Source organism: Salmo trutta, chromosome 19 (genome assembly GCF_901001165.1).
Source record: "Salmo trutta chromosome 19, fSalTru1.1, whole genome shotgun sequence".
Lineage (NCBI taxonomy): Eukaryota > Metazoa > Chordata > Actinopteri > Salmoniformes > Salmonidae > Salmo > Salmo trutta.
The window spans coordinates 46,559,873-46,631,961 of NC_042975.1; the positions used below are offsets into that span (position 1 = coordinate 46,559,873).

General features: G+C 41.7%; 3 protein-coding genes across 7 annotated transcripts in view; 2 read left to right on the plus strand and 1 right to left on the minus strand.

Annotated features, from left to right (window-relative positions):
- Positions 1–13,314: 13,314 nt before the first annotated feature.
- On the minus strand, positions 13,315–27,882 carry LOC115154805 (matrin-3). Its single transcript, XM_029701404.1, has 20 exons — positions 27,750–27,882; positions 25,923–26,479; positions 25,738–25,799; positions 25,576–25,614; positions 25,390–25,468; positions 25,156–25,272; positions 21,183–21,308; positions 20,937–21,101; positions 20,656–20,774; positions 20,029–20,545; positions 17,479–17,572; positions 17,329–17,348; positions 17,110–17,238; positions 16,763–16,885; positions 15,171–15,299; positions 14,968–15,095; positions 14,598–14,712; positions 14,145–14,337; positions 13,884–14,005; positions 13,315–13,577 (listed from the first exon to the last, which is right to left on the minus strand). Exons 2-20 carry the CDS (start codon positions 26,445–26,447, stop codon positions 13,545–13,547), a joined length of 2,835 nt encoding a protein of 944 aa, XP_029557264.1. The 5' UTR covers positions 26,448–26,479; positions 27,750–27,882; the 3' UTR covers positions 13,315–13,544.
- A 23,809-nt stretch (positions 27,883–51,691) lies between these two features.
- On the plus strand, positions 51,692–59,697 carry LOC115154807 (beta-1,4-galactosyltransferase 4). 3 transcript variants are annotated; one of them, XM_029701409.1, is made up of 8 exons: positions 51,692–52,002; positions 53,075–53,161; positions 53,248–53,667; positions 54,287–54,519; positions 54,658–54,845; positions 55,052–55,174; positions 57,458–57,562; positions 57,664–59,697. In XM_029701409.1, the coding sequence occupies exons 3-8, from the start codon at positions 53,385–53,387 to the stop codon at positions 57,797–57,799; spliced, it is 1,068 nt and encodes a 355-aa protein (XP_029557269.1). In that variant the 5' UTR covers positions 51,692–52,002; positions 53,075–53,161; positions 53,248–53,384; the 3' UTR covers positions 57,800–59,697. The 3 variants fall into 3 exon arrangements, with proteins under 3 accessions (XP_029557269.1, XP_029557268.1, XP_029557270.1); XM_029701408.1 differs by lacking the exon at positions 53,075–53,161 and having other exon boundaries at positions 51,693–52,002; XM_029701410.1 differs by lacking the exon at positions 53,075–53,161 and having other exon boundaries at positions 51,976–52,054.
- Positions 59,698–61,589: 1,892 nt separating this feature from the next.
- LOC115154806 (rho GTPase-activating protein 31) overlaps positions 61,590–72,089 on the plus strand; it is a 16,862-nt gene continuing 6,362 nt past the window's right edge. The window contains exons 1-9 of one of the 3 annotated variants that reach the window (XM_029701407.1): positions 61,590–62,183; positions 62,304–62,403; positions 65,657–65,759; positions 66,038–66,182; positions 68,691–68,773; positions 68,874–68,981; positions 69,188–69,327; positions 69,474–69,681; positions 70,042–70,166. In XM_029701407.1, the coding sequence (XP_029557267.1) occupies positions 62,304–62,403; positions 65,657–65,759; positions 66,038–66,182; positions 68,691–68,773; positions 68,874–68,981; positions 69,188–69,327; positions 69,474–69,681; positions 70,042–70,166 (1,012 nt within the window). In that variant the 5' untranslated portion in view covers positions 61,590–62,183. Of the gene's footprint in view, positions 62,404–65,656; positions 65,760–66,037; positions 66,183–68,690; positions 68,774–68,873; positions 68,982–69,187; positions 69,328–69,473; positions 69,682–70,041; positions 70,167–72,089 lie in introns of all 3 variants that reach the window. The other 2 variants (XM_029701405.1, XM_029701406.1) reach the window with 2 other exon arrangements.

The window sequence follows — 72,089 nt, forward strand, 5'->3', positions numbered from 1 at the left end:
CAAGATCTATGAAATCCAAATCTCATCTAGGGGTAGGGTTATTAGGGAATTTATCCAAATATGATCGAAATCTAGACATCCTTATTGAATAAGCCTAACACCCACTGAGTGGGCAGGACATTTCAAAGGAGGGAATTTCCCACCTTTTTCTTCACATACTTGTCTGCACAGATGAAAATAGGAACATATGTTGAAAACAGGCGTTTCTGAGTGTTTTATAGCACTTTTTTGGGAATCCTTCCAAATTCAATCTAGATAGGGGTATGTATCCTTATTTAGTCTAAGAAGCCCCCTCAAACCTTTAGGGTTGCCAGATTATGGTTGGGGTGCATCTAAAGAGCAACACGTGAAGATCAGATGTCTCTGACGTTGTCGGGGCAAGATTTTGACTGTCATTAAAATAACAACTTGCAATGGGTTGATTGACTACTAAGAGGGATAGAGGGCAAACTAAGAGTTGATTTTTACCTCAGTGGATCTAAAGGCACATGTCTTTCACCCCAGGTGGTGCCAGAATAACAATTTATCCCTCAACATAACCAAGACTAAGGAGATTATCGGAACATACATAGATTAGACTTGTCACTGGACACTTACTATATCCGTCTATACACCTACTAGATTAGATTTCGCACTAGACACTTACCAAGTCCATCCATACACCTACTATGGGCTGGAAGACTGAACTTAGCCCCCTCTGGTGGCCAAAACACCATGCCATTTTTGAAATTGGATTTCCATATTCGTGATCCAATAGAATATTTATGATAAGCACAGGCCTGGATGTGACATCCAAAAGCCCCGTTCGCCCTCCATTTTCACATCTATTTCAATGTTAGCTGAGGCCAAAATGGAATCCTGGCCACCTCTCCTGAAAGCACATACATGCCAGCCCTCAGTGTGCTGCCAACTCTCAGAGCCACCAGGTCAAGGTTAGTCAGACATCGTTTGAAACTGGACACCTCCCCCTCTGGCTCCAGGGGCTTCCTAAGAGATAAGCGCTGTATGAACAGTAACAGCCTGGCACCAGACATTCTGCAAGAGCAGAGGATTTGTCCAAATATAATTGATGACATCATTTGGACAATCAACTCATTTAGAACGCTGTAAGTAATGGTAGGCCTCTATTAAATCAAAATAGAACACGAATTATTAAACCCACTTTATTTATCAACCAATGACAGGCAGTCTTGGTTTTAATTATAGATATACTGAACACTGCTGTCTATACTGCTGATAAGACACTATAGACAAAACTACTACGACTGTTAACATTTGCATGAAGTTAATTTGGTCTCTAGAATTTCATAAGTAGGATCATATTCTACATTGGACAACAAATTTGATTCCCAGATCAGAGTGACAAATATAATATTTAATGTCAAAATCAAACAGAGCTATGACCAACCATAACCAATATTGAACTTAATCAAGCACTCAATTTGCTGTTTTCTTTTCAAATTATATTTGTGTAAGACTAGGAGTGGTTTGTCTTCTCCCTGTCTGAATGTTGATATTAGATGCAGTTCTTGCATTGAAGAGATAATGCCTGTAGAGCATCAGATGAGACCAGTCAGATGCATCCCGTTGGGACCAAGGCTGCAGTACATAAGGCTAGTTTCAGTTCATATAACGAATGTTATAGTTCATATAACGAAAAAACGATTCATTTTTTCACTTAAAAGTGCTATATTACAGACAGAAACACTCCTCAGTTTCATCAGCTGTCCGGTCGGCTGGTCTAAGACGATCCCGCAGGTGAAGAAGCCGGATGTGGAGGTCCTGGGCTGGGTTGAATGATTATGCATACAGTTCAACTGCTACATGCAATACAAATTGTTAATGCTGTAAAACATACCTTTCAAGAAGTCCCCTTTCAGGTATTTCGTATAATTTGGTGGCTACAGTCTGGCCAACGACATTTATAACTAATCAATCTACCAGCGTCTCGTCAGCGACATTAAAACAGTAGCTTCTTCCCTGAACGGTATTTCAAAAATAAAAGTCCCCCACGTAAACACATTAACATGAAACATAATTGTCTAAACATGAACTATGATTCATATTTAAGTGACATTTGTATTAAATGTGGATTTTAAAACATTTTCCAAAGTTAAAATGGCCCCAATGCAATACACTACATGAAATACATATTGGCATACAGAGAATTCTGTGTCGATGTAAAAGTGGGGTTGGGAATACTCAGTGGCGTCTGTAGAATGTACATATTACGTTCGACGGGCGGCAGGTAGGCTAGTGGTTAGCGCGTTGGCCCAGTAACCGAAAGACAAGATCGAATCCCCGAGCTGACAAGGTAAACATGTCGTTCTACCCCTGAACAAGGCAGTTAACCCACTGTTCCTAGGCCGTCATTGTAAATAAGAATTTGTTCTTAACTGACTTGCCTAGTTAAATAATAAAATAGAGAGCGCGCGTCTGGTCTTAATACAGAGCAACACTTCCTACTCCACCCATTCCATTGTTGCCAATGCAATACATTGTAGGCCTGTAAATTACACATTGGCTTATAGAGGAAAATGTAATCCATGTTCCAATGTAAAAGTGGGGTTGGAACTCTAGAATCTATATGGAAGGGATAATCAACAAGGGGCTATACGTTCTATGAAAAATAATGAACGACGTGGAAGGTGTGTTCCATGACCCCTAGCAGAGTGGAATTTACCTTCCACATAGTTGCATTATTTTCCAGAGAACACAGCCCCGAGGTGACGATCCCTTTTATACCATGGCTATAATTTAACACATTTGCAGCAAAAAAACGGTTCATTTGTAGGTAGAAATGTGTTCAACAACCACTAAAGTAGGTAGCCAGTTTACTATTAGTGTCACAGTTGTCGTTGGTTAAGGAGGACCAAAACGCAGCAGGTATGTGTAAGCTCATCTTGAGGTTTATTGACTCCAAAAACAACAAAAAGAGAACGAACGATCAACACAGTCTGGCAAGGCACAAGGCTAAACTCAGAACAATCTCCCACAATTAAACAGACAAACACACCCAACTAATATAGGACTTCCAATCAAAGGCAACACCACACAGCTGCCTTCAATTGGAAGTCCACCCCAATTAACCAAACATAGACATACAACTAACTAGATCAACATAGAAATACGTGAAACTCAAACAGTGCCCAAAAAACCCCGGAATACTAAATCAAATGCCCTTACAACAAAAACACCACCCTGAACCACATAAAACAAATACCCTCTGCCACGTCCTGACCAAACTACAATACCAATTAACCCTTATACTGGCCAGGACGTGACAATTAGATGGTACAGTGGTTGCCTTGGTAACTAAACAGACAGATTTGCTAGTTTAGCTAACCGAAACCATCAGTTCGAGCGTGCTATTAAGAAAATGGAAATGAACAATGACAAAAATGTTTTCATTTCGACTATTGCTTACAAAAGCATCTCAAACATAGAACATGTAAGAATTAACTATAGCCAGTGAATTTTACCGTGCTGATATACTGTGCTTTATAGAGAAATCATGCACGCTCTAGAATGCCAATTACAAAGTATTCAACAATGCCATCCATCTAATTTTCGAACGCTTTTAATACATGGAAGCCAAACGCGGAAACTATTGTATTGAAACAGGCAGGAAGCATGCCTCGAACCCTCGACCTTCTAGTCCGAAGTCCAGCGCGCTATCGACTGTGCCCCAAAAGCATGCTCAAACGGTAGAATCGATATCCGCGCTATATAAACCCAGGGTCAATACACTATGATACAATCTCCTTCACGCTGGCTTATATACCTCTTTTTTTGTATTATGAAGAAAGAAAAAAAATCAACTTACATTGCTACATCAAACATGTCTAACAAAACAAAACAGGTAATAACAAGAAAATACTCAAACATACAAAAAATATCAATAAAATAATACAAAAAATATAAATAAAATTAAAAAAATAAAAGAAATTTGTGCAATTGTATTCACTCTGAAAAAATCTTATTATAATGATTCAGGAAGATGTTATTCTTGTTGTTATTCACTAGGGTTAATGTTTTAATAAGATAGTTGAATTCAATCAGAAAAAATTGTAATTTTGGTATAGAATTTTGGAATTTTTGTGTGTGTATGAAGTATTTGGCAACAAGAATAAAAAAAATTAACAATAATTTCAGTGGTCTTGTTATCATTGCAATAGTAACATATTATATCTTTCATGTCAAAAACATAGGCAGTGTTCATGATGGTAAATAAGTATTTTGCAAGGTTTTCCCAAAATTCTGACACAAATTTACATTCAAAGAACAAGTGAGACAGATTCTCACCTTCTTTTTCACAGAAAACGCAGATATCATCAATAGCCACAAATTTGGATATCATAGAATTACATGGATATATCTTATGTATAATTTTGAAGTGCACTTCCTTAACTTTGTTTGGTATAGAGTATTTGTAAGGCCTTAACCATGCATTTTTCCAGACAATGTCCGGAATAAGCATGTTCCAGAAAAACATTCCTCTCGGTGTAAGTTGGTTTTGTGAATGAAGAATTTGTCTTATATATTTATTACAACAAGATTTCTCAAGTAAGCCCACGCCTTCCAATCTCAGTTCTGGATAAACTTTGTGATCATTCCCAAAACTAAGATGAGTTTTCATTAGTGTAGTTAGACCACTGGGACCACACTGGCTTATATACCCTTTTCTAGTACAGGACACATTGACGTCAGGCACAGTTGCGCGCGACTCTAGGCCGCAGTAAGAAAGCCATCTCCATCTGCACCCATTCAACATAGCTTAGATTTATGTTTTCTAAACAAAATCACTTTTTGGAGTTCTCATGATTCTTGCTTGAACAGTCGCTAAGATTACATTTGGTTGTGATCTTTGCAAAATAACTATTTTGGAAACAACAGTTGTTAGCTAGAATGCTAACTCTAATTGATATAAAGGCTTTAGCAAAAGCTAGCCAAAGAGCCATTTTACTGGTTGAAGTTGAAGTGTTTTTAAAGTGTACGGTTGATTTGTGATGATGACACAACCATTATATTAAGCAGGACATCCATACGAGCCTTAAAATCAAATTATAATCAAAAGGTAGTGTGAAATAGACTCATAAGCAACATGTAAATAGACGCTTTTTTTGCTGCCGTTCTATAAGAACTCCCCGCCACCAACTTGTGCATATTGCCCTAGTGCAGCAATGTTTGCAAACACAGAAAGGGGTCTATTGTTATAATTCATATGCGCGCCACTAGAAATCCCTGCATTAGCATGTTTTTGTTAGCTGATACATCATGCCAAAATTCACCATATTACTGTCCTGCTAATGTGCCTAGACCTTGTAGGCTAAACTGCCGAGAAAACCCCCATAACTTATCCAAATAGTTTCCCAATCAGGCAACCTTGCATTTCTTTTAAAATGGCAGGCTTTTGAGCGGTTATTCAAATTATGCTGCGTACCATTTTGCGCAATGATACTGTCGGTGTGATTGAGGCATTAGGCTATAGGCTACATCTCGAGTCTACTAATATCCTATTGGAGGAGAGATGCATGCTTGCTCTTGCTTGCTGAACGTAAAATAGGCTACAGCATTAACAGGCGGGGAGTTTGACAGGACAAGGTGACTTTTATCAATATATTTGCCTGTATTTACCCCCCAAAATGAAATGCTATTTAGCTGCTAATGTGGCTATCATAAAGAACTACAAATGCCATGATGATCTGAACAAGACTGCTGAATCAAGGCAAATGTAAGAATTGCTGGATTAATTATCTAATGTTAGCTAAATGTAGTAATGAATACATTTCTTCAAATGGACAATTCTGTGAACTGTCTTGTGCAAGTTTTAAATTGACACATTTGAATCAGCTGTGTAGTCCTTGGGTAAAAACCCAAACGTGCACCCAGGAGGGGCCCCAGGACCGAGTTTGGGAAACCCTGGTATATCAGACCGTATAACATGGGTATGACAAAAAAAATACTATTTATCCTTATGAAAGTAACTATAATATTTCTAAAGGATATTACAGGATTTATATAGTACCCTATAGTGGGCTTATAGTGTCCTATAATATCTCTCACCCGCTATAATCTTCTTATAGGATTTCCTATAGGCTCTCCTATAGGATATTTTCTGTTATAATACTCAATAACACTTATATAGTATTATCATTAATCAAAATCTCTATAGTATTCCTATAATGAGTTTTGATAGTATTCTATAGTTTTAGTAGTTCTTTCAACTGCTTAAGAGCTCTCATGCTTACCTATCATTAATGTAATTTTTTCAGTGAAGAACAGTTGTTCATTGTCATACTTGTTGTTAAGCTTGTTTGCCCTTTTCTGCTTATTATACACAGCATCTACTTTTAAAATGTATGCTATTTAAATATTTCCCAAATTAAATATATCTCAAATGTGTCGGTCTAACAACATGTCTCAAATCCAATTTAATGGATTGATGAGCCACTCCACACTTTTTATATGACTTATGTAGAATTTAAGTTGCGCAAATGAAATATTTACTCAGATAAGGAGCATGGCTAATGGTAGGTAATGGTAATGGTGTCGACAGATTCAATGTATATTACACCAATAGAAGCCTTTGAGTAACTATTCAAGTAGGCTACATCACAGTCAACATGTCAGAGGATAGTCATGAATAGAGATGTACACAAACATACAGTTGAAATTGGAAGTTTACATACACTTAGGTTGGAGTCATTTTAAAACTCGTTTTTCAACCACTCCACAAAGTTCTTGTTAACAAACTATAGTTTTGGCAAGTCGGTTAGGACATCTACTTTGTGCATGACACAAGTACGTTTTCCAACAATTGTTTACAGACAGATTATTTCACTTATAATTCACTGTATCACAATTCCGGTGGGTCAAAAGTTTACATACACTAAGTTGACTGTGCCTTTAAACAGCTTGGAAAATTCCAGAAAATTATGTCATTGCTTTCGAAGCTTCTGATAGGCTAATTTACATGATTTGAGTCAATTGGAGATATACCTGTGGATGTATTTCAAGGCCTACCTTCAAACTCAGTGCCTCTTTGCTTGACATCGTGGGAAAATCAAAAGAAATCAGCCAAGACCTCAGAAAAAATATTGTAGACCTCCACAAGTCTAGTTTAACCTTGGGAGCAATTTCCAAACACCTGAAGGTACCACGTTCACCTGTACAAACAATAATACGCAAGGATAAACACCATGGGACCACGCAGCCTTCATACCGCTCAGGAAGGAGACACGTTCTGTCTCCTAGAGATGAACGTACTTTGGTGCAAAAAGTGGAAATCAATCACAGAACAACAGCAAAGGACCTTGTGAAGATGCTGGAGGAAACAGGCACAAAAGTATCTATATCCACAGTAAAACGAGTCCTATATCGACATAACCTGAAAGGCCGCTCAGCAAGGAAGAAGCCACTGCTCCAAAACCTCCATAAAAAAGCCAGACTACGGTTTGTAACTGCACTTTGGGACAAAGATCGTAGTTTTTGGAGAAATGTCCTCTGGTCTGATGAAACAAAAACAGAACTGTTTGGCCATAATGACCATCGTTATCTTTGGAGGGAAAAGGGGGAGGCTTGCAAGCCGAAGAACACCATCCCAAACGTGAAGCATGGGGGTGGTAGCATCATGTTGTGGGGGTGATTTGCTGCAGGAGGGACTGGTGCACTTCACAAAATAGATGGCATCATGAGCGTGGAAAATTAAAGGGATATATTGAAGCAACATCTCAAGACATCAGTCAGGAAGTTAAAGCTTGGTCGCAAATGGGTCTTCCAAATGGACAATGACCCCAAGCATACTTCCAAAGTTGTGGCAAAATGGCTTAAGGACAACAAAGTTAAGGTATTGGAGTGGCCATCACAAAGCCCTGACCTCAATCCCATAGAAAATTTGTGGGCAGAACTGAAAAAGCATGTGCGAGCAAGTAGGCCTACAAACCTAACTCAGTTACACCAGCTCTGTCAGGAGGAATGTGCCAAAATTTACCCAACTTATTTTGGGAAGCTTGTAGAAGGCTACCCGAAATGTTTGACCCAAGTTAAACAATTTAAATGCAATGCTACCAAATACTAATTGAGTGTATGTAAACTTCTGACCCACTGGGAATGTGATGAAAGAAATTAAAGCTGAAATAAATCATTCTCTCTACTATTATTCTGACATTTCACATTCTTAAAATAAAGTGGTGATCCTAACTGACCTAAGACAGTGAATTTTACTAGGATTACATTTCAGGAATTGTGAAAAACTGAGTTTAAATGTAATTGGCTAAGGTGTATGTAAACTTCCGACTGTAGATGGATGTCACGTTCCCATCAAATGTCTATCAATTCCTGATGCTGAGGAATACAGGAACCATAAGAACTGGTTTTCCATCAATGTTCAGGGTGTATGCACTCCTAATTTAGAGTTTTCAAACATTGTTGCCCGTTGTAAAGTGTTGTGGAAATTCAGTACTGAGAGAGACTTGGTCATTTCTTCTTCAAACAATCGTCTTTATTTAATATTTATTAATTAAATCAATAATGAAGGTGTCAGGCCAGCAGTCTTGACTGTCGGACCGAGTGCTTGAATCATACAGAGAATACCGTGTTTTTATATACCAAACCTAAAAATGCTTCAACTATGGCTGGCTCCACCCTTCCCATATAGATTGGGGGGCACCATGAGCCACTTTGGGAACATCCTGTCTTTATCTGCCCCCGGCGTTATCTTAACCCCCGACCCTGGCCAAATTTCACAGATGCCAGGATGTCTAAGAACCAGAGGCCTTTGTTCTACTCCTCTCTATCTCAGTTACAACCACCCCACATCCTGTCACTGGAATGCCGGCTGTAGGTTTTAAATCACCAGGTCAATCAATTGTCAGTTCCAGCTATCTCTAGTAAAACCCATGTCCACAACACCCAGACTAGCTGCAGGAAGCTAGAGTGGACACCATCAAACTCAGCATTAGCAGGAGAGAAATATCTTACTGTTTGTTAAGTAAATAATTGTTACATATCCAGCAAATAAGGTGAATACATCATTTTTCCCTCACAAAAGGTGCAACTCACAATTCAAGGATTTTTCCTCAACTCTTCATTGTGTGCTTAGTTTCAGAGAGGACAACATAGTGGACTACTACGTGGTGACAGTGGATATGGTCAGAGTAACTTTTTATTCACTCCATACATAAATCCCACAACAGCTGAGCAGCAAAGATACAACTGAGCCCTTATGCGCACAAGAGGGACGGTCGAGCGTATGTTTGGAGTATGGAAAAATCGATTCCAGTGTTTACACAATACACTTGGTTTCAAGACAAGAAGGTGCTGCAAGGTGATAATTGCTACAGCTGTGCTGCACAACTACCTGAAGCAGCATTGCTGTCCTCCAATGGAAGATCAGGATCAAGATGTGCCCATGGATGAGGCAGGCAATGACCAACGAGGACTTGCACACAGAGTTGCTTTCAAATTGCAGCACCTCAACTAGAGGAGATGCATTTAAATATGGAATTATTCATTATGGCTTATTTTTGCTTTGATAAATGTTTGTTCTGTACAAAATTAAAGTAGTGTGCAGCAAAATGAAATTAGTGACTAAACCAAGGCTGGTTTAAAATGTAGTTTGCGGTGGTTAAAATACTCACTCATGAATATCCAAATGACAAAACATTTTTTATATATATTGTTCATCATGGCTGGTAATCACAATTGTCTCATTACTGTCTATTTTTTGCAGCATACCGCTCTCTTCCAACTTCATATCCAATTCAACCTGTAGAATTCTCATTCTATGTTCTTCAGATATTTCATTTTATGCTCTTGAAATTCTCTGGCTAACTTTTCATGCACGGTCATCTTTTTTGTTCTCTGCTGAAAGGTGGTGGCAGAAGCTTATCTCTGGGATGTTATAGCAGATGTGGCGGATACACACTCACTGTGCACTGGCTCTTCCAACCTGTTCAGATTCCTTTCCTCTGGAAAAAGAACAGTTAGAAGCACAAATAAACTCATATGGTCCTTAGATTGAAGGAAGAATAAAGATTGACAGACAGTGGAATATATTTACCAAAGTGACCAATTTACTTTCTTTCGTATATGTACCATTTGTGCTCAGTTCTTCTTCTGAACTGTCCAAATGGTCATCGTCTGGTATACCATCCAGAGGTTGCTGGTGCTCTATTATTCCAGACAGCAAGTCACTCAATTCATCAGTCTCGTCTTATTTTGGTGATCCACCAGCAGTAGTAAATCACTCGCTTCTGATCTCTGCATTCTCTCTTTTTAAAGCCAGTTTAAAAGGTTCTTTCACAGAGTCTATAAAAGGCAGATATCATTCAATATAAGTGATGTCACAAAAATATGAATATGATGAATGTGAAATACTGAAAATAATGGAGATAGCTCACCTGAAGTTGTTGTACTCTTCTCGTGGTTACATTTTCATTTGCATTGAATTCACTCCAAATTGCAGCCCAACCACTTGTTCTTTTGCTCAGTAGCAGTAGAATGGTTTTTACTTTCAATAACTGGATGGTTTGACAAATTTTGTTTTAGTAAGGTTTTTTCATAGTTTTTTTTAACAAATTATTTTTGCCACTGCCATTATTTTGTCTCAAGATTCACACCAGTAATGGTGTTTTCTATTCCATTCCTGGGTTTTTATGAACACCATTAGACCAACAGCATGTGCTCATACCTAACCTAATCAGGCTTAACCCAGGTGTTCTCATTTAGGCTTACTTACCTTACTCCAGGACTCCATAGTCTCTGACAAACTAAGCCAAATTTAAGCCACGTTCATGAAAGCTACTTAAATGTCCTAGTTTAACTAGTACACATTAAGGCCTACTCCTGGCTTAATCTAAGCCCTGTCTGTGAAACCAGCCCTAAAAGTCTGGCCATGTGGAGAAGTGCAGCTATAGTGAGGGGCAACTTAAAGCCAATTTATGCTCGATCTGAAAATGTGGTTGAAAGCGTAGTATTGCTGAGCCCCAGTAGGCATGCAGAGGTCAAATGGAGCTCCATTTCGCAAAGCCTTGCTCCAGCCAAATTTTGTAACAATGTAACAATGTGGAGGGCTCCGCATAGCTCCGCATTGGGTAGGTGGGGGTGGGAAGTCCTGCTCTGCTCAACGAAGCGCAATAAGTGTAAATGCCCTGACTTCTGCAGAGGCTGTGTTACAGTAAATGCTGTACGGCCACTAAAGATACCATCTTAATAATAGAATATGTTCTATACAACTGTCAACCTTCTCATCCCAATCTGAGATCCTGAGCACTCTGGAGCAGGTTTTCATCAAGGATCTCTCTGTACTTTGCTCCGTTCATCTTTCCCTCGATCCTGACTAGTCTCCCAGTCCCTGCTGCTGAAGAACATCCCCCCCAGCGAATCTTCTGGAATGAGCCGAGAATAGGAAGAGGTGGGAGTAGTAGGGCGGCAGCTATTTAAGGGGCTCAGCCGCAGCACTACCCGGTACACAGGACTAAATGTATCCTGCCTAGCAGAAGGATACCATATTGGAGTGATCCAAGCATTAGGCTATTAATGCTGGCCCTAGTTTGTCTGTAACATCAAATAAAAAAGGAAATAGTTGCTGTGAAAAAGGGGTAATACTTTGTGTTAATATTTTTTTTTTTTAAGTGCTCATGTTTGGGTTCCCTGTGTTGCCAACCAGAAATGTTGGAGAATGTGAGATATATGGTAGCCTAATCTGCTATTTGTAATCATGTATAGTCAAGGGGTGTGCTTGTTTCTTCCCGCGGAGTGGGAAGTGGTTACTTCACGTGCTCTCACTCTACAGTGGCTATCACGCTAGCCTGCCTGCCTACTGAAGTTGAATGAGAGAGCCAATTGAAAACTGAAGCACCAGATAAACAAATTATTTTAAAAGTTATCTTCACGGTGAGCGAGTTATAAAGCATATGATGTGAAATACCAAGTTAAGCGGAGTTTAATGATATTATTGTCATGTTTTTATGATGTTTCCATAATTTCATTCATTTGTAAAACTCTGTTAACATCGTCCAACGTTAGCTCCAGCCAAGCTAGCCTACCACAGTCATGGCGACAGAGGACTCAACGAACGTTCAGTGTAAATTAAGGGAAACATTATAACTTGCTGTTAGGGATATGTTGAGAATGACATGATGCAAATTTATATTTGTGAGATATGATAATGAATACATTTTTACAAATAGTTTTTAGTAGCTATTTTGGCTATTTAGAATTGCTGAAAATTACTATTATTAATACTAAAACTAACAATTACGTTTTGTAGAACTTCCACCGCTCCTCAATGAATAAGGGTAACCATCAGTCATCTATCTTACCCAACTTAATTTCCTCATCCCTGTTGTGCATACAGTATTGTGAATGACAGATGTAATTCTTACATTCACAATGCATGAGACAAAGTTGATTTTAGTACATCTGAGCAGATTGAAATGGATGTATTCCTGATCCTTTCCCCCCCTCATTTCCATTATTTTGTATTAACTAGGATAGGATAAAGTAATCCTTCTAACCCCCCCCACCCCAAAAAAAGATATAGGTGTACTATTGTAAAGTGGTTGTTCCACTGGATATCATAAGGTGAATGCACCAATTTGTAAGTCGCTCTGGATAAGAGCGTCTGCTAAATGACATGTAAATAGGTGCATTGTGAATAACGTAAACACATGCTTAAAAACATTAAGGCTACATATCTCCTCATTATTGGAAAAGTGACCACATGCCTAAACTAATGATGTATGATAAGCTTATGTGTTTTCTATAGGTTGAACTGGAAGAGGGCTCCAAAATCCAAATTCAAAAAATCTTTCAGTGCAAGGCACAGCCAAGAAAAACTGGAAAGATGTGTACTGTCTTAATAAAACTTTTTTCCACCACCATTTTTCGAATTTGACAATTTGGGATGTTTCACGCCCTTATCCGAAAATGGGTCTGGTTAATGGTGTTTTATGAAGTAGTACACATTTACCCTGTTTCTCTTCCCTATCGGAAGCGTCTAGGCCTGTTGGTTCAGTCTAAAACATGAAAGATTTAAGCCAATCTCCCTCATTTGTCCTTTCCTCAAGCGATGTGCTGCTCCTTGCCACAGACTGGGTGAATCTTCATAGCCTGCTGTCACTGCACCAGATGGTTCTCTGGGTTATGGCAAATTATGGGATGTAGTTCCAGCCAATCCTGTCCACATGTCCTTGATAAATGACAGTTGACCATAAAATACTTGAGTGGCCTATGGTTGTTTAAGTGCAATAGGTTCAGAGTAAATGTTAGCCATAAGAGGTGACAAAAGTAATGGCAGAAGTCAAAGAATAAGTCCAACATTTGTTTATTCAATAAGAGGAAACTAAATCCAGGTACTATTCATAACCACAGAATGGGACTACATTTCATAATAGGCTGCATTAATTAATTTCAAATGGGTAACATAATGTTAACAGTAACAAAAAAAGATTGGAATGTTAAAAACAAACTGGACAGAAATGTTTATACTAAAACGGCCTTCCTCTGGGAAGACTACAAGGGGACAACAATCCTCTCAATCAGACAAGGTCTGTTTCTTTATCCATCTTTCTCTGAAAGAAAAGAAAATCGGTGTACATTTTCAATGCATTATCTATGTTAACCCATTACCAAGAACAGCTATAACAGATCCCCAAGTCTCATCTTTCCAATTGGTTGAGATTCCACAAGCATAGGTGATACTAGCTTAAATAAAAAAGGTTTCCCTTGAAATTGATGAAAATTCGACAATTAACATTTAACAGTGAAACCTGGGGAATGTTGAAAATGTATTCAGCAATTTTTTGTATTTTTTTTTACAAAAACGCCACACCAAAGAATGATTCATAAGACTGACTCTTGTCATAGTTGAGAATTACCTTAAGGTTCAGATAATGTTCCTCACTGCTACAGTGGACTGATTTGGCTGTTTTCTCATTGTTGTAGAAGATGTTGCACAGCTTGCAGAAGAACCCAGTCCTTGGCACCAGATAGTCTAACCCTGCAAGTAAAAAGGAGAGAAAGAAAAAAAGGTTTGTTATTACAATATGGCACTAAAAGCTCTTTATCAGATCCCTGTCACACCTGATAATAAAAATAGGCAGCCACACAAACAGAAGCCAGTTTCTCTAGCATCTTACCAACAGGGTTGTCAGGTTGATAAGGACCCAGAGGTTCCTGCTGCTGCTTCTTCTCCTCCTCCTCCTCCTCCTTCTCTCCCTCTGGGATAGCTTCCACACCACTGGCTTCCTCACCCTCAGGGTCCCCACTGGCTTCCTCACCCTCAGGGTCCCCACAGACCCCCTCACTGTCAGACACAGGGCTCTGGACATCCTGGCCATACAAACACAATCATGTCTATCACTCATTTGTTCTACTTAGCCTGAGAGACCAACACCAAGAAATACCATCACTCTTCTCTGTGTGACGTGCATTAACTGATTACTTCTTGAATAACCGGCAAATGTAAAAGGATTGTTCACAGACATGCCAAAATTAAATACATAAATATTCAGCAAGCATTTAACTAACAAGGCAATATTTCACCTTGTTTAAATTAAGGAAACAAAAACATAGCAATAACCATCTTTCACCTCTGGACAGGGGCTTTTGGCTGACTGGCCATTAGTCTTTTCATCTCCATGATGATCTCTTGATCTTCTGTCTTTCTGACTGGCCAACCACAGCTCATATTTGACTGGAGGCTTCCTGTATCAGGAGAACAGAATGTCATGTAGTACTATATCATGAAAGGGTACTTAGATACAGCCCAGTTTAACCATGGATCACAACATTCTTTATCAGATTATTCTTTGGCTGTATATTCTTCCAATAAATTCCAATCAATTGAGCTGGCAGTGGACATAGAATACTAGTATCCAGTCTTCAAATTCCATTTAGTCGAACTATCATTTCCATCATCTACTCTACTGCATATGCTTAGGGTCATTGAAAATTATTTACCAGTATATTAGGGAGTCTCCCTTTTTGCACAAACTGACCCTTAACAGGGTCCCGTAGAACTTGTGTGGACGTTGGAAGTACTTCACCATTTTCTGAGCGGCTTCCACGCTCTCCAACTGGATATAACACTGAAAGAAAATAAAAAACAACCATGTGAAAGTCCTTTATTAATAGAAAAACAAAATGGGCAGGTGAAACTTTACCTTTCCATGACGCCAGTTCAAATTATAGCCAGTGATTTTCCCGAAAGGCTGGGCAAGTCGTAAAAGAGAGACGTCCGAGTACTTCTGGAGTGGAAGCATACAAATGTAGATGGATCTCCCACTAGGACTCTATATTGACAGAAACAAAGTCACATTACACAAATATTAACTAGGTCTGTAGTTGAGTTTATAATACAGTGCATTTGGCAAGTATTCAGACCCCTTTACTTTCCACATTTTGTTATGTTACAAGCCTTACTCTAAAATGTATTCAGCATCCCCCCCCATCAATCTATTCACAATACCCCACAATGACAAAGCGAAAACAGGTTTAGAAATGTTTGCAATTTTATTAAATATAAACTGAAATACCTTTTTTACTTAAGTATTCAGACCCTTTGCTATGAGACTCATTTGATCTCAGGTGCATCCTGTTTCCATTGATCATCCTTGAGATGTTTATTCAACTTGATTTGAATTTACCACAGGTGGACTCCCATTGATTGGACATGATTTGGAAAGGCACTCACCGGTCTATATAAGGTCCCACAGTTGACATTGCATATCAGAGCAAAAACCAAGCTGAGCTCCGAGACAGGATTGTGTCGACGCACAGATCTGGACAAGTGTACCAAAACATTTCTGCAGCATTGAAGGTCCCCAAGAACACAGTGGCCTCAATCATTCTTTATGGTAGAGTGGCCAGACGGAAGCCACTCCTCAGAAAAAAGGCACGAGAGACCGTATGGTTTGCAAAAAAGCACCTAAATGATTCTCGGTCCAGATGAAACCAAGATTCAACTCTTTGGCCTGACTGCCAAGCGTCATGTCTGGAGGAAACCTGGCACCATCCCTACGGTGAAGCATGGTGGTGGCAGCATCATGCTAGGGGGACGGCGGCAGGGACTGGGAGACTAGTCACGATCGAGGGAAAGATGAACGGAGCAAAGTACAGAGAGAGACTTGATGAAAACCTGCTCCAGAGTGCTCAGGACCTCAGACTGGGGTGAAGGTTCACCTTCCAACTGGACAACGACCCTAAGCACACAGCCAAGACAACGCAGGAGTGGCTTCGGGCCAAGTCTCTGAATGTCCTTGAGTGGCCCAGCCAGAGCACGGACTTGAATCCGACTGAACAGCTCTGTGCAGCGACGCTCCCCATCCAACCTGACAGAGCTTGAGGATCTGATGAGGAGAATGGGAGAAACTCCCCAAATACAGGTGTGCCAAGCTTGTAGCGTCACACCCAAGAAGACTTGAGGCTGTAATCACTGCCAAAGGTGCTTCAACAAAGTACTGAGTAAAGAGTCTGAATACATAAGTAAATGTGACTTCATTTTTTTGTTTAATAAATTAGTAAAAAAATTAGTAAAAAAAGTTTTTGCTTTGTCATTATGGGGTATTGTGTGTTGTACTTGATGGGGGGGGGGAAAACAATTGAATCAATTTTAGTATACGGCTGTAACATAACAAAATGTGGAAAAAGTCAATGGGTCTGAATACTTTATGAATGCACTGCAACTCAATTCTTTCATCAGATGCATAACGCGTACAACATAGATACTACACCATTTAGCAGACACCAAACCCACCTCCAACTCTTTCCGTGAAAAGCACATGCTAACATTGACACGTTTCCTCAACAACTCTCCTTTTCCTTTGTAGAATTTCACCATTTCACGTACATCCTCAGTAGTTTCAAGCTCTAACCATGCCTAAAAATATAGAAAAAGCTAAATGTCATAAAAACTGACAGCAAACGTTTGCACAAATCAGGTGTTGAGTAAATAAACTCCTTCCTGTATGCCAAAATACATGAATGTCAAATTATTCACCACTGTTGCTATGACAACATTATTTCCATCCCATGAAGAAAACCAGATAAGTACCATATAAAATAAAATACACTAATCCCCAAGTAACATAATTATGAACATACCTCCTGTCTGAGGAAGGATATGGAATGGTTGACAACTTTCACGTTTGCCCGCTCTGCCAGTTTCAATAGGGCCACCTCCACATTTCCATAGCCCTTTCTAATTGGGCTAATTTGGACAACTTTTCCATCCTGTAGAAAACAATTTTAACCGACTATCAATAAAACAACTTTTCTACACGTTTGACATATTCCAACTACTCGATATGGAGGAATACCAACCCATGAAGCATCCTTTGACTCTGCAAATAAAAACAAAAAGTAATTATTACTATAAATTATCTGGGGATTATCTACACAGGCTAGACAACCGTAATAATTGTTTTGTCCATTGCTGCCAAGTAAGAACGTTTTGCATCATTCGTTGCTTACCCAGCGATGTGTCCCCTCCAGTACTGTCGTCGAGTTCATCCAATGTAACAAAATCATCCATATTCTCAGGGAAATCCATGTCATCCATATTGTCCTGTTGGAAATAAGTCCACAACATCAATAAGTTAAAGAATTTGAGTTTCAAGGTCCACAGTGCTGCACCAAAACCATAATGAATCTCATAAATATTTGTGAGATTGCAATGGGAAACTGTTAAAAGCATCTCAAACAATGAACATAAAAGTATGCAAAACTGTATTCAATAGTACTGAAGTATGATAAAGATCCATGTCTCAAAGCAAGGAAGTGAACTCTGTGGCTGCACTATTACAAATGACATTGACAGCTTATTCAAACCTCTTGGTCTGTCCAGGTTTTAAACATGTTAGGGCTGAACAGATAAGCATGTCTACTGATCAAATCAAATTGTATTTGTCACATGTGTCGAACACAACAGGTGTAGACCTAACCATGAAATGCTTACTTACAATCCCTTAACCAACAATGCAGTTCAACAATGTTTGGCTGACTTTTGAGCGATTAAACGCCTGTTCTGGATTACTACTGTCAGTCTAGGTTTTCTGGATACAAATTGGAGCTTCTACAGAGATGGCTCTATAACCTTTGATATTAAACCATGGAACATAAGGAGACCCTTCAAAGCTGATCTCCATCTGATTTGTAGGGCACTCATAAAACTGATGGAATTAATAGCCCCTGAGCAAATCATATAGCCTACATACAGTGCCTTCAGAAAGTACTCACACCCCTAGACTTTATCCACATTGTTGTTAGCCTGAATTTAAAATGGATTACATTTAGATTGTGTGTCACTGGCTTACACACACACACACACACACACACACACACACACACACACACACACAATACCCCACGTCAAAGTGAAATTATGGTTTTATACATTTTCACAAATTAAAAAAAATTAAAAAGCTGAAATGTCTTGTGTCCAATAAGTATTCAACCTTTTTGTTATGGCAAGCCTAAAGTTCAGGAGTAAAATTGTGCTTAACATGTCACATAAATTGCATGGACTTTTTATTAATGACTACCCCATCTCTGTACGCCACACATAAAGATAATTGTAAGGTCCCTCAGTCGAGCAGTGAATTTCAAACAAAGACCAGGGATGTCTTCCAATGCCTCGCAAATAAGGGCACCAATTGGTAGGTGGGTAAAAAAAAAAATCTAACATTGAATACCCCTTTGAGCATGGTGAAGTTGAAGTTATTAATTACACTTGCGTATCAATACACCCAGTCTAACTCAGTGGAAGGAAACCGCTCAGGGATTTCACCATGAGGCCAATGGTGACTAAAACAGTTAGAGTTTAATGGCTGTGATAGGAGACAACTGAGGATGGAACAACAACATTGTAGTTACTCCACAATACTAACGTAAATGACAGTGAAAATAAGGAAGCCTGTACAGAATAAAAATATTCCAAAACATTCATCCTATTTGCAATAAGGCAAAGAAATTAACTGAGGACCACATAATATTTTCAAGCATGGTGGTGGAGGCATCATGTTATGAGTATCCTTGTCAAGGTCTGGGGAGTTTTAAGAATAAAAAGGCACTGCTTAGAGCTAAGCATAGGCAAAATCTAAGAGGAAAACCCGGGTAAGTCTGCTTTCCAACAGACACTGGGAGACGAAAATCCCCTTTCAGCAGGACAATAACCTAAAACACAAGGCCAAATCTACACTGGAGTTGCTTACCAAGATAACATGTAATGTTCCTGAGTGGCCTAGTTACAGTTTTTACTTAAATCTGATTGAAAATCTATGGCAAGTCTTGAAAATGTCTGTCTAGCCATGATCAACAACCGACTTGATTGAGCTTAAAGAATGTTACGTGCCAATATTGTACAATCCAGGTGTGAAAACCTGAGAGTGACTTATCCAGAAAGGTGATTCTAACATATTGACTCAGGGGTGTGAATACTTAGGTAAATTCGATATCTGTATTTAATTTTTAAATAAATATGCAAACATTTCGAAAAACATGTTTTCACTTTGTCAATGCATAGATCGTCTCACCTATGTAATACATTTTTAATTCAGGCTGTAACAACAAAATGTGGAATAGTTCAAGGTACATGAATACTTTCTGAAGGCACTGTAAATAGTGTGCTATGGTACCAAGCAAACTCAATATTCCAACAAGCCATGAGTCAAACCAGGCATTGCTGACATGAGTCACAGAAAACATCTTGACTGTTTGAACCTCGTCAATCTAGACAATCTGAAGTGTCAGATACATTTTATTTGCCACTGAAACTTCAGCCATATTTCAGTGGTTCTAGGCAATAGATGGCCACATCTGTTTCAACTGATCAGTGGAGGATCTCAACCAAACTACATTCTCAGGAATGCTCCCAGAACTTAAACCAAGTTGAAGCACACATGCTTTAAGAAGCCATTGCTAGGAACCCACATCTTGGTTACTTGACAAACTTATTTTCAATTCTGGGAACAATAAGCCTTTTGTTGGTTCCGGTCACAAATATGAATGACAAGAATTTCTTACATCTTCTTGAAAGCTCTCCTGTTCCATCATGTTCTCCATTGAGACGTCATCACACAGAGCTGGATCATCGGCAGCCTTTATGTCAGAATCCTCCAAGGTATCGTCTGCCAACAGTTGTGAGATTTCGGTTTCCCCCTCATCTTTAGAATCAGCCACCAGGGAGGCAGTTTTAGAAGGAGCAGGGTCTTTAGTATCAACACCAGCTCCATTCTCGTCATCTAACAAGCTTTGTTTAGCTTCCACCGGGATAATCTCTTCGTCCAGATCTTTGTTTTCCAAATCAATGTCCTCCTCCTTGACCACCTCCTCGATGTCCTGCTTGACCACTTCCTTGACCTCTGAGGTGCTTTGTTGACCTTCTCCTTGTTCCGTCACTTTCTCAGCAGGTTGTTTGCCTGTACTGGGTTTCTCTTTGTTCGTGGAGTTTGAGGTCTTGCTAGTCTCCTCGCTCTTGTGTCTGCTGCTGCGGCCTTTACTGGAATCTGCTCTTCTGGATGTGGTGGAGTCAGGACTTTCTCTACAAGGCAAAAACCATTGAGGTAAACTTCCCTGAGACATACTTCCTGATGAGTCCCACAGGAAAATTGGTCTGGCCGCAATAGCCCCAGTTGAAGGACTCTTACTTACCTCAGGCGTTTCAGTGACAAGTATACTTTGACACTCTTTCCATTGATCTTTAGGGGGTTGGAGTGGTAGTACTTCACCATAATGTCAGCATCCTTCCAATCTACCATCTCAATCAGGGCCTGCAGATGAATAAGGGAGGATTCATTAGACAAAGCTAGATATGGTGCTGCATAATGGAAGGTTGGAGTAAATTGTTTTAATAATTGTTTTCTATTTGAAATCACCAGAGATTTGCAGAATTTGATTGATCACACTTCAATTCCATATTGCTCAAACCTTACCTGGTCACTTGAAAATGTTGAATGCCGCACATCCCCAAACATCTTGGCGAGATCGAGAATCTCTGATTCTCTTTCCTTCCCAGGAGGTAGGCGGGAAAAACAAACCACTGTATTGGTAGCTTGTTTGGTCGGCCGTTTTTCTGTTGGTTCATCCAACCTTGGCGGCTAAAGGAAAAAACAAGCTCATACTGCGATCTCTGATTAAGAATACAGAATCTCAAACTTTTAAGAGGCAGGTGCACTTACATGAATACTGCACACCATAGGTGACAAGTACAGATTCAACTTATATCCCTTCACGAAAGCTTGCTTTTCACTGAAGTGATTCACCATATTGACTGCCTCTTTGTGAGAATCAAACTCCAGGAATCCCTGTAACAAAAAATACAACAGTGAATCATCCAAGACATTCAACTAGATTTTTTGAGAGAGAATGTTAAAGCTGCAACATGTAACTTTTTGGGCTACCCAACCAAATTCACATAAATATCTAATTTCTCTCTGTCATTCCCATTGAAAGCAAGTCTAAGAAGCAGTAGATATAGGGCACATAGAACATTTCTATGCTTCCGCTGTTTAAGTTTCCTCTTTTACCTTCGGTTTTGTACACCAACTTCAAATAGCTGAAAAGAAAATAGCTGTGTTTCGAATACTCAAACTAACCGCACTATTTGTGACGTGAACTGAGAATATAGTATGCTTATTGGTCATAGCATGGATATAGTTAGTATGCCAAAAGTTCCCGGATGTCGTACTAACTTCGCCAAAATACAAAGTATACAAGCAGTGTACACTTTCTCCATGCTTTTAGGGCTGTTAATTAAATTCTTCAGAAAATGGCCGTGGCTTCACAACATTTTCAGATTTGAAGAAAATTGCGGAAATTATGCAGCCAAAGGCGAATGAAGAGTGACTGAGGATGGAAGATGGCGGAAACTGAGTAGAGTGAAACTAATAGTACAGAAAGTAAGAATGAGTGGGTTAGTGGCGAAGAAAAAGGGAAACAAGAGAAGTAAAGCTATGTTGGAAAACAGGAAACCACTAGACTCGTTTTTGGTCCGAGTCAGGGTTTTGGATCAATGCTACTTGGGAAATCCGTTTAACGTCTCCAGGAAAATCTGGAATGTGTTGCCGGAAAGTCTGGAGTCGGTGAGAGTCGCAAGAAGAAGCGTGTTTTAAGATATCGGAGTGGAATGTTTCCTGCATGGATTTTTGTAGCAGGGCGCCTATAAAGGTGATTATTTCTGGGGTGGCGCAAAAAACAAAGGCAGAGGATATAACTGAAGACGTCGATGGAATGGTTGGTCCACGTCGACTGACCTGTATGGTGGACGGAGAAAAGAAACACACTTCATCCATGCTACTGTTCTTTGATGAAGAGTCTCTCCCATCTCATATAAAGTTAGGATTCATGAGATGCCCTGTAAGAGATTTTGTACACAAGACCCTTCAGTTTCATAAATGTAAAAGATTTAGTCATGTGTCAAGTGTGTGCAGAAGGGAAGAATATTGTATGCCAGATGAGGGCAAATGCTTCAACTGTGGAGGTGAACATGCGCCTGAATTCTTGAAGTGTCCTGTTAGGGTGAAGGAGAATGAGGTGGCAAGGGTAAGGAGTGTCCAGCGTGTATCCTATCTGGAGGTGGTGAGAAAATTGGAAGGAACGAGTAGCGGGGAAGAAGCAATAGTAGTAGAGCCACCATGACCAGTGAAGTTTCTCATTAACCGAGGGATAGTGAAATGCTACATGTTAAAAAGGTGGACTTTGTATTATTTATTGCAATGGTCATAAACTGTACAGAGATTTCAGAGCACATTACATTACATTAACGTCATTTAGCAGACGCTCTTATCCAGAGCGACTTACAAATTGCACGGTTGGTTAAGGACTTGTAAGTAAGCATTTCACTGTAAGGTCTGTTGTATTTGGCACATGTGACAAAGAAAATTTGATTTGACTCTCGTCCGAGTGTGCCAGAGTGCAGAATAACTGATGAATTTACGAACGCGCAACACCCGTCAGTAAACGTCGGCAAAAAAAAAAGTGTAATTCAATTGTTGCCAGCAGCAGTTAGTCACCATCGGTCTGGATAAGATAAAAGCAGCCTAACCCAGCTCTGCTAGGTTGAGTAAAATGGTCAGACTGAGGTTCTCTCTCATTATGTGTCTGGAAGTTGCTAGCCAACATTAGCCAGTTAGCTTGGGTGCTTGACTGCGGTTGAACGCATGGATCAACCCTACTCCTCGGCCAGAGCGTCCAGTGTGCGCTCTAAACCCTCCGAGAGCGAAACGCTCTGAATTTACGAAGGACAATCTGACAATGCTCTGGATTCACAAAACGCCCAGAGAGCACACTGGCACTCCAGATTGAACTTACTAACACACCTGGAAACGTAAAATGTCTAGCTAGTTCATTTGTTATGCTAACAAGCTAGCAAGATGTTGCATAGCAATAGTATCAACTTCCGGTAGACAGGCGAAGCGCTAGAACGCTCAACTGAAACGATACCATTCGTTTACAGTATACTAAAATGAACTAATAGTATATACACTCATTAAGTATGTAGCATACAGTAGGTTAGTATGGGTATTAGAACAGCAAATATTGTAGGTTATTGAAAATATATGTTTCACAGAGGTTTAGATGGTACAATGATTCTCTTCACTATACTTAATTGTTTTGTCACATACACTGAAATTAGGTGGACTATTACAATTTTAGCAACCAGGAAATGGCAGAGTGATTTCGGCATAGTGCATGTTTAACCTGTTAGGGTATAGGGGGCAGTATTTTCACGGCTGGATAAAAAAATGTACCCGATTTAATCTGGTTACTAATCCTACCCAGTAACTACAATATGCATATACTTATTATATATGGATAGAAAACACCCTAAAGTTTCAAAAACTGTTTGAATGGTGTCTGTGAGTATAACAGAACTCATTTGGCAGGCAAAACCCTGAGACAGATTCTGACAGGAAGTGGATACCTGATGTGTTGAATTGACTTTAAGCCTATACCATTGAAAAACAAAGGGGGTGAGGAATGTTTTGGCACTTCCTATTGCTTCCACAAGATGTCCCCAGCCTTTACAAAGTGTTTTGAGTCTTCTACAGTGAGATCTGACTGAAGAAGAGCTTTGGAACGGCGATGGCCCATTAGACACCTGGCGCGCGAGTTGATGGTGGGTACTCTCATTCCGAAACGTTTTAAAAGAGAACCCAATGGTCCGCCTTGAATTTTATTCATGTTCTGGTTAAAAAAGGCCCTAATGATTTATGAACGAACGTAAATATATTTTTTCTGTTCGTGAAGTGAAGTCCGGCTGGCTTAGATCATGTGCTACAACACGGAGGTTTTTGGACATAAATGATGAGCTTTTTTGAACAAAACTACATTCGTTATGGACCTGGGATTCTTTGGAAGTGACATCTGATGAAGAGAATCAAAGGTAATGGATTATTTACATAGTATTTTCGATCTCTCCAACATGGCGGTTAGTCTGTATCACAATGCGTATTTTTCTGGCGCAGTGCTCAGATTATTGCAAAGTGTGATTGCCCAGTAAGGTTAATTTTAAATCTGGCAAGTCCATTGCGTTCAAGAGATGTAAATCTATAATTCTTTGAATGACAATATAATATTTTACCAATGTTTTCTAATATTAATTATTTATTTTGTTGTCATGACTTGACTGCCGGTATTGGAGGGAAACGATTTCCTGAACATCAACGCCATAGTAAAACGCTGTTTTTAGATATAAATATGAACTTGATAGAACTAAAAATGCATGCATTGTCTAACATAATGTCCTAGGAGTGTCATCTGATGGAGATTGTAAAAGGTTAGTGCATAATTTTAGCTGATTTTATGGTTTTGGTGACGCCTGTCTTTGAATCGACAATACACTACACACAGCTATTGTCAATGTACTCTCCTAACATAACCTAACTTTATGCTTTCCCCGTAAAACCTTTTTGAAATCGGAAAACGTGGTTAGATTAAGGAGATGTTTATCTTTCAAAGGCTGTAAGTTAGTTGTATGTTTGAGAAATTTGAATTTTGACATTTATTTGGTTTCAAATTTGCCGCTCTTGAAATGCACCTGCTGTTGATAGGGTGCGCCACGGGTGGCACGCTAACGTCCCACATAGCCCCAAGAAGTTAAGGGTTTAGAGTGTTTATTACTCCGTTTGTCTTATCAATTTGTGAACTTACCTTGCAGGGGAACACCAGATGTTTTACAACTGTGCCGAATGGCTTAGCCAAAGTCATCAAGTCTTCAACACAAACAGAGCCATGGGGAAATTTTGTTACGACCACCTTCGTGCCAGCCTGAAGCAAAATAGAAATACCTTCAAGCATGCAGCTTTAAGCAAATAAACATCATAAGAAGTGAATTAAAAATGCTCTATTTATAAGAAAATATTGTCACAAAAGGGGCATCATTACCCTGGGCTTCAAATAGTGTCTTTCTGATGCAGACTTCGGGGCGGTTGAAATAGCATCTCTACTTGGGATGGAGTCGGACCTGGAAGATAACGTAAACAGTGCTAAGTAAGAAGAGGAACAGCTAATGGTTTTACATCATGACATGCCTGTTTTCAACATAAAGCTTAATTTCATGTTTTCCCTAACATTTCCTTCCGGGTATCATGTTTTTTCCAATCTGGATATCTGTAAAAGAACAGAAAAGAAAAAACAAATTTAAATAAAACCATGTTATAAAAAATATCTCAATTGATTGTGACCTGTAATAGTCAATTTTGTAAATGTTTTACTTTGCATGAAAACACTTACAGACGCGAGAGTTCCTGACAGCCCTCCGCGTGTCGTAATCCATTGAGATGTTCCTTCCATGTCTGAAAAAAAACAAAAACATATTAGGCTAAATTAATGCCATCATGGAAGGTTGAGTGTTCTGATTAAAATGATAATAGAAATACAGTCCAACAGCAAGAGTTTTGAAATATAACAAAGCTTACCTTATTAGAATTCAACATGCATAAGCATAGAGAGCATGTGTGTGGGTAAACCTTGGGCACAACTCCATGAAAATCATCCACTTGATAGGAGAAAGGAATCTTTTGCTGGCTGTCAGATGGTTTTTCCATTGAGGGCCTAGTGTGACGGGAACCTCTCCTTGACTCAGTACGCTCTGGTCGACTGTGAATCTCCGCTCTCCTATAGTCAGTGTCACAGTGGCTGTTTGACCTGCGAGGGACCTCAGGGGGGCTGTCCTGTTTGCTAAGGTCTCCATCATCTGTATCCTCCTGCCGGCTGTCTGTCTTTGGAGAGGCCTCTCCCTGCTCCTCTTGCTTGGCTCGTTTGGCCTTCAGTTTCATTATCAGATAAGGCAACGTCTCCACACTGATCTCATTCTCTGGAATCTGTGCCAGAGCATCCACGTCTTCTGGAGAGAGCCCCAGAGTGGCATATAAGTTCATAGTGCTCATCGCTCCATCACCAGATCCTTGGTGTGCAGAGCTGTGACCCTCACTGTCCTCCATCCTCAAACCGTCAGGGCACAGAGAAGTTTATTCTGAAATTGGGGGAAAATGGTGTTCAGTCATTTCAACTGATGTTGTAACATATACACATGTCTAAGGCAACCTATATAGTAGGCAGTGTCAGAGGAAGGGCCCCAAAAAAGTGTCAAATACTCCAGTCACCCAAGTCATAGATTGTTCTCTTTGCTACCGCACTGCAAAAGGTAATGGAGCACTAAGTCTATGTCCAAAAGGCTCCTTATCAGCTTCTACCCCCAAGCTATACGACTACTGAACAATTAATCAAATGGCCACCCGGACTATTTACATTGACCCTGCCACCCTTTGTTTTTACACTGTTGCTACTCGCTTTTTATTATCTATGCATAATCCCTTACCCCAACCTACCTCGACCAAACTGTAACCCCGCACATTGACTCAGTAACGGTAGCCCCGGTATATAACCTCGTTATTGTTATGTAATTTTATTGTGTTTTTACCTTAGTTTACTTAGTAAATATTTTAACTGTATTTCTTGAACTGCATGGTTGGTTAACGGCTTGTAATTTAGCGTTTCACCGTAAGGTCTACACACCTGTTCTATTCGGCGCACGTGACAAATAACATTTGATGTATAAATCAATGTTTTTTTTTTAAATGTTGTATTATTATTATTAATATTATAATATTTTTTGGTATTATTTTTTCCTAACCGTTATTTTACTAGGCAAGTCAGATAATAAATTAGTATTTACAATGACGGCCTACCCCGGCCAAACCGTGATACAGCCTGGTATAAAGTGTAGGCCCTAAAGAAGAGCCTTGGGAAGGAAGTCTTCGACGACTATGTATCTGAAATACTACCATCTTTAATCATTCAATAGCTAATTAGATGTAAATTGATGTCCCTCACAGAAAGAATAATACGTTTCCCAGCCCAGAACAACGTAGATGCAATCTAACGTTAGCTACTGTAGCTAGCTACATCGAACGGGCCTTCACCGAAGGCCACGGCACAATAACAGCCAGTTGCTATTAACTAGCTAACTATGCATCTTTAGCTCTGAAAAACGAAGCCCCAATATCTTCTCACCCCTGATGAATAAAGTTTAGCTATCAAGTATGTAGCTATAAAGTTAGTGCATTATTGTTAGCTAGCCGCACGCACCGCTGAAGAACGCTGCCTTGCTGACCACAGCCAGGAAGCTAGCTAGCAAGAAGAAGCTAACCATAGCTTTCTAGCAAGATAGTTTCGGGGTGAAAGTTTATGCATCCAGTTCAACTACCACATGAAATACAAATGGTGAATGCTGCAAAACATACCTTTTAAGAAGTCCCCTTTCAGGTATTTCGTAAAATTAGGTGGCTAACGTTACAGTCTCAACAAAGATATGTGTAACTAATCCTTCTACCAGCGTCTCGTCAGCGACATAAAAAAAGTACTTCCCTATCACGGAATTTAGAAAATGTTCATAATAAAAGTCCCCCAAGTAATTACAATAATGTATTTATTCATGATATTTGAAAAATAATTGTCTAAACATGAACTATGATTAATATTTAAGTGACATTTGCATTAAATGTTTTTTGTTATTGTTTTATTTTTTCAAAGTTAAATAAATGCCCCCAATGCAATACACTGCATATACATTTTGGTTTATAGAGAAAAAAAGTATACTATGTGTCAATGTAAAAGTGGAGTTGGGAATGCTCGTCAGTAGAATCTACATATGGTGTTATTTCATGGAGGACTCGTCTAAATACACAGCAACACTCTACTCCACTCTACCAGAGTCCTGAATGCAATAAACTGTAGGCCTATAAATTACATATTCGCTCATTTTTTAAATTAATTAACCTTTATTTAACTAGGCAAGTCAGTTAAGAACAAATTCTTATTTACATTGACGGCCTGCCCATCATTTTTCTTATAGAGAAAAAAGGCGATGTAAAAGCAAGGCACATATGAAGCCTAATTCCTCCTTTAAGTCACTCTTGATAAGAGTGTCTGCTAAATGACTAAAATGTTTTTTTTTTAATCAAACAGACTTGCTAGTTTAGCAAGCCATCAGTCCTTTGGAATGCCAAAAAGATCATCAAGGACAACAACCACTCAAGCCACTGCCTGTTCTCCCCGCTACCATCCAAAAAGGGGAGGTCAGTACAGGTGCATCAAAGCTGGGACCGAGAGACTGAAAAATAGCTTCTATCTCAAGGCCATCTGACTGTTAAACAGCCATCACTAATACAGAAAAGCTGCTGCCTACATACAGACTTGAAATCATTAGTCACTCTAACAAATGGATCACTAGTCACTTTATTAATGCCACTTTAACAATGATGTTTACATATCTTGCGTTACTCATCCCATATGTATATACTGTATTTTATACCATCTATTGCATCTTGCCTATGCCGCTCGGTCATTGCTCATCCATATATTTATATGCACAAATTCTTATTCCATCCCTTTACTTAGAATTGTGTGCATTAGGTATTTGTTGTGGAATTGTTAGATTACTTGCTAGATATTTCTGCATTGTCGGAACTATAAGCACAAGCATTTCGCTACACTCGCAATAACACCTGCTAACCGTGTGTATGTGACCAATAAAATGTGATTTGATTCCTATTATGCAAATCAAATTCAATAATGCCAATAACGTTTTCAAATTCGAATTTTGCCTTCAAAAGCGGCTCAAACATAGAACATGTAAGAATGAACTATATCCATTGAATTCTACCATGCTGATATACTGTGCGGTCTAGAATGCCCTTCGAGCCAATCAGAAACAACTATTCAACGCATGCGATAAATGGTGTTCTAAACTGGGTTGTTCCAGCCCTGAATGCTGATTGGCTGAAAGCAGTAAAAATAAATGACAAAATAGGAATTTTTACTGCTGTAATTACGTTGGTAATCAGTTTATTATAGCAATAAGGCACCTCGGTGGTTTGTGGTATATTGCCAATAAGGGCTGTACCATGGCACTCCGTGTTGCGTCGTGCATAAGAACAGCCTTTAGTCACGGTATATTGGCCATATACCACACCCCCCCGGGCCTTATTGGTTCATTATAAATCGGGTGGTTTGAGCCCTGAATGCTGATTGGCTGAAAGCCGTGGTATATCAGATCGTATACCATGGGTATGACACAAAAAAAACTATTTACTGGTCATATTACCATGGTAACCAGTTTATAATAGCAATAAGGCACCTCGGGGGATTGTGGTATATGCCCAATATACCACAGCTAAGGGCTGTATCCAGGCACTCCGCATTGTGTCGTCCCCAGCCACGGACTGGTTTCTCCGCTACCGTCTGGCTGGCGGTACAGAAGCATTGGGTCTCGGACCAACAGGCGCCGAAACAGCTTCTATCCCTAAGCACTGAGACATTTCAACAGCTAGGCGATGGCTGGCCACGCTCACCCACAGTGTATTTGCACTGATTATCTGCACTGACTAAATGCCACTCACAGGTCTCTAGACAGACACTCACATACACCTACACTGACAGTCCTGCAAACACACGCACACACACACACGCATGTAAAAACACACACACGGACGTACACACACACTGACACTCACACACACGTACATACACTCACACCCACACACCACTTATGCTGCTGCTATATTAATTATTATAATGATTATTTATCCTGCTACCAGTCACTTTCTCCTTACCCCTGCCTACATCTAAATCTACCTTAACAACTCCAGTTTCCTGACCCTGTACATTGTACATTTGGTACTGGTACTTACCCTGTATATACCCTATATATGCAAAAGTATGTGGACACCCCTTCAAATTACTGGATTCGGTGATTTCATCCATACCCTGTTGCTGACAGGTGTATAAAATCGAGCACACAGCCATGCAATCTCCATAGACAAACATTGGCAGTAGAATGGCCTTACTGAAGAGCTTAGTGACTTTCAAAGTGGCACCATCATAGGATGCTACCTTTCCAACACGTCAGTCAATCAAATTTCTGCCCTGCTAGAGCTTCCGTGGTGAACTGTAAATGCTGTTATTGTGAATTGGAAACATCTAAGAGCAACAAAGGCTCAGCCGCGAAGTGGTAGTCCACACAAGCTCACAGAACGGGGCCGCCAAGTGCTGAAGCACGTAAAAATTGTCCTCGGTTGCAACACTCACTACCGAGTTCCACACTGCCTCAGGAAGCAACTTCAGCACAAGAACTGTTTGTCGGGGAGCTTTCATGAAATGGGTTTCCAAGGCCGAGCAGCTACACACAAGCCTAAGATCACCATGCACAATGCTAAGCGCTGGCTGGAGTGGTATCAAGCTTGCCGCTGTTGGATTCTGGAGCAGTGGAAACGTGTTCTCTGGAGTGATAAATTACGCTTCACCTGTCACGACAGTGACGGATGGTGGCGCCCCTCCTCGGCCGGGCGGGGCTCGGCGGTCGTCGTCGCCGACCTACTAGCTGCCATCGATCCCTTTTTGTTTCACTTTCGTTTGGTTAGGTCTAGGTAGGCACGCACCTGTTTTGGGTTAGTCATTAGAAAGGGGGGGGTTATTTAGGTTAGCGTAGGATGTATGGTTTTGTACGTGATTGTGTTGCTCTGTATTTTGGCTTGTGTTCACGCTGATTGTGTTTATGCTCTAGTGCGTGGTTTTGCGCCGACTGTTTTCTGTCCCCTGTGTTTGGGGCACATTGTTTTGTGTGCGCTCTTGCTCGCTGTTGGGGTGGCTTGTGTTTCGCCGTTGTGCTCATTAAAAGCCACTACCCTGTATCGCTGCTTCCTGCGCTTGATTCCTCACCCACTACGCCCAAGCTTGACAGAAATCACGTACCCTAACGTAATGGAGTCAGCAGGAGCTTCAGCGCCAGCCATGTCCATGGAGGAAACCGTGGACCAACACTCTACCCTGCTCCACCGGCTGGGGAACGCCATGGATCAGGTGTTGGCGCGCCTGGAGAGCTGGGACCGACGCGCTCTCGGCCCCCCGAACGCGGCAGTCCAACAGCCTGCGCCCCCCCCAGCACCCACAGCCCCCAGTACCAGTGGGGTGAAACTCGCTCCCCCCAGGGAGTACGATGGAACGGCCGCTGGGTGTAAGGGCTTCTTACTCCAGTTGGAGTTATACCTGGCGACCGTTCGTCCCCCTCCCTCGGGGGAGGAGAGCGTCAGCGTCCTCATCTCCTGTCTCACGGGTAAGGCCCTGGAATGGGCAAACGCCGTGTGGGACAGTCCGGACTCAGCCAGGGACAACTACCCAGAGTTCACCCGCCGCTTTCGGGCAGTATTCGATCATCCCTCGGAGGGGAGAGCGGCGGGTGAGCGGCTGTTTCACCTGAGGCAGGAGACGAGGAGCGCGCAGGATTTCGCTCTCGAGTTCCGGACCCTGGCCGCGGGAGCAGGGTGGAATGAGAGGGCCCTTATAGATCACTACCGTTGTAGTTTGAGGGAGGACGTCCGCCGGGAATTAGCCTGTCGGGACACGACTCACACACTGGACCAACTGGTGGATCTGTCCATCCAACTGGACAATCTGCTGGCCGCCCGCGGACGTCCGACCCGGGCCCTGCTCATTCCACCCTCCAGCCCTCCTGCTCCCACGCCTATGGAGATAGGGGGGGCAGCAGCCAGGAAGACTGGAGGGGGAGGTTGCTCCTGCACCTCATGTGGTCGCAGAGGGCACACTGTGGACCGGTGCTGGGGAGACTCCCCTAGGAGTCCAGACGGCAGGCAGAGCGCTCCTTTGACACCTCAGGTGAGTCAGCACCAGCCTCACCCAGAGCCCCCTGTACGTCACATGTATGTGTCAGTGTCTTTTCCTTGTATCTCCCCTCACTCCCGGTTTAAGGCGCTAGTCGATTCAGGCACAGCAGGGAGTTTTATGGACCGTGGGGTCGCGGCTAAGTTAGGGATTCCCCTGGTCCAGTTGGACCAACCCATCCCCGTGCACGCCCTAGACAGTCGACCACTAGGGTCAGGGCTGGTCAGGGAGGTCACTGTACCTCTGGTCATGGTAATGCGGGGGGGTCATGAGGAGCGGATTAGTCTTTTCCTCATCGATTCCCCAGCGTTTCCAGTGGTTCTAGGGATTCCCTGGCTAGCCACTCACAACCCTAAGATTTCGTGGGGACAGAGGGCTCTTAAGGGGTGGTCAAATGAGTGCTCGGGCAGGTGCATAGGAGTTTCCATCGGTGCGACTACGGTGGAGAGTCCAGACCAAGTCTCCACCGTGCGCATTCCCTCAGAGTATGCCGATTTGGCTATCGCCTTCAGTAAAACGAAGGCGACCCAATTACCACCTCATCGACGAGGAGACTGTGCGATAAACCTCCAGGTGGGCGCTGCCCTTCCTCGTAGTCACGTTTATCCCCTGTCTCAGGAGGAGACAGCGGCTATGGAGACATACGTCACTGAATCCTTGAGGCAGGGATACATTCAGCCATCTCACTCACCCGTCTCCTCGAGCTTCTTTTTCGTGAAGAAGAAGGAGGGAGGTCTGCGCCCGTGCATTGACTATAGAGGTCTAAATGCCATCACAGTGGGTTTCAGTTACCCACTACCTCTCATCGCCTCGGCGATGGAGTCATTTCACGGGGCGCGCTTCTTCACGAAATTGGATCTCAGGAGCGCATATAATCTGGTGCGTATCCGAGGAGGGGACGAGTGGAAAACTGCATTTAGTACCACATCTGGCCATTATGAGTACCTCGTCATGCCGTATGGGTTAAAGAATGCTCCCGCAGTCTTTCAATCCTTTGTGGACGAGATTCTCCGGGACCTGCTCGGTCAGGGTGTAGTGGTGTACATCGATGACATTCTGGTCTACTCCGCTACACGCGCCGAGCATGTGTCTCTGGTGCGTAAAGTGCTTGGGCGACTGGTGGAGCATGACCTATACATCAAGGCTGAGAAGTGTGAGTTTTCCAAACCAGCCGTCTCTTTCTTGGGGTATCGCATTTCCTCATCAGGGGTAGTGATGGAATGTGACCGCGTCTCAGCCGTGCGTAATTGGCCGACTCCCCCACGGTGAAGGAAGTGCAGCGGTTTTTGGGATTTGCCAATTACTACCGGAGGTTTATCCGGGGCTTTGGGCAGGTGGCGGCTCCCATTACCTCACTGTTGAAGGGGGGCCCGGTGCGGTTGCAGTGGTCCGCGGAGGCGGACAGGGCCTTTAGTCGTCTGAAGGTTTTGTTCACCGACGCCCCGGTGCTGGCGCACCCGGACCCCTCTTTGCCCTTCATAGTGGAGGTGGACGCGTCCGAGGCTGGGGTAGGAGCCGTGCTGTCCCAGCGCTCGGGCGCCCCCCCCCAAGCTCCGCCCCTGCGCCTTCTTCTCTAGGAAGTTGAGTCCGGTGGAGCGTAACTATGATGTGGGGGACAGGGAGCTGTTGGCTGTGGTCAGAGCCCTGAAGGTGTGGAGACATTGGCTTGAGGGGGCGCGTCACCCTTTTCTCATCTGGACTGACCACCGCAATCTGGAGTACATCCGGGCGGCGAGGAGACTGAACCCGCGTCAAGCCAGGTGGGCGATGTTCTTTACGAGATTTCGGTTTAACATCTCGTATATCCCAGGTTCCCGGAACACTAAGGCCGACGCACTGTCTCGTCTCCATGACGCCGAGGAACGGTCCACCGAGCCCACGCCCATCCTTCCAGCCTCCTGCCTGGTGGCACCGGTGGTCTGGGAGGTGGACGCGGACATCGAGCGGGCGTTACGGACGGAGCCTACTCCTCCGCAGTGTCCAGTGGGTCGTAAGTACGTTCCGCTCGGTGTTCGCGATCGGCTGATTCGGTGGGCTCACACGCTTCCCTCCTCGGGTCACCCAGGGGTTGAGCGGACAGTGCGTGGTCTTAGTGGGAGATACTGGTGGCCCACCTTGGTGAGGGACGTGAGGCACTATGTCTCCTCCTGTTCGGTGTGCGCTCAGAGTAAGGCTCCCAGGCACCTGCCTAGAGGGAAATTACAACCCCTCCTGGTTCCACAACGACCATGGTCCCACCTGGCGGTGGATTTCTTGACCGATCTCCCGCCGTCTCAGGGCAACACTACGATCCTGGTCGTTGTGGACCGGTTTTCTAAGTCCTGCCGTCTGATTCCGTTACCTGGTCTTCCTACGGCCCTGCAGACCGCGGAAGCCTTATTCACCCACGTCTTCCGGCACTACGGGGTGCCCGAGGATATCGTCTCAGATCGAGGCCCCCAGTTCACGTCCCGAGTGTGGCGGGCGTTTATGGAGCGGCTGGGGGTTTCGGTCAGTCTGACCTCGGGGTTTCACCCCGAAAGTAATGGGCAGGTGGAAAGGGTAAACCAGGAGGTGGGCAGGTTCCTGCGGTCCTACTGCCAGGACCGGCCAGGGGAGTGGGCAAGGTTCGTGCCATGGGCCGAAATGGCTCAGAACTCTTTGCGCCACTCCTCCACCAACATGTCACCATTCCAATGTGTGTTGGGTTATCAGCCGGTCCTGGGGCCATGGCATCAGAGCCAGACGGAGGCCCCTGCGGTGGAGGAATGGGTGCAGCGCTCAAGGGAGACCTGGAACGCTGTGCAGGAATCCCTGGAACGAGCCAGGGAGCGACAAAAAGCGAGCGCTGACCGGCACCGCAGCGAGGCCCCCGTGTTCACCCCAGGGGAGAGAGTCTGGCTCTCGACCCGGAACCTGCCCCTCCGCCTGCCCTGCCGGAAGCTGGGTCCGCGGTTTGTGGGGCCATTTAAAGTCCTGAGGAGAATAAACAAGGTGTGTTACAGATTACAACTTCCTTCTTATTATCGTATTAACCCCTCGTTTCATGTGTCTCTCCTCAGGCCGGTGGTAGCTGGTCCGCTGCAGGAAAATGAGGTACGGGAGGTCCCTCCACCCCCCCTGGACATCGGGGGGGCCCCGGCGTACACAGTCCGATCCATCTTGGACTCCAGACGCCGGGCGAGGGGCCTGCAGTACCTCGTGGACTGGGAGGGGTACGGCCCGGAGGAGAGGTGCTGGGTACCGGTGGAGGACATACTGGACCCAGCGCTCATCCGGGAGTTCCACAGCCTCCATCCGGATCGCCCTGCGCCTCGCCCTCCGGGGCGTCCTCGAGGCTGGCGACGGCGCGCTGCGGGAGCCGCGCGTCAGGGGGGAGTACTGTCACGACAGTGACGGATGGTGGCGCCCCTCCTCGGCTGGGCGGGGCTCGGCGGTCGTCGTCGCCGACCTACTAGCTGCCATCGATCCCTTTTTGTTTCACTTTCGTTTGGTTAGGTCTAGGTAGGCACGCACCTGTTTTGGGTTAGTCATTAGAAAGGGGGGGGGGTTATTTAGGTTAGCGTAGGATGTATGGTTTTGTACGTGATTGTGTTGCTCTGTATTTTGGCTTGTGTTCACGCTGATTGTGTTTATGCTCTAGTGCGTGGTTTTGCGCCGACTGTTTTCTGTCCCCTGTGTTTGGGGCACATTGTTTTGTGTGCGCTCTTGCTCGCTGTTGGGGTGGCTTGTGTTTCGCCGTTGTGCTCATTAAAAGCCACTACCCTGTATCGCTGCTTCCTGCGCTTGATTCCTCACCCACTACGCCCAAGCTTGACATCACCATCTGGCAGTCAGACTGACGAATCTGGGTTTGGCGGATGCTAGGAGAACGCTACCTGCCCGAATGTATAGTGCCAACTGTAAAGTTTGGTGGAGGAGGAATAATGGTCTAGGGCTGTTTTTCATGGTTCGGGCTAGGCCCCTTAGTTCCAGTGAAAGGAAATCTTAATGCTACAGCATACAATTACATTCTAGATGATTCTGTGCTTCCAACTTTGTGTCAAGTTGTATTTTACTGGGTGACTTTCACACTTACTTGAGTAATTTTCTATGAACGTATCTTTACTTTTACTCAAGTATTTTTTTTTCCAGCACTGAAAGATAGTAAGACAACTGCTGGGTACAGCACATAGCTTTATGGTTTCACACAACTCGGACTTGAGGCTTTCAGCCACTAGAGGGTGCTACTAGAACAAGACGTACACTGAGTGTACAAAACATTAGGAGAACTCGTTCTTTCCATGACACACACTGACCAAGTGAATCCAGGTGAAAGCTATAATCCATTTGAACGGGGTATGGTAGTAGGTGCCAGGCGCACCGGTTTGTGTCAACAACTGCAAAGCTTCTGGGTTTTTCACGCTCAACAGTTTCCCGTGTGTATCAAGAATGGTCCACCACCCAAAGGACATCGAGACAACTTGACACAACCGTGCGAAGCATTGGAGACAACATGGGCCAGCATCCCTGTGGAACGCTTTAGACACTTTGTAGAGTCCATGCCCCAACGAATTGAGGCTGTTCTGAGGGCAAAAGGGGGACAGCAACTGAATATTAGGATGGTGTCCTTAATGTTTTGTATACTCAGTGTATAAGCCACTAGTCCATATAATCATCCATGAATACATCTCAACCAAACTGGAAATAAATTATGACGTGATAGGATCTGTAAGAACCAAGAAACACTTTTAAGCATAGCACCAGTCATAACATAACATTACAATATTAAACACAGCCATTTCGCAATGTGCTCCACCTTATAATATTAATTATCTTATATAAAGTAGTCATTCTCTTTAGTTTAGATTTTTCCCTGAGGTAGCTATAATTTTGTTAAATAATTTGAATATTTGAACTATCCAAAGCTGCAAAAAAAAGATTTTGTATCATACACTTAGCGTTTCACCGAAGACTTTTACTTTGAAGGCAAAATCGGAAAAACGGAAGTTTTAATATTGCTGGCGGATGCCAATCCCTTGTTCTATCTGGCTCTGGGGTTTTTCCGCGCCCCGCTGGTGGTCTATGGAGGTACTGCAGGGGGCCTGCTTATTTTTTGGGGGGAAATATTTGTGGGGATTTTTTAATATGACAAAAACATTTTTATGAATATCGCTAGATACAAGAGAATACCATCGTGAATACCATTTTATGTCTCTGTATCCAGTATGAATAATATTAGAGGTAGTTTCACGAGCAAATGCTAATTAGTGTTAGCACAATGACTGGAAGTCTACGGAACAGTTAGCATGCTAGCTGTACCGGTTCATCCGACTCTGGGGAGTAGATAAATGGCTTCACTGCAAAAATCTCAAACTATCCCCATAATATGGAGGACATTACAGTCATTATAAAGAAATTATATTTGTATACCATCTTTGAGAACAACAAACAAATAAAATCTATACAGTCAGGGATCGAAAATAAAAAGAAATCAGGCATTCAGGGCACATGCCAATTGTTTTTGTTATGTTTGAGCAGCCATGGCAAAATGTATAGAATTGCAGGAAATTTGCTTTGAAACTGCAAAGTTCTTTCTCAGCTTTGTGTAGAATTGTTGGAAATTAGCTTAAAATCTACAATTTTTTCTTTCAGCTCAATGGAAAAATGTACAAAAGCAACATTTTCTCTCCACCGCCAAGATATCTTTACCTTTCTAGCAAATAGAGTTTACATTTCCTCTTCCAATGACCAGTGAGGAGGCCAAAATAATATTAATAATAATAATATTAATTTATTCAACTTCTATAGTTAAGGAGATCATACATTTTTTTGTTTCACCTTTATTTAACCAGGTAGGCCAGTTGAGAACAAGTTCTCATTTACAACTGCGAATTATGAAGCATGTGAATAGTTTTGTATCTAAAATCTAAGTGTTGCAACATTTGAGTGCCACAGGATATCTGAACATCATTGCCAGTCAGGTGCATCCCTTCATGGTAGCAGTGTATCCATCTGCAAATATATTTGATTTAATTTAGTGCAGATGTGAAGTTTCTGAAGGGATATATGACACACTTTATGTTGTTTGAATATCAATTTACTGTACTTTATTAGAACACATTGTATTTCATAATAGTGCTGAGATTAACATTTAAAAAATGTATAAAGTTCCTACTCATTTGTTGTTCCATTCAGGATAGTGTCCTCACTAATGTACCAGTTGTCAATGTCACCTTTGATGAAGCCAGCGATGATAACAAAAACAAACACTACTGTATTTACTGCTGTAAAAAATCTTATTCACAATAGCAGACTCTTTAAATGCCAAATCCCTATGGAAGAAACAAGTGATAAATTGTTAGAACCAAGAGTAAGGTCATTGTTCAGTATACAATATATATAGTTAAAGAGTTCTTTACTGTCACCATTTACCAGTTATTTTGCCCCATTAAACCTTTTTGATAATATAACTTGCCTGCCAACAGCATTCTGAGAGCAGCAGCAAAGAAGTCTGGGTAGGAAGCAAGGCCTGGTAAATCCATTGTTAACCCAAAGAGTTGGCAATGGCATTTCCAATGAGGTCATCAAAGGTCCCACTCCATGCCCTGGCTACACTTGATGTATCCTGATCAGAGAAGAAACATACTGTATCGAGAAACCAAAGGTGGTTACGTCTGCTTTGTATAAAGGATTTTTACAGTATGACAATGAGACATTTTCAATGCAGCAGTGAGCTCTGATTGATATTGTTGATATATTTTGGTCCGTATGGGCTTGAGCTCTGACGGAGCATCCAATAAAACAGCTTATATCTAATATTTTATATTGATTATTAAATTTGACATGCCTATGACATAACAGCAGCAAGTTCCAGCCAGTGATGAAGGCCCAAATCTCCCCCACTGTCACATAGCTGTAGAGATAGGCAGGGCCAGTCTTGGGCACCCAAGCTCTAAATTCAGCATAGCACAGCCCTGCAAAGATGGAGGCTATTGCTGCCGCAAGGAAATATATAATTAAACTGGGCCCAACCACGACCCTGGCCATATCTCCTGACAGCACATACACGCCAGCCTCCAGTGTGCTGCTATCCCCCAGAGCCACCAGGTCAAGGGTCATCAAACATTGTTTGAAATTGGACACCTACCCCTCTGGCTCCATGGGCTTCCTAAGAGACAGGCTCTGTATGAACAGTAACAGCCTGGCACCAGACATTCTGCAAGAGCAGAGGATTTGTCCAAATATAATTGATGACATCATTTGGACAATCAACTCATTTAGAACGCTGTAAGTAATGGTAGGCCTCTATTAAATCAAAATAGAACACGAATTATTAAACCCACTTTATTTATCAACCAATGACAGGCAGTCTTGGTTTTAATTATAGATATACTGAACACTGCTGTCTATACTGCTGATAAGACACTATAGACAAAACTACTACGACTGTTAACATTTGCATGAAGTTAATTTGGTCTCTAGAATTTCATAAGTAGGATCATATTCTACATTGGACAACAAATTTGATTCCCAGATCAGAGTGACAAATATAATATTTAATGTCAAAATGAAACAGAGCTATGACCAACCATAACCAATATTGAACTTAATCAAGCACTCAATTTGCTGTTTTCTTTTCAAATTATATTTGTGTAAGACTAGGAGTGGTTTGTCTTCTCCCTGTCTGAATGTTGATATTAGATGCAGTTCTTGCATTGAAGAGATAATGCCTGTAGAGCATCAGATGAGACCAGTCAGATCCATCCCGTTGGGACCAAGGCTGCAGTACATATGGCTATAGTGCACGTCACTATAAGTAATTATACTGAACAAAAATATAAACGCAACATGCAAAAATGGCGACGATTTTACGGAGTTACAGTTCATATAATAAAATCCCACTGGGGAGCCAGGCCCAGCCAATCAGAATTCGTTTTTGAACACAAAAGGACTTTATTACAGACAGAAACACTCCTCAGTTTCATCAGCTGTCCGGTCGGCTGGTCTAAGACGATCCCGCAGGTGAAGAAGCCGGATGTAGAGGTCTTGGGCTGGCGTGGTTACACGTGGTCTGTTGTTGTGATGCCGGTTGGACGTACTGCCAAATTCGCTAAAAACGACGTTGGAGGAGGCTTATGGTAGAGAAATGAACATTAAATTCTCTGGCAACAGCTCTGGTGGACATTCCTGCAGTCAGCATGCCAATTGAACGCTCCCTAAAAACCTGAGACATCTGTGGCATTGTGTTGTGTGACAAAACTGCACATTTTAGAGTGGCCTTTTATTGTCTTAAGCACAAGGTACACCTGTGTAATGATCCTGCTGTTTAATCAGTTTCTTGATATAACAGACATGTCAGGTGAATGAATCATCTTGGCAAATGAGAAATGCTCGCTAACAGGGATGTTAATAAGTTTGTGCATAACGTTTCATAGAAATAAGCTTTTTGTGCATCTGGAAAATTTCTGGGATCTTTTATTTCAGCTCATGAAACATGTTACCAACACTTTACATTTTGCGTTTATATTTTTGTTTAGTATAGTTACGGTGATCTTACCTTCCTGGCTGTTTGTTAAGGTGCAGTTCCTCTGGGTTGTTCTGGATTCTGTCCTCGGTATTCGTGGGCGCAAACCCATCCTGTGGCTTCTCTCCTGTTGACTTTCACTTCTCTGAAGTACAACATTTTTGACAGATTATGTTACATTTTAGATGTATGTGTCATTTCAGGAAAAAAAGAGGATCAGAATGATTTGTTCTAGAATTTGGACATGGTATGCAAACTGTCCAAAATTGGTGATCTCAATGGCTCAAGGGGATGTTTTAGAGAATATGTCCAATAGATTGGGGTTTTAATGAATTATTTGTTTTTTGTTTTATTTAATTATTGTATTTTTTTTATTCAGTGTTGTGGTGTGTAGTATCTTGAATAGACCTACATATAATTGGAGGACACAGGATGTAATCTTTACTTGTAATTTATTAGGAACTGATTTACACCACTATCAATCACGGAGACCAATACTCAGCTATCTATTGCTCGTAGAACGGTTACCAGCCTAGGACCGGTGATAGCGCCGCCTATTGGTTAGATGAGCCAGCATCATTTATCACTCTATAACACTCCTCCCCCCATAAATCTGAACTAACTCTCGGTTAGTTGAACATTTTCAGATTTAACACCTACTGTATGAGTATTCCAACAACAATAACAGCAACCATTCTCATTGTAACTGGTAAGTAATCTCTTCACTTAGCATCAATGACATAACCTTCCAGTGTGTTTCTTATATCAACTGAACAACTGATTCAATGTTTGCATTGTCTTTTCACTTTTGTTTATTGGAAACAAGGGTAGACTACCTTACTTCCTAAAGGAGATAAGGGCGCATTCTAGCCCATGAGAAACAAATATCTCCTTTTCTTTCCAAACTCTCCAAAATGAGCTGGAGGTTTCCTAACTCTTAGAGAGCGTCGCAATTCCCCTCTAGGTGAACCTTTGTTGGTTTTCTTAAGAAGTGCATTGTCCGTTGGTGGCCGTGGAGTACCTGTGTCCTGTGGTAACTCCTTGCCTGCTGGACTGAGCTCTGTGTTGCATGTCACTGGCTCTGCATAGTCCTGTTTGTGTCTGCTGTCCTCATCTCTGTTGTCTGTCACTGGCTCTGCATAATCTGTTTCCTGTCTGCTGAACAGCTGATCATGTGCCTACGTACTCCTCTACCATCCCCCACTAGCACAGTGTATGACACAGGCCCTGTGATTTCTTGAACCAGACCATGTATCCATTTAGGTCCATGCCCAAAGTTCTTGATATACACTGAGTCTCCGACTACAAAACTGCGATATTTTGCATGTTTCTCATGGTAAGTTTTCGGTCCTGCTTGCTTAGCCTGCACCTTACTCTTTAGGGCTGGGTGTATCAAGTCTAACGCGCACCTCAACTTCCTCCCCATCATCATCTCAGCCGGTGAAAGTCCGGTGGTTGACTGTGGCGTGACACAATAGCTAAACAATGCTCTACTCAGTTTTGTCTCCAAAGAGTAGCCTGCTCTCTTTTTCATTAGCTCTTTGAACGTCTGAACGTCTCTCTACCAAACCATTCGGCGCAGGATGGTGTGGTGCCGAAGGGACATGTGTGATTCCATTCTTTGTCATGAACTCCTTACTGTTCTCACACACAAAACGCTGAGCATTGTCTGAAACAATCATCTCTGGAATGCCATGAATACTGAAACGGTTCCTGAGGCACGGTCGCAGCAGATGTAGCTGAGCTCACTAGATATACATCCAGCCATTTTGAGTGAGCATCTACTATCACCAAAAACAGCTTCCCCATGAAAGGACCTGCATAGTCTATGCGTAGCCTTCTCCAGAGCTTAATGGGCCACTCCCATGCATGGAGTGGCGCACTAGCAGGTGCTTTCCTTTGCTCTTGACATGTGGTGCATGACTACCTTCCTTTCAATGTCAGAGTCCATATTAGGCCTCCACATGTAGCTCCTGGCCAAGCCTTTCATTCTGGTCATGCCGGGATGACTCTGATGTAGCTGTTTCATCATCGCTGTGTGTCCTCTCTCTGGAACGATGACACGGGCTCCCCACAGCACACAGCCGTCCTGGGCACCTAGCTCGTGCTGTCTCTGTTTGTATGGAGCAAACTCGGGTCCCACATTGTGATCTGGCCACCTCCTCAGTGTGTACTCACGGACCCTCGACAGGACTGGATCTTTCGCTGTCCAGCTCTAGATTTGCTGGGAGGTCATCAGTGGGCTGTTCTCCTTGTCCAACATCAGCACTCGTTCCTCCGGAGGTGGACTGCTTGGACACTCTCGGAGAGGGAGTCGGCTGAGAGCATCTGCATTACCATTGTCCTTGCCTGCTCTGTAAGTAATAACATACTCATATGCTTGTAGTGTTACTGCCCATGTCATTATTCTAGGAGATGCCATCTGTGGCACTGCTTTCATTAGGGGTGTAGAGGTGTTAACCCCAGTATCCTGGCTAAATTCCCGATCTGGCCCTCATACCATCATGGCCACCTAATCTCCAGCTTCCAATTGGCTCATTCATCCCCCTCCACTCCCCTGTAACTATTCCCCAGGTCGTTGCTGTAAATGAGAATGTGTTCTCAGTCAACTTACCTGGTAAAAAAAATCTAAACATCCAGTCAGTACAAAAGTACCTAACTGAGTTGCTGGAGAGGAAGGAAACCGCTCAGGGATTTCGACATGAGACTAATAGGGACTTTAAAACAGTTTAATGGCTGTGATAGGGGAAAACTGAAAATCGATCAACAACATGGTAGTTAAAAAATATTCCAAAACATGCATCCTGTTTGCAATAAAGTAAAACTGCAAAAAAGACACTGGGACACAAATGTACCTTTCAGCAGGACAATAACCTAAAACACAAGGCGAAATATACACTGGAGTTGCTTACCAAGACGACATTGAATGTTCCTGAGCAGCCTACTGTAGCTACAGTTTTGAGTTAAATCTGCTTGAAAATCTATAGCAAGACTTGAAAATGGCTGTCTAGAAATGATCAACCACCAACTTGACAGAGCTAAAAAGAATAATGGACAAATATTGTACAATCCAGGTGTGCAATGCTCTTCGAGACTTACCCAGAAAGACTCACAGCTGTAATTGCTGCAAAAAGTGATTGTAATATGTATTGACTCAGGGGTGTGAATACTTACGTGAATGAGATTTCTGTATTTCATTTCCAATAAATTTGCAAACTTTCTGAAAACATGTTTTCACTTTGTCATTATGGGGTATTGTATGTAGATGGATGAGACTACATTTTTAGATGGATGAGACTACATAAATACAATTTAATTTCTATTTAATCGATTTTTAAAAATTCAGGCTGTAACACAAAAAAAAGGTGGAATAAGTCAAGGGGTATGAATACTTTCTGAAGGCACTATATGATATGGTATGGATGGTTTGAGTAGTTTTTGGTTTCTCTGTGACAGCATTTTTAACTGTAAGTACCTCGCAGATCGTATTGGTCTATACGATGAATTTGAAAAAGGAGGAGTGAACAAATATTGGCTTAATTAGCTGAAGGAAATCGACTGCCCTCTCCCAGTTAATGTTTCATCTGGTTTACAGAAGCAGGGCTCTGTGACCAAAACAACTGTGAGCTGAATGCTGTGGTAGCCATGCTGGTTCACTGTGTCTTGAATTCTAAATAAATCACAGACAGTGTCACCAGCAAAGCACCCCTGTCACATCCTGACCAGCAGAGGGAGCAATTGGATTAGTTTTGGGTCAGGATGTGACAGGGTTTTTGTGTGTGTGTGAATGGTTGTTGGTGATTAGGACTCCCAATTGAAGGCAGGTGTGTTGAGTTGCCTTTGATTGGGAGTCCTATATAGGAGTGTGTGTTTTTCTTTGGGGTTGTGGGTAATTGTTTCTGTTCAGTGTGATATGCTGTCAGTACTGTTTGAGCTGTCGTTATTTTCTTGTTTTTGTAGTGTTCCAGTAATCTTTTTTTTGAATTAAATGACGCTGAACACTAACTGCTGCATTTTGGTCCCTTTCTGAAGACAGCTGTGACAGAATTACCCACCAAACCAGGACCAAGCAGCAGAGGAACGAGGAGGAAGGATGGACATGGGCAGAGTTAAGGAGGAGCGTTTCCAGGGTGATGGAAGAGTTTAGGAAACTCGAGAGGCAGCCCCAATAATTTTTTTGGGGGGGGGCACAAGGGCAGTTTTGCGGGGCAAGAATGGAGCCCCAGGCCAGCTCCCCGCACTAGCATGGAGGTGTGTGTCTCCAGGCTGGCACGTCCAGTACCAGCCCCACGCATCAGGCGTCTAGTGTGTCAGCCCAGCCTCGCCAGTCAGGAGTCGCCAGAGCTGCCCGCCAGTCAGGAGTCGCCAGAGCTGCCCGCCAGTCAGGAGTCGCCAGAGCTGCCCGCCAGTCAGGAGTCGCCAGAGCTGCCCGCCAGTCAGGAGTCGCCAGAGCTGCCCGCCAGTCAGGAGTCGCCAGAGCGGCCCGCCAGTCAGGAGTCGCCAGAGCGGCCCGCCAGTCAGGAGTCGCCAGAGCGGCCCGCCAGTCAGGAGTCGCCAGAGCGGCCCGCCAGTCAGGAGTCGCCAGAGCGCGGCCCGCCTGCCCGGAGTCGCCAGAGCGGCCCGCCTGCCCGGAGTCGCCAGAGCGGCCCGCCTGCCCGGAGTCGCCAGAGCGGCCCGCCTGCCCGGAGACAACAGAGCGGCCCGCCTGCCCGGAGACGCCAGAGCGGCCCGCCTGCCCGGAGACGCCAGAGCGGCCCGACTGCCCTCCGGCCCAGCCCGAGTGGCCCGCCTGTCCTCCGGCCCAGCCCGAGTGGCCCGCCTGTCCTCCGGCCCAGCCCGAGTGGCCCGCCTGTCCTCCGGCCCAGCCCGAGTGGCCCGCCTGTCCTCCGGCCCAGCCCGAGTGGCCCGCCTGTCCTCCGGCCCAGCCCGAGTGGCCCGCCTGTCCTCCGGCCCAGCCCGAGTGGTCCGTCTGCCAGGGTCAGCTCGAGTGGCCCATCTGCCCGGCGCAGCTATCGGCGCCACCAAAGTGGACGATGCCGAAGGTGAAGCAAGGTTTACGTCCCGCACCTGAGCCACCTCCAAGATAGGTGGGTTGGGGAGTGAGGGTGTAGCACAGTGCCGTCGTTGACGGCAGCCACCCTCCCTTCCCTCCCTTATTGTTTAGGCGTTATGTTTATTGGTTTTGTTGGGGTATTGGGGATTTTTTGTTTTCTTTTTGTAAGGTGCATTATGGGGTCTGCACCTCGAGGGGGGGTACTGTCACATCCTGACCAGCAGAGGGAGCAATTGGATTAGTTTTGGGTCAGGACGTGACAGGGTTTTTGTGTGTGTGTGAATGGTTGTTGGTGATTAGGACTCCCAATTGAAGGCAGGTGTGTTGAGTTGCCTTTGATTGGGAGTCCTATATAGGAGTGTGTGTTTTTCTTTGGGGTTGTGGGTAATTGTTTCTGTTCAGTGTGATATGCTGTCAGTATTGTTTGAGCTGTCGTTATTTTCTTGTTTTTGTAGTGTTCCAGTAATCTTTTTTTTGAATTAAATGATGCTGAACACTAACTCTGCTGCATTTTGGTCCCTTTCTGAAGACAGCTGTGACAACCCCACACCATCACACCTCCTCCATCATGCTTTACAGTGCAAAATATTCATGCTGACATCATCCGTTCACCCACACAGAGTCTCACAAAAACATGGTGGTTGGAACCAAAAACTCCAATTTGGACTCCAGACCAAAGGACAAATTTCCACCAGTCTAATGTCTATTGCTTGTGTTTCTTGGCCCAAGAAAGTCTCTTCTTATTATTGGTGTCCTTTAGTAGTGGTTTCTTTGCAGCAATTCGACCATGACGACCTGATTCACACAGTCTCCTCTAAACAGTTGATGTTGAGATGTGTCTGTTACTTGAACTCTGTGAAGCTTTTATTTGGGCTGCAATTTCTGAGGCTCGTAACTCTAATGAACGTATCCTCTGCAGCAGAGGTAACTCTGGGACTTCCATTCCCGTGGTCCTCATGAGAGCCAGTTTCATCATAGCCCTTTAATGGTTTTTGTTACTGTACTTGAAGAAACTTTCAAAGTTCTTGAAATTTTCCGTATTGACTGACCTTCATGTCTTAAATTAATGATGGACTGTTGTTTCTCTTTGCTTTTTTGAGATGTTCTTGCCATAATATGGACTTGGTATTTGACCAAATAGGGCTATCTTCTGTATACGCCCCCTACCTTGTCACAACACAACTGATTGGCTAAACACATTAAGAAGGAAAGAAATTCCACAAATTAACTTTTAAGAATGCACACCTGTTAATTGAAAAGCATTCCGGGCGACTACCTCATGAAGCTGGTTGAGAGAATGCCAAGAGTGTGCAAAGCTGTCATCAAGGTGGTTATTTGAAGAATCTCAGTGTTTACCACTTTTTTGGTTACTACATGATTCCATATGTGTTATTTCATAGTTTTGAGGTATTCACTATTCTGCAATGTAGAAAATAGTAAAAATAAGGAAAAACCCTTGAATGAGTAGGTGTTCTAAAACTTTTGACCGGTAATGTATATATTTATAATTTGTTTTATCATTATTACTATTATTGTATATCATTGTTATTATTGTAAGCCTATTTATTAATCGGAAACCAGTTCTTTAAATATGCAAAACCTGTTTTGTTTAATTTGGCTGAGACATTTTCTTTGGCTAAATTAAATTTGATTTCAATTGTGTGCTCCATTTTCTGTTTAAGATAGGTTATAAGTAGGTCTGTTGTAAAATAAATAACATTAGCCTATTTCTCTAATTGGTTGGGTATGGTAGGCACTTGTCTTTGTTGGTAATTGTTACAATATAGCCTGTTCAAAAATTTTGTAAATGTTTAAACCAGTTCGCAAGTGTTTTGTTTCATTCTATTGAGTCATTTTGTTTGGCCAAATTAGGTTCCAACTGTATTGCTTTGTTTGCCACAATATAATAGCCTGCTCCTATTTTTCTTATAAACAATGGCTTAGAAACTTAGAAACTTTGTGACGGTTTGGTGTGGTGTGCCTTTTATTAAGCTTTAGCTACTGCAAACCTATGATATAAAGGCAGTGTGCACTTGTGCTCCAACTGACTCTGACATTTGAACTTGACGGGAGAAATAAGGTTTGAGTTCTAGCAGACTTACTCTTATAATCTAACAGTATAATGCTTATCTTTAACAAATCAGCCTCCTCACGGACATCTATATCTGTATTTCAGACGCAGTAGCCATCTGACATAAAGAAATGCATGGATACCCTAAAGACTCTGGCAAATGCGCTAGTCCAGTGTTACTTTGATTATGCCTGCATTTCATGGTTCACCAGCAGCCCCAAACATCTAAAGAATGATCTAGACTAGGGTTGAATATTTTCCCACTATTTTACAAATGTTCCACTCCGAGAATAATCACTTTTCTCCAGGGCAACCCCATGTTTCCTACCCAGACCGGATTGTGTCATTCTAAAGCATATAAAGCATATGTCTGGATTTGATTATAGCTTTGTTCGGCATGAACATTAAAGTCTGATGCTACAAGTCTGATGCCTGATGAGCTATATATTAAACACATTTTATGAGCCCTGCATTAAAGACATTTTATGAGGCCAAGCCCAAAAAAGCCCAAATTATTGTCTTCTTATCCAGTACATAGCCTATGTTATAGGTTACCGCACATTTCGCACGACAGAAAAAACATAAAAGCTGATGTAGCTATGTTTAAAAACAAGGTGACCCCCAAAAGCCAGATGGAGATATGTAAGTAAGACATGCATCCAGTCCTTATATTACCGTAGCATATGCTGCAGCAAATGTAGGGACCACAATGGAAATAAGTACCCGACTTTATTGTGCAACCCTGGTCACTTTCACAAATATTTGTCTATAGGCCTAAAAATGTTCATGACATTCAGATTGTCAAGCCAAGCCTTCGATACTGGGTAAGCCTACAAGGTAGGGAGGGATGTTTTTTCTGTTTGTCGAGATTGACATAGTCTATTTATTGTGTTGTTGAAAACACAAACCATGTTGGTATGTTTTGTTTAGACCTATTGGTTGTGTGGTGCATTGGCACAGTAACCTGTTGGTGGAAAATTTGTTGTATACATTTTATATAGTTATAAATATGGCATCAAAATTGAGAAAATCTGATTTCTCCCTTGCTGATCATTGTCTGCAAACGGCTCTGATCGTGAAGTAATGAAACATGTAGGGAGAGTGCAATTTGGATCTGGCAAAAAATACTTGAATCAGTTATAGAACCCATTGCCCTTCATGGTTAGCGACCCATGGATATCTACTTTGTTTTTGTGGCACAGTCAATGCCACCCAGGGGCTACGGGACAGAAGGTTGAGGGTTCGCCGACCACAACACAGGCGCTGCACTCAATTCAATTTCAATTTAAGGGGCTTTATTGGCATGAGAAACATATGTTTATATTGCCAAAGCAAGTGAAATAGATAATAAATCAAAGTGAAATAAACAATAAAAAATGTACAGTAAACATTACACTAACAAAAGTTCCAAAAGAATAAAGAGATTTCAAATGTCATATTATGTCTATATACAGTGTTGTAATGATGTGCAAATAGTTCAAGTACAAAAGGGAAAATAAATAAACATAAATATAGGTTGTACAGTTGAAGTCGGAAGTTTATACACACCTTAGCCAAATACATTTAAACTCAGTTTTTCACAATTCCTGACATTTAATCCTAGTAGAAATTCCCTGTTTTAGGTCAGTTAGGATCACCACTTTATTTTAATAATGTGAAATGTCAGAATATGTCACGCCCTGACCTGAGAGAGCCTTTTTATGTCTCTATTTAGGTTTGGTCAGGGTGTGATTTGGGTGGGCATTCTATGTCTGTATTTCTATGTTGGGGATTGCTTTGTTTCGGCCGGGTATGGCTCCCAATCAGGAACAGCTGTACATCGTTGTTGCTGATTGGGAGTCATACTTAGGCAGCAAGTTTTTCCTTTGGGTTTTGTGGGTAGATGTTTTCTGTTTAGTTTTGTAACCTGACAGAACTGTTGCTGGTCGTTTTTGGTTTATTTTGTAAGTGTTCATTCGGTCCATTAAAATCTTTCAAGATGAACACATCCTCCGCTGCACCTTGGTCTCATTTTGACGACGGCCGTTACAGAATAATAGTTGAGAGAATATTTTATTTCAGCTTTTATTTCTTTCATCACATTCCCAGTGGGTCAGAAGTTTACATACACTCAACTAGTATTTGGTAACATTGCCTTTAAATGTTTTAACTTGGGTCAAACATTTCAGGTAGCCTTCCACAAGCTTCCCACAATAAGTTGGGTGAATTTTGGCCCATTCCTCCTGACAGAGCTGGTGTAACTGAGTCGGGTGTGTAGGCCTCCTTGCTCGCACAAGCTTCTTCAGTTCAGCCCACAAATTTTCTATAGGATTAAGGTCAGGGCTTTGTGATGGCCACTCCAATACCTTGACTTTGTTGTCCTTAAGCCATTTTGCCACAACGTTGGAAGTATACTTGAGGTCATTGTCCATTTGGAAGACCCATTTGTGACCAAGCTTTAACTTCCTGACTGATGTCTTGAGATGTTGCTTCAATATATCCACATAATTTTCCTGCCACATGATGCCATCTATTTTGTGAAGTGCACCAGTCCGTCCTGCAGTACAGCACCCCGACAACATGATGCTGCCACCCCCGTGCTTCACGGTTGGGATGGTGTTCTTCGGCTTGCAAGCCTCCCCCTTTTTCCTCTAAACATAACAATAGTCATTATGGCCAAACAGTTCTGTTTTTGTTTCATCAGACCAGAGGACATTTCTCCAAAAACTACGATCTTTGTCCCCATGTGCAGTTGCAAACCGTAGTCTGGCTTTTTTATGGAGGTTTTGGAGCAGTGGATTCTTCCTTGCTGAGCGGCCTTTCAGGTTATGTCAATATAGGACCTGTTTTACTATGTATATAGATACTTTTGTACCTGCTTCCTCCAGCATCTTCACAAGGTCCTTTGCTGTTGTTCTGGGATTGATTTGTACTTTCGCACCAAAATACATTCATCTCTAGGAGACAGAACGCATCTCCTTCCTGAGTGGTATGACGGCTGCGTGGTCCCATGGTGTTTATACTTGCGTACTATTGTTCGTACAGATGAACGTGGAACCTTCAGGTGTTTGGAAATTGCTCCCAAGGATGAACCAGACTTGTGGAGGTCTACAATTTCTTTTGATTTCCCCATGATGTCAAGCAAAGAGGCATTGAATTTGAAGGTAGGCCTTGAAATAAATCCAGAGGTACACCTCCAATTGACTCAAATTGTGTAAATTGGCCGATCAGAAGCTTCTAAAGCCATGACATAATTTTCTGGAATTTTCCAAGCTGTTTAAAGGCAGTCAACTTAGTGTATGTAAACTTCTGACCCACTGGAATTGTGATACAGCGAATTATAAGTGAAATAATCTGTCTGTAAACAATTGTTGGAAAAATTACTTGTGTCATGCACAAAGTAGATGTCCTAACCGACTTGCCAAAACTATAGTTAACAAGAAATTTGTGGAGTGGTTGAATGACTCCAACCTAAGTGTATGTAAACTTCCAACTTCAACTGTATTTACAGTGGTGTTTGTTTCTCACTGGTTGCCTTTTTCTTGTGGCAACAGGTCACAAATCTTGTTGCTGTGGTATTTCACCCAATAGATATGGGAGTTTATCAAATTGGAGTTGTTTGTCCCATTTTGTGAATTATTGGTAGGCGAGCGGACCCCAGACCTCACTAACATTATTATTAGTTTGAATGAATTCTATGAGGGGGAGGTTGTTCGATTTAGGCCTAACTGTCTCCAAATTGAGCTGGAATTTAGTGCAAAGGGATTTGAGAAATGTGATTGGTTGACGATAGTCCTATGACATTGGCCTACTGTCTCGTTTTTGCGCTGCACAAAATATCAGATCTCAACAACGATTGGATAAGCGTTTAACATCACCAGTACCACATCCTTATGATATATTTTCATAAACGCAACGTGATTATAATACACAGGTTGCAACGTCTGACTGAAATACAGGACAACGTATTTTTCTAAATTAGTGTTGTTTGAATGTGTTGATAAAATGCGGGACGTGATTGTTTGGTTGAGGGGCAATGGGCCAAAATTCGGAACTGTCCCACATAATCCGGGACATGTGGTCACCCTACCCCTTATTTTTCTGTTTGACGTTCATGTGTGAGTCTTGAACGCGCATATCCTTCTAGTACGGCGTTTGCAGGAGTAGTGCCAACGGGGAGTGGCCAGCCAGCTGCCCAAAACAACAGCAGAACAACTAGGCAACTGGCAAGTAAGACTTCTGCTCATCATTCCCTAAGAAAATGTATTTCTCGTTAAATATGGTAAATGCTGTGTACATTTAAACCCGTATTCTCTGGGACTTCATTCATACCGAAATAGCTAACCCGATGTGGTCGCAGTAATAGCTGTTGGTTAGTTTCAGCAAGCTGAAAAGCTGTTATCTACATTGGACTTCACGAGCTAACGTTACTTAGCTAGTTAAACGCTAGCTTTTGGTTGCACGACTACACGAGCCATTTCTTAAGGTCTGAAGTAAAATGTGTCACTGTTCAGAGAACAATCCGTTGGCAAATCAGGTTAATGTTATGTTTATGCGTGACGCTAATAAATCAATTCATTTGACCACCCAAAAAGATGTCAGCATCGAGCTAAGTTGGCTAACTACAGCCAGTTTGAGGAACGTTGAATGTATGACAGGCAACATTCAAACAACAATTTACGTTAATTCCCTGACTGTAGAATTGTGCTGAAGGCTCAATCGTCATGTTTAAATTCCACTGCCCATGTCATGATAGGTAACTAGCTAGTGATGCAAGGACTTTACAGCCAGTTGTCTTTTTACAGTAAATTTTAATATTTTGTCCTGGGCCTGTTCTTTAGTCATTTTAGCTAATGACCGTTTTGACTAGGATAGTAGGTATCCCATTTTGGTTATGTGACTAGAGAATGAGAAATAAGAACAACGTGGCAACATGTGATGTGTCTAAGCTAAGCACACACAAAAGCAGGCTACAGTTAAAGCCTAAGATTACTATCCAGGACATCCCTGAATAGTGTGCATTGAAAGACAATATGATTGTGTCAACATGAAACCAAAGCACAAACATGTGTGATGAAGTAAGTAAGTCACCGTTTGTTTTGGGTGGAGTGTAGCTGGGTAGAGCCAGGTGTGTATAGATTAAACACCTCAGTGCACAGCCAATGTAAAGTACTGTGAATTCTGTTGTCGCATAGGCCTAGCCTCTTTCACAGGCTTTCACCAAAGCACGGGCGCCTGAGGCTACTATTATTTCAAGTAGGAAGTGTCAATGAAACTGAAATATTTTATTCTACATATACAGGTACAGCACTCAGAGGAATAGAGTTCCTCTAAGTGGCACACCTTCCATCACATGCAACTATATTTTTTGGAAAATCAACTAAATAATGTAAAGTACCCTAATGCTTTTTTACATGACAAAAAATGATGAAACTGACAGAAATTGTGAAACTCATCCAGAACGTTGTGTCATAGGTTGAATGTCAAGGGGCCTGGTGCTCTCTTCTAAGTATTTTCTCCTGTGGCTGCTGCAAAGGAGAACCAGATGTCATAAACCAAGATTGAAGCCTCCCACATTTTGGGGGATTTAATATCTGTACAACCAATCAGCCATGGGAGTCTGTCCTGCTGTGTCCAGGTACTTCCGGAGGTGGAAGTATATGATACTGTTGCTGCTCTCGGTCTCCGTTTTGGCTTGGCTCGCCACTTTTGCCGGCGAAACCGTGAAAGCAATTCAGGACACCCATAGGTCAGCACAGACACTTGAGGATAACGCTGAGGTCCTGAGGGGGGGCATGCAATACTCATGGAAAACAGTGACGCAAGTCTTCTCCAATCCTCTCCCTGACACCCCACCACCAAAAGAAAGCTGTCCTGAGAAATCACCACTGCTTCGTGAGTAGGGCTACACAGTATCCACAGATGTTATTGTAAGCTTAATACAGGCTTTGCTATAGCTTACTTACTGATGATAATGCCATGTTACTGTGTACTTCCTTGTAAAGAACATTATGTGCAGTGTGGCTTACTTAACTTGGAGAGAAGAACATTGGTAATCAAGTGAATACTTGAATGTGCAATGTAGGGATTGTGTAACCGCCTGATTTATTACTCATAAACATTGCTAGACTGAGGCTCATTTTGATTATTTTCACATACTGTCGCCTATGTGGTAACAGTTTGCATGTAGCCTACATACAATGGCTCCTTGTTGACAGGAAGTGAACAACGGTTGTAATAAGGCTTACACCATATGGGAGGCAGATGGCACAGTGTTACAGTGGGTTTCCATCAACATAAATTCCTGTTTGAAGACGGCTTGTGTTTATGTCCGTGGCCCAAACAGAACGCACACGCACGTTTGTAATTATCTGTCCAGACCATGCTGTTTTTCAGTTCATGATATTGTATTTTAAATTAGTGCCATGTAAATATATTGCAATGGACTTTCTCCGTAAGACTTTACAACTTAGTCGTCTAGATTTTCATCATGCCTATTGTTTTCTGCCTACAGACGGAGCCCTGAAGCTGACATTCGAGGACTCTCTAACGCTGAAGGAGGTGGAGAGTGAGAACAGCGGAGTGGCTGAGGGCCAATACCAGCCTCCAGACTGCCTCGCCCAGCAGAGTGTGGCCATCCTCATCCCTCACCGTAACCGGGAGAAACACCTCCTCTACCTCCTGCATCACCTGCACCCTTTCCTTCAGAGGCAGCAGCTGCGCTACGGCATCTATGTCATCCACCAGGTATTACTCTCATATGAAGTTACACTACATTATGTAATTTCCTCAATTATATTTGTATTGATTTTTGAGCCGATAAGGGCTACAAACGTTGAAATTGAAAGAGGTTGATGTTTGTGGTTGATTTGTGTGTTTTGACAGGCTGGAGAGGTGACGTTTAATCGTGCCAAGCTACTTAATGTGGGGTACTTGGAGGCACTCAAGGACTACGATTGGGATTGCTTCGTTTTTCACGATGTGGATCTGGTTCCAGAGAACGACTACAACCTATACAAGTGTGACCAACAGCCCAAACACTTAGTGGTCGGCAGGAACGCCACAGGATACAAGTAAATAACTTAGCTCTCAACTCATGTCCACCTTTATGCAAAAGTAGGTAAATGTCTATATGCTCTCTCTGATGTGGCAGCTATCACTATAAATTGACTTTTCAAACCAAATTCACTTTTTAACATTTCAATTATTACCAACGTTCAATCAAAGTCCTGGGAACAGGTCTGTAATGTCTTGCTTTTTTTTGTTTTTGCTCTTGTAGATTGCGATACAAAGGGTACTTTGGAGGGGTGACGGCCATGACGAAGGACCAGTTTCACAAAGTGAACGGCTTTTCAAACACTTACTGGGGATGGGGTGGGGAGGATGATGATCTTCGCATCAGGTGAGACCCCTATTACTTTTCACCATGGTCAGAGCTGTGGTGGTCGTGAAATTTTGTCCACTGATTTTATTTTCATGCGAAAGTATGCCGGTCTCACGGTAATTGACCGTTAATTAGCATAAACGCATTTAGCATATCCAGGCCTCCACTCATACAAGTCGCTGATGCGCACCTTTGGAACATCTACATTTAAAAAAACAATAGTCTAATTCATCAATTTCATATATACCATCACAATAAATCCATTATTTATTTTAGTCAGGTCTAAAGGAACTTTATGATATGAAGAAAATCTATTTCAGAAGAACAGAATATGAGTTGGCCCACTGTAGGCCTATGTTATCTGGCTATGTTCCATGTCATATGCTGTAGACTTGTTCATTTAGCTGACAAGATATGCTTATAAGTCCCGTGCCATTAATTTATATGATTTTATAGTAAGAAGAATATAATTGAACTTAGCTGAATGAAAGGAGGATATTTTTCGCATTGCGTAGCAAGTGCTCATATGAAGTGGCTATGTTGAGTGTAAAAGTGATCATTTGAAACAGCTTCTATATGTTTTTTTTTGGCAACTTTAGTTGTGAATGATACAAACCTTAAAATGTCTTAGAAATCAAAACGTATATGGACTGCGTGGTGCGACTATAGGCTCTTTAATGATTTTGGAAGCAGCAAAATAAAGCTTGCGCTCTGTCTCTTGCCTCAGGCTCCACAGCTGTCCTTACAGCTGATCATATTTTCACATCAGACTATTCTCAATTTAATCTGGTCTTTACTAATTTGTCAAATTAGTTTTGATTTAGATTGGACCATTATCAAATGGGCAGGGGAATAAATACATCTGTATGTGCTCGAATAGCGAATGGAGGCCAAGCGCTTTCCCGTCGGTCCGTTTTGTAGGCTACTTCAGTTTTATAGCAGAGCATGTGCTTAATATGAGCAGCTGAGAAATAAATATAAGGACACTTATTTCACTCCAGGCGTCAACCACTGTTTGAGGTGCATGCTCTCGCTGCGCGACAGAATATATTTCGCCCAAACTCTGTATGCCATGGGCTCTCCAATCTTGTTCCTGCAGCTACCAAATGCTTAATTTGTGAAATCTGTTCAGGAACATCGATAGTAGCTTTTTTTTTCGTAACAACATATTTTACTAAACTGTTGTCGGGCTGTGCGCGTACGAGAAAGGAATAAAGGAGAGAGGAGGAGATGGAAATACTTTGCGGTGAGATGTTCAGTATAGCTAAAGGCATTGTTCCACTGAATTTAATTATGAAAATATTTTAAAAAATCCCTATTGTTAAGCTATTCAAAATCCAAATCAAATCCAAATTCACTAATTGTAGGCTAATGGTAAGCTGCCCTGCAGAGTCAATGAACCAACAGCATTGCTATATGTTCTCTCCCAGACTCATTCATAGATATTTTGGAGTGTAGTGTAAGGTAACCAGTCCATCCAGTATGCATAGCAATACAGTCCACGCTCAAAGGCGACTACTCGATTTTTGTTTAATTTTGGAGTATAGGCTAGACCGTTTATGTACAACAGACATCTTAAATCATTTTTGTTTTGTGTTTTTCAGCCTACCGCATATTACGCATGGCATTCTATAAGGGCACAATCATTTAATTCAGTTTCTTTTTTGGGCTCATAAGCCTATCCTTCCTTTGGCTGCCTTCCCTTCCAGTTCTCTGCTGCCAATGACTGGAACAAATTGCAAAAATCACTGAAGCTGGAGACTTATATCTCCCTCTCAAACTTTAAGCATCAGCTGTCAGAGCAGCTTACCGATCACTGTACCTGCTCACTGTACCTGCACACAGCCAATCTGTAAATAGCACACCCAACTACCTCATCCCCCATATTGTTATTTATCTTCTTGCTCTTTTGCACCCCAGTATCTCTACTTGCACATCTATCACTCCAGTGTTAATGCTAAATTCTAATTATTTCGCCTCTATGGCCTATTTATTGCCTTACCACCCTAATCTTATTTGCATTGATGTCAGTGGTTAGAGGGATAATAGAGCCCTGAGTACCAGGTCATTAGCCACCTTATAGTAGTTAGCAGTGCATAAAAGGAGATTAGCATGACCCAACGGTCACGTGGAATTTTACTGCGGTCATGACTCATTACTGCCGGTGTGGCGGTAATACGGGTCACCGCAACAGTCCGAACCATGTTGGCTTAATGTACAATTTTTGGACCTCACTCCATTTGTGTCCTACATCTTAGTCAATGCGGGATGTTATCGATTGATTTAATTTGTCTCTGATAGGGTGGAGCTCCAGAAAATGAAGATTATACGGCCACCCCCTCTTATAGCACGCTATACCATGGTATTTCATAAAAGAGATAGCGGCAACGAAATTAATAAAGACCGGTGAGTCACTGTGGACACATCAATTTATAAATTGCTTGCTGTAATTATAACCTATTATTCGTAATTTAATTCCTTTTATTGTGAAATTGTCTCCTTCACAGGATGCTCTTGCTAGGACGGACACCTCAAGTCTGGAGAACGGATGGCCTTAACACCTGCTCCTACAGTACTCTCTCAGTTGAGAGGCCACCTCTGTACATTAATGTCACAGTGGACATTGGCAAACCACTGCACTGAGGCTTCAGAGCATCTGTCTTGATTTACTGCATTGAATACAGTAATGGTGCTCTGGTATGTCCATGCCTACATGTTATGTACCTGCCCTAACAAACAGGGTCAGTGGCAGTAGCTGGTAAGCAAAAGTTTTCACTGTAAACCATTCCAAGCAGGGCACGTAATATTGCCAGGTCCTAATAACATAAAGTCTGGAAGCCCTTCAGTCAAAACTGGTAGGTCGTTTCTAGGGGTGAGAATAAAACCCAAATAAAATTTTCCTCTGCGATAGAGGTTTGCTGTGACTTGATTGTTTCAACAAGTATTTGCATTCTAATAGAGCATGTTGTCATGCTTTCTTTTTATTTAATTTTTTTTGTAAAGAATCCTGGATTTGGTAATTTCTTAATCTCTGCTTGTCAAATAAAAAGGGGAACCAAGAATTGCTCTCAAATCACTCATACATGAATTGATGAATGTAGAAGGTAAGATGGGGAAACAAGGGACAACATAGGACATAAGGAACACGTTTTCATATAGGAATCATTCTCTCATTTGTGAAAGTATGCTACATGGAAATTAATTGTAGTTTTTATGCAATCTTGTTAAAACAGCCAACAGCGATATCACAGTGTAGATTACTTCATTTTCTAGACACCACAAGTTTTCTATTTTGAATATGCTGCTACAAGATTTGTGAAGTAACTCGAACACTAATTTTGTCAAATGTCTAATATTGTAAAATACTTTGCTTATTTTGCCTTAATTCATCCAGTTGTAAAAGTACAAGAGGTCCATTCCTGTTTTTTTTTTTTTATTGCTGAGCTACACAGTTCCGGTCAAATATATTGCCACCCTTACATGATTCACTATTTATTCTCAAACAAGTTGAAATAAACCAAAACGTGTTCTTCACATGTGTATTTGTAGGTTTTACAACTGCGCAGGACTCCCCCAACAAAACCAACAGAAATTTAGATTTTTCACATCGAAGTCAAATGGCCTGCAATAACTTATTCAACATTCTAAATCATTTGGTTGGAGGCAAGTTCTCGTTTACTGTGTAATTTCTCACCTGTGGTAAGTTGCAGGTGCCTACATGGTAAAAATATCAATCCAACCAGTTTTAAATAGAAAAAAAACAAACATTCTGTCCATTGGAAAGATACAAGGGTTCCAATCCCCCCCGTCCGCCGTCTATCTAGGTCCTTGTGGGCCATCTTGAGTCAAAGCAAGCTGTCCCATTTAGGCTGTTAAGAGCCACCTACTGCCTTTGTGACACTTTCACCGTTTTGATCAAATGTATTCTTAGTCTATGCCTGTTTTAACAATGTTATTTATCAAATAGGACTATTGTGGTTAAATTTTTAATATATTTTAATATGGTTTTGGTATGGCCTGCTCTTTCACATATGCTTCTGTAAGTTATGCGTCATTCATATTTGCATGGTGTGAGGTTACAGCTATATGAGTAGTACTGTAGCGTTCAACATTTGTTTCTGTTGTCCTACTTTATCTGATGATTTATAAATGATTGATGTTTAGAATATGTTTTGGGATGCCATAATGACTGATTAATTAAGAGTGCCTTGTTCGGCGACACCTTTTCTCTCTTGAATCTAATCCTTTCAAAGTAACATTTTTACTCTTGTAGATTGTATTATAGGTGGGACTTGAGAAATACATTATCTATTTCTATAAACAAAGTCATTTTCAAGTGTGTTTTAGTTTGCAATGTAGTTTTGTGTAATGTGATTGTTTAAACAGTGGGTTGATGATACTGATTTGTAAAGTAGGGTCCTTAGCTGAACTTAAACAGAAAGTCCCTGTTCTTCACCCTCTACTTTGCTCTACAAATGATGGACAAGATGGAATGTAAAACGTTTTTTATCTACACTAAATAAAAATATAAACAATTTCAACAATTGTACTGAGTTACAGTCCAAAATAAGGAAATGAGTCAATTGAAATAAATTCATTAATGCCTAATCTATGGATTTCACATGACTGGGCAGGGGCGCAGCCAAGGGTGGACTTGGGAGGGCATAGGCCCACTCACTTCTGAGCTAGGCCCAGCCAACCAGAATTCTCTAAAATGACGTTGGAGGTGGCATATGGTAGAGAAATGAACATTAAATTCTCTGGCAACAGCTCTGATGGACATTCCTGCAGTCAGCATGCCAATTGCACGCTCCCTCAATTTGAGACATCTGTGGCATTGTGTTGTTGTTAGAGTGGCATTTTATTGTCCCCAGCACAAGGTGCACATGTGTAATGATTGTGCTGTTTAATCGGCTTCTTGATATGCCACACCTGTCAGGTGGATGGATTATCTTGGCAAAGGAGAAATGCTCACCAACAGGGATGTAAACAAATTTGTGCTCAAAATTTGAGAGAAATAAACGTTTTGTGCGTATGTAACATTTTTGGGCTCTTTTATTTCAGCTCATTTAACATGGGACCAACAATTTACATGTTACGTTTTATATTTTTGTTCAGTATAGTAGTTTGATTACAAGTTTGAAGGCTGTGCTCTGAAGAGAGCACTAGTTTCACCAGTCCAGTCTTGTGGAGGGAACCAAAGAGGGGAAGGAGTGTGATGTCCGAGCCTTTGTATGGGCAAAATGATGTCATCTCTTTTTCCTGTGGTGCAGAAAGAAAGCTTTGTTCAATGGAGGCTAGGATGGCCAGGGCACCAAAGGCTAACTTTTGACATTTGAAACATTAAGCTTTGAGCCCAGCAAACAAGATATCACATGATATCATAGAATGTAGAGTTTGAAATGTACTTCGCACTAGAGCAGACATAAAGAGCTTAAAATTATGATAAAACCACAGCAAAGCTTCCTACTGTACTATTAGCCAGCTGACCTCTGATTTTTTTTTTTACTAAGGATATGTCGAAACTATTGACTCCCTACTACGTGGGTTGTTATTTCAATGGCTCAGCAAGCCTGGTCACTTGACTGGAAACTTTATTTTAAGCCAAAACAAATGTTCAATTAAATGACCCTTAATGTCTAAAGACCTAGTGCTAAAGTTAGGGACCTGACAACATAACCTGACCTGGAAAAGCTATGGGCCCAAGTTATAGCTTTTACAACTATAAACACCCTTGTTTGACTCTACTTGACACTACCTAAGGAACAGCAAGGGCATGTGAATTCACTTGGTATTTGGTAGTGTACTTATTTCTTGTTTGAACAGGGAGGGCTACAAGACCATGCTCTTTCAACAGTTCTACAGATTGCCAAGAAACAATTTAAACCAAATCAAAGAAACGTATAGCTGTAGTCAGCCTATGTTCATTAAAGCTATAGTTTTATTCACTCAAAATTGTGTCTGTTTTCAGACCTCAAAAGTGATCTAAAGTGCTAAGTTTATTCCACATTCGACGTCCATCAGTTGCTTTAAAACGAAATGGAAAACCCTGAATGTCTTTCAACCAACCCAGTAGCTATGTATTTAGGCCTACTGAGTTTTTAGTAAGGTTGTTTTAAAGTATTGATTCATTCTGATCCGTTAAACATTAATTTGATATGAGGAAGTGTACTTCAAACACGTGGTTGGAGCTTCAGTCTGCTTTAGAGGGAAAAGGATTAAACTGCTAAGCAGTCAGTAACAAGAACCATGTGTCCTTTTTCCCAGTTTTCCCATCTGCTCCCTTAAAGCCCTCATTTCACTCTCCCCCCACTTCCCTCTTCCTTAAGAACCAGTCTGTTTTTGTTTTCCAAACAAGGCTCTCTGTACAGGAAATTGTGTACTTTGGGAGCATTCAGGAAGGCAGAGAGCAGATTTCCTGTTAGGACCATGGCAACAAAAAAAAGTGTGGATAAAAGGGGTCAGTAATCTCTAAACCAGAGGAGAAAGAGCAGTCAGCTATTCCCCTCCCCTGACTTCACTTCCCTCCCCTTCTCACAGACTTGACATTTCAAATCTCCATACCACGCCAGTGCCACAACTACCATGACCTTCGAAACATGGAAAACTGGAAGCAGAAGGATAAAGAAACAATATTCCTGCGCCTCACTGGGTACATTTCCTCATATACAGAGGAGCCAAAGAACAGGGAGATTGTGTGGACGAGAGGAAAAGAGGAGGAGAGAAAAAAGGCAGAGGGACACTGAGTAAAAAAACGACAGGAAACCAAATAATTCTGGTGCTGTTTTCTACAAATCCTCCTGAGATAAATCACTTCAGAGGACTGCCATTCCCAATCCACATTTTACAATTATAACTGACAAGGGGTTTTCCCATACATTTTTGTAAGATTGATTGGAAATGTATAAAGCACTACAACTCTGACAGAAAAGTGACGTCTGCTTCATTCTTCTCACAAGGACTTTTCAGTCTCCCACACATTTAGTGTGGTTGGTCAAGATGTGAGCGGCTGAATCCTTTTTGGGAGGTTTGTATGGTTTTTACTTCTGGGCTACATCTCACCCCTTTCCCAGGGTCTAATTGGATCAATGGTTGTGTATTTGAGGATTTGTTTGTTCTGAACTCCTGGACTACTAACTGGATCCAGATGAAGAATAAAGGAGCCAAGCAGAGGTCCAAAAAGAAAGGAAGTGAGAATGCATTCGGCTGTGACTTGACAGAACATCTACAGAATTCAGGACAAGACGGTAAACTTGTTTCTTTCAATGTTTATTATGTTGCTTCCCTTTCCAGCTGCTTCCCTTTCCTGCTGCTTCCCTTTTCCAGCAGATTTCAGAAAATGTCATCATGCCCCATAATATTGACCTTATGAATTCTGAGTTACACAGAAACAGAGCCTAATTATTGGCCCATTATTCAACATGTACTAGAGTTATTGAGGCCATTGTCATATTTCATGTTTACAGATTTATTAGACACGTAGTATTAACCAAATAAACAACAAATAATCATAATAATAGTTATGCTAATTGAAAAAATATTAACTCAGTGTGATTGTTACGAAAACACTTTTCCAAATCAACCTACATTGGGAAACATTTTTTTTTTACAAAACAGGTAAGAATTGAACAACTTAGTCTAGATTTTGTTTTTAATTTAACTACTACAATGTTGATGACAGTTTGCGACAGGATGTGTAATGGTACAGTTGAAGATCCATGCTGTTTTTAACAGTTGTATAGTAGATGATGTAGCGTTTTCAGGTATGTGACACAGATGTCTATTGCAATATGGACATCAATGTACATATGTTTTACATTCCATTAAGTCCTTTAGGCTCCCACCGAGTTTTAAATAGGGGATTTGTGAGTTAGGGTGTGGCTCATAGTCTTTTAATCAACTTCCCCTGCCCACCAAGAGGCCTGTGTCTGGCTCTCTGTCTGAGGATTCTGGGTGGGCAACACTGCTCATAGGGGGGAGTGTCAGCCAACAGATCATATTTTAGACAACAATTGAGGATGGGTGTGTTTACCCAGATAGTATTTGAATGGAGGTAAAATTGTAATATGAAGTGAGGTAATGTGATGGGACCTGGAAACCTTTATTTTGAACAGATTTAACAGATGAGCAGATGTAACAGATTTGATACAGTAGATCTTTGTTACACACTACACATTTTTCTCTGCTACAGGGGAGAAGGTATAAAGGACTGTGTATGGTTAATATGATGATACTTTTAGTTTTTAATTTGTCAAATGGCATATATAATTACGAGTGGCTTATAATAATATCTGCTTTTGTTGACATGGCACTTTGAGATATCAGCTGTTGTTGAGTTGGTATTGAGGTTGCTGAAATGTCACTAAATCTGTCTGACCCTAGACAGGGATGTGTGTAATTACTTCATTTACACAAACAATTTACCTACGAGGATGTTATTTGATTTAACAATTGTCATCTAAAATAACAGCATCTTATTCAATAAGCCGTATTCTTGGATTCCTTTTGAATCCTCAAGAAGATTTTCAGGCAAGCAGGAGTTTTCGTTCTGAGAAAATACTCTAAACTCACAGTGACTCAAATCCCATTCAGACCAGCCACCATTTTGACCACAGGCATGTCACTGAGAGTGTCTGTTCAGATGTGTAGTCCCTAAGCAAGCCTCATGTGGGAGAACAGACTTTCATTCATACTGCCCAGGGGAACCTCTGGCTAATACGCTTCAAAGCTCCAAAGATGGAATAAATTGTTTGACATTTGCTTAGCTAATGTTCAGCTGCATATGAATAATATAAAATCAAATCAAATCAAATTGTATTAGTCAACAGGTGTAGACCTTTCAGTGAAATGCTTACTTACGAGCCCCCAACCAACAATGCAGTTTTAAGAAATCATCATGTCTATGTGCTTACTGATTTATTGTTCAGGTTTAGTTGTGTTGTTCATGAGATATGCTAAGAGTCTGCAAATGAGGGGAACAATCTGTAAACTGTCATTGATCTATGCCACTGTTCCACTGTAAGTTGTTGAATAGAATGTGCTTACTATATCGCTCTGCATTCTCTGGGGACACGAGTGATTGACCTCCATGCTTGTCATTGTGCGGCTAAAATGTGAAACGATCCACTGTCACTGGGGCACTGGCGAGATGGTTCCTTATCCCCTTGTAAAGAGTTCTGGGAAGGGCCTCATCTAGTGTATCTGTGAAGTGGGGAATGCCTGGTTGCAAAGTGGGAAGGTCTATTTAGCTTAAATTAGTTGAGCTATGAGTCTCAAGTGCTTTCCTTGAGGGATAGAGGAGCTTACAGGAACATTGTGCGCTGTGTATTTCTCGTCTAAGGTTGTTGCATACATTGGTTTGCTGATTTCAGTCCAGAGCGGAACAACTTTGGCAAAAAGAAGTGATCTATATCATAAGGTTTTTCGATTAGCGTAGTAAGGAGGGACACTAACTGCTGTAGTCTACGCCATACCGTGCAAAAGCGGAGCTATACATGTTTCATTTCCAGTTGAAATGTATTATGAAGATGTTCTTTGAAGTATTCATTGGTTTGGAAAGCAACCCTACATTCCTCTCAAATACAGCATCGTAGATAACATATTTTAAGAATAGAGACATCCCAGTAGGGAATAGAGTTTGGAAAGCAATAGAGAATTGGGTGGTAACATTTGAAAGGCCATTTTCTATTAGAGGAAGTGTCACAAGTAATACCAGCTGCAAGGATTGGGTGTGTCAACCTTCCTCTGAAACAAACAAACCATTTTTAACTTCCTGTGAAATTCCACCTTCTTCACAATCAGCAACCCTATGGAATACAAAGCCAAGCTACAGCGTAAAGTATGTTCAGTATGATTTAAAATAATTAATAAGTACTAATACAATTTATACTAATGGCAATTGGTTTCTCCCAAACTATCCTCCTCGCGCTTCTCTGTCCTTTTCTGCCATGGAAAAAAGGGTTGTCTCAAAGAATGAGCCAAAGATCCAGATTCTGGCTCTGTTTATGGTAAATACAGCATTAAACTGACCCTGTCCAGTTCATAGAGGCCCTCTCTGTCCCTCCTCTTTCTGCCTTATGTCAGCAGTTGAAATGGAATGCCAGCATTTTCCCAACTGCTAAAACCCAAGTTGCCACGTTTTCCATCCACCTCCCTAGACTGTAGACACGGCGTTACGTTTTAAAATAATATATTGAAAGATATTCAGTTGAACATCATTCCTGCTAAAATGAGAATGTTGCCTCTTATTGACCACCAAAAGATACGTAACTTCGTATGTTATGATTTCTCTCATAAATAACAGCTTATTCACGTACCTTCTTTACAGCATCCATTACAGTTTAATATGACCACCCTATAATATGTTGACCTTCACTCCTCAAAGTCTGTCTGGTGCCAGACTGAACCCCCAAAAGGTTTTTATTTGCTTTTCCATGTGTGTGTGTCCTTTCATGTCGAATGGATGGTTGAAATAATATTTGTTTATCATTCTTTTTTCAGTTCCCCAAGTTTTAAGGACGTGCGCAGAGTTCATTGAGAAACATGGCATTGTGGATGGGATATACAGACTCTCAGGGGTCACCTCCAATATCCAGCGACTCAGGTAACTATTTGAACCACTTACTGTGCCTTCCAAAATAATTTGGACAGGGAAGTCAACATTTCAGTTTGGGCTCTATGCTAAGCATGTTTGTGTAGTACGTTTATAGATTTAGGCCATTATGGACGTACCATGTCGTACAACTTTAGTTTATTCAATATAAACCCTTAGCAGCCTACATTTCAATCTTACAAAACAACCTGCACATACTAGAGGGATTGTGGAAGCATCATTCGTCTCCAGCTGTATCGATACCCATGTGTTTGTGTGCTTACTTACAGACAGGAATTTTGCACCGAGCTGTGCCCTGACCTCACAAAGGACATGTACCTCCAGGATATCCACTGTGTGGGCTCCTTATGCAAGCTGTACTTCAGGGAGCTACCCAATCCTCTACTCACTTATGAGCTTTACAAGAAATTCACTGTGAGTACTGTTCAAAGAGGCAGGGTTTCTAGCCTGGCGGGTAGGAGCATTGGACCAGTAACCGAAAGGTTGCTGGATCGAATCCCCGAGCTGACAAGGTAAAAATCTGTCGTTAACCCACTGTTCCCTGGGCGCCGATGACGTGGATGTCGATTAAGGCAGCCCCCCCCACACACCTCTCTGATTCAGAGGGGTTGGATTAAATGCGGAAGACACGTTTCAGTTGAATGCATTCGGTTGTTTAACTGACTAGGTATCCCCCTTTCCTTTCTACCTATAAAAATCAAATCAAAATCAAATGCTATTGGTTACATGCGCCGAATACAACAGGTGTAGACTTTACAGTGAAATGCTTAATTAAGAGCCCATTCCCAACAGTGCTGAGTTAAAAAGTAAGACAAATATTTGCTAAAGAAAATAGTAACACAATAAAAACAAGAACGAGGCTATATACAAGGAGCACCAGTACCGAGTCAATGTGCAGTGGTACGAGGTAGTTGAGGTAATAGAGTATGTACATGTGGCTAAGGGTAAAAATGACTAGGCAATCAGGATATACAGTGCTGTGAAAAAGTATTTGCCCCCTTCCTGATTTCCTATTTTTTTGCACATTTGTCACACTTAAATGTTTCAGATCATCAAACAAATTTAAATATTACACAAAAATAACCCAAGTAAACACAAAATGCAGTTTTTAAGTGATGATTTTATTTATTAATGGAAAAAAGCTATCCGAACCTTCATGGCCCTATGTGGAAAGTAATTGCCCCCTAAACCTAATAACTGGTTGTGCCACCCTCCGCAGCAACAACTGCAATCAAGTTTATGCAATAACTGGCATTGAGTCTTTCACATCGCTGTGGAGGAATTTTGGCCCACTCTTCTTTGCAGAATTGTTTTAATTCAGCCACATTGGAGGGTTTGAGCATGAACCGCCTTTAAGGTCACGCCACAGCATCTCAATCGGATTCAAGTCCGGACTTTGACCAGGCCACTCCAAAACCTTCATTTTGTTTTTTTAAGGCGTTCAGAGGTGAACTTGCTGGTGTGTTTTGGATCATTGTCCTGCTGCAGAACCCAAGTGCGCTTCAGCTTGAGGTCACGAACTGATGGCCGGACATTCTCCTTCAGGATTTTTTGGTAGATAGCAGAATTCATGGTTTCATCAATCCCAGCAAGTCGTCCAGGTACTGAAGCAGCAAAGCAGCCCCAGACCATCACACTACCACCACCATATTTGACTGTTGGTATGATGTTCTTTTTCTGAAATGCTGTGTTACTTTTACGCCAGATGTAACGGGACACACACCTTCCAAAAAGTTCAACTTTTCTCTCGTCAGTCCACAGAATATTTTCCCAAAAGTCTTGGGGATCATCAAGATGTTTTTTGCCAAAAATGAGACGAGCCTTTGTTCTTTTTGGTCAGCGGTGGTTTTCGCCTTGGAACTCTGCCATGGATGCCATTTTTGCCCAGTCTCTTACTTATGTTTGAGTCATGAACACTGACCTTAACTGAGGCAAGTGAGGCCTGCAGTTCTTTAGATGTTGTCGTGGGTTCTTTTGTGACCTCTTGGATGAGTCGTGCTCTTGGGGTAATTTTGGTATGCCGGCCACTCCTGGGAAGGTTCACCACTGTTCCAAATGTTCTCCATTTGTGGATAATGGCTCTCACCTTGGTTCGCTGGAGTCCCAAACCTTTAGAAATGGCTTTGTAACCCTTTCCAGACTGATAGATGTCAATTACTTTGTTTCTCATCTGTTCCTGAATTTCTTTGGATTGCGGCATGTCTTGCTTTTTGAGATCTTTTGGCCTACTTCACTTTGTCAGACAGGTTCTATTTAAGTGATTTCTTGATCCAACAGGTCTGGCAGTAATCAGGCCTGGGTGTGGCTAGTGAAATTGAACTCAGCTTTCCAAAAAATGTGATTAACCACAGTAAATTAATGATTTAACAAGGGGGGGCAATTACTTTGTCACATAGGGCCATGAAGATTCGGATAGCTTTTTTCCCTTAATAAATACAATTATCACTTAAAAACGGCATTTTGTGTTTACTTGGGTTATCTTTGTGTAATATTACAATTTGTTTTTGATGATCTGAAACGTTTAAGTGTGACAAATGTGCAAAAAAATAAAAAATCAGGAAGGGGGCAAATAGTTTTTCACAGCACTGTATAATGAACAGAGTAGCAGCAGCGTATGTGAAGTGTGAACGTGTGTCTATGTGTGAGGTGTCAATATGCATGTGTGTGTGTGTGTGTGTTGTGTGTGAGCATATGTAGTGTGTATATCTGTGTGTGTTGGAGTGTCAGTGTAGTATGTATGAGTGTGTGGGTAGAGTCTAGTGAGTGTGCATAGAGCCACTGAAAGTGATTCAGTACAAAACATCTGTAATGTGTCCACTTTGGTCACAAGAATCCCTGTTTGATTTACATGAGAGATTAGTCATTTAAAGAAAGAATGATGTGCAACACTGATAATACTTGTCTTCGTCTTTTACTGTTCAGGAAGCCGTCTCAGTCCAGGAGGATCATGAAAGATTACAGCATATTCAGGATGTCATTAAAGAGCTACCACTCCCCCACTTTAGGTAAAACTCACTTCAGACCTTTGTTTCCCTAGTAAAGGACCTTTCCAACATTTATATGTGGTTTATAAGCTAAAAGAAAGTGTGTGTCCTCTCTCTTCAGGACTCTGGAATATCTTACCAAGCATTTGGCCCACCTGGCCACCTTAAGCCCCCAGACTAACATGCACAGCCGCAACCTGGCGTTGGTATGGGCTCCAAACCTATTGCGGTGAGCTCTACACATATTGTACACAAACCAATATCACCTTATCCAAGAACATACTAAAACAGTTCTGTGATAACTACATTTGGTTTGAATTATACCCTATCTGATGCATTATTCCATATGGTAACTCTCAATGGGCAACGGTAAAATCCCTCCTTGGTTGTGACTGAAAGCATTTCTACTTTCTCTCTTGGCTTTGTGTTTTGTAGCTCTAAAGATATTGAAGTTGCCTCCTGCAATGGGGACATGGCTTTCCTGGAGGTGCGGGTACAGCAGTCAGTGGTTGAGTTCATTTTAAATCACACTGAGCAGATCTTCAACCATGCAGCTGCGCCAATAAAACCTAAAGGTATGCATGTCACAATGTTTGAAAGTGTGCATTTAGACATTTCATGAATGTTGCCCTCTTGCTCGTGTCATTTATATGGCCATTGGATAATGGATTGTATTTATTGTCATGCCAACAGTAAAAACCTACACAATGTATTATTATAGGACCCGGTTTGATGTGTGGGGAGAAGTATGCCACTTTGCCTATCAGTGGCCAGGGTGGGCCAATGAAGCTGATGAGCCTGGAAGAGGCCCAGGCTCGCTCCCTGAGCCCTAACCACCCAGCACGGAAAGAGCGACAACGGGAGAACAGTCTACCAGATACCAGCACTGCCACGCTGTACCATACCGTCATAGACATATCGGATAGCAAGTAAGATGGATGAGGATTCAACTGACTGATTTATTTAGTATACTCAACAAACATGCTTAAAACACAAATCCTCTGGGCTGTCAGACACCTGGATACATTTGGCAGTGAAAACAAATGTAAAAAAATACCTGATCAAACATAATGTGGTATACAATAACTCATACACTGTGCAGTGTATGCAGTACAGTGCCTGGCAAATCAGTCTAGGTTGATCGTATGGGTTTAGCTACTGTACCCTTATTGTTACTGCATTGTTTTGCTGTACATACTGCTTATACTCTTCAATAAACACACTGATTATCAACAAATACAAAACCAAACAGGCCATATTGTTCACAAATGTTTCTCCTTTTCTGTCAGAAGAAAGCTTTCTGGGAAATCCAAAACGTGGAAGTCCATCTTCAACTTGGGCAAGTCTGTGACAGACTCTAAGGGGAAACTGAGCCGGAATGGGAGCGTGTTCTTGAGAGCACAGAACATCACAGGTAAAAGCACTTTAATATTTTACTGCAGTGGGCTAAATCAGGGTCAGGGTGATTCTTGGTGGTCTTAAACAAATCTACTTTGAAACTAAAGTATACACCTCATACACATGGTTATGGGCTTTAAAAAATAAGACATCTGTACCATGTTAGATATAGAGTTGAAATGTATTCAATTTTGAGTTTGCATCCCAATATTACACGTTATATACATCACAGAAGACTGAAATATAACAAAACTGTTTGACATAGAAACACCGGATGTTTTATAATATTTATTAATTATGAAATTATGAACAATATTCATAACACTCCACCCATGAGGCCAAAGAGGGCCCTTTTGGTCATTGATTGCAGGAAAGGGTTTTAACTGCTAAGGCTAAATGATTTATCATGGAAAACATAGTAGGGGAGAGTGGGGTATGTTGAGCCATTTTTCTTTTTACATTCAGCATAACTGCGTCAATGGAAATATAGTATTATTTCTAGCAAAGAAGTCTACATATATCTCTGGATGTTGTGTATCCCTGGAAATAATTCAAAATATTTCAAACATAAGTTTTGAAAACACAGGTTGTCCAAAAAAAAGTTGTCTCTTGACACAAGTTATTACGGGTATAGGGTAAGTTGAGCAGAGGGACAGGGTAAGTTGAGCCGCCTTAGTGGGTGATGGTGTCCTGTGACTGTGGGTGATGGTGCGGGTTGGTCAAAGTTAAATTAACGGAATGGGGGTGTGGGATATTGTACGGCATATCTTAAATGTAGGCCTACATTCAGATGTAGATCTCTCTGTTCAATATCACTTACCCTTCCATTTCTTGACCAGTTGTCTGGGACAGGGATGTTGTTTCGATGTGCCAGTTCGTAGGCAAGTTCTCTGCATTTAAGGCTACTAAGATTCTTGATATGTTTAGCAAGCTCAGACTCCATGTCATCAGATAAGACCTGATGTTCCTCTGCTAGTCTGTCATAGCCTCTCTTTCGCACAGGTACATGTTTGTTTTTCTTTTTCGTTAACGTACCTCTTCAATGTCATTCAGTAAAAAAAAAAATCAGCTCTTGCTTCTGCTCAAATTGACTTCTTCCCTTCTCTCACTTCCTTGGCTGCTCTCTCAAGAACCTCAAGGGGGGCTAGTCCTCTACTTATTTTGCATTTGTATACACAGTGCAGACATCATCATGCAAAAATACCATGCATATTATACATACAACGGACAAAATGTAATCATTTGTATGGGGTATTGTGGCCATTGGCTCAGGATGCACTTTCATGCTAGGTTTAGGACCTCATATTGTACCTATAGAGACCCAGCTGATGTACTAAACAATCTTACAACTATTTACTTTGGTTTAGATACAAGCATCATGAAACCTATAACCAATAAATGTAATAAACTTTGTGAAAATCAGTTTTTGGGACCTAACTTGCTTACCACTTTTTCCATGTGGTTTCATCCTTCACAGACTCCATGAAATGATGGACTCTTCCCGAAATATTTAGTCACATTATGCATTTTGTGTATGGTTTCCGAGAAACGAGGGGTGACTCAACTAACCCTTTGGCTCACCTTACCCCACTCTCCCCTACACATTTTATTTCAACCTTATAGTGAATGATCAATGAAAATGAATATCACAGAAATGAACATTCTACTCAAAATAATTGATATTAACAGAACAGGGCTGTGCATATTTTTAGCAGGTGCTCAAAATAAAGGGGGGAAAACATTCATATTTCATATCTCGAAATTCATAACATAGCCTACTAACTGCCTCTGTAGCGATTTTTATTTCTATATATTTTTTGCATAGGCCTATTTATTTCTGCAAAAACACTCATCACAAATTGTAAGCAAGCTAGTTACAGGGCCTCCTAAAGGCATGACTGACATCTGGAAAAAAGGGTGTGCTATCGGTTGATCATTG

What these genes read in the sequence shown, in the direction of transcription:
- LOC115154805 (XM_029701404.1), bottom strand. Translation starts at nt 26,447, where the DNA reads ATGGAGGACAGTGAGGGTCACAGCTCTGCACACCAAGGATCTGGTGAT. An exon ending in CATGATACCCGGAAGGAAAT is followed by an intron (nt 25,469 to 25,575) that starts GTTAGGGAAAAC and finishes GTTATCTTCCAG; the next exon opens with GTCCGACTCCATCCCAAGTA. An exon ending in TTTCACGGAAAGAGTTGGAG is followed by an intron (nt 15,300 to 16,762) that starts GTGGGTTTGGTG and finishes CTGTCAATATAG; the next exon opens with AGTCCTAGTGGGAGATCCAT.
- LOC115154807 (XM_029701409.1), top strand. Translation starts at nt 53,385, where the DNA reads ATGGGAGTCTGTCCTGCTGTGTCCAGGTACTTCCGGAGGTGGAAGTAT. An exon ending in AGGAACGCCACAGGATACAA is followed by an intron (nt 54,846 to 55,051) that starts GTAAATAACTTA and finishes TTGCTCTTGTAG; the next exon opens with ATTGCGATACAAAGGGTACT. An exon ending in GATGATGATCTTCGCATCAG is followed by an intron (nt 55,175 to 57,457) that starts GTGAGACCCCTA and finishes TGTCTCTGATAG; the next exon opens with GGTGGAGCTCCAGAAAATGA.